This window comes from Bufo gargarizans, chromosome 1 (genome assembly GCF_014858855.1).
Source record: "Bufo gargarizans isolate SCDJY-AF-19 chromosome 1, ASM1485885v1, whole genome shotgun sequence".
NCBI lineage: Eukaryota > Metazoa > Chordata > Amphibia > Anura > Bufonidae > Bufo > Bufo gargarizans.
The window spans coordinates 746753921-746826009 of record NC_058080.1 but is presented as its reverse complement, the minus strand read 5'-3'; the positions used below and the strand labels follow the sequence as shown (position 1 = coordinate 746826009).

The 72089-nt window shown below is 44.4% G+C and overlaps 2 protein-coding genes and 1 long non-coding RNA gene across 4 annotated transcripts in view; 2 read left to right on the top strand and 1 right to left on the bottom strand.

Annotated features, from left to right (window-relative positions):
• LOC122925037 overlaps nucleotides 1-336 on the bottom strand; it is an 11878-nt gene extending 11542 nt beyond the window's left edge. Inside the window, exon 1 of one of the 2 annotated variants that reach the window (XM_044276576.1) lies at nucleotides 174-336. The gene's annotated coding sequence lies outside the window, so the exon portion shown is untranslated. Of the gene's footprint in view, nucleotides 23-173 lie in introns of those variants that run through there. The other variant, XM_044276574.1, reaches the window with a different exon arrangement.
• Nucleotides 337-26566: 26230 nt separating this feature from the next.
• LOC122925045 lies at nucleotides 26567-43144 on the top strand. Its single transcript, XR_006387488.1, has 3 exons — nucleotides 26567-26609; nucleotides 42827-43006; nucleotides 43090-43144. It is a non-coding gene; the product is annotated as an uncharacterized LOC122925045 (long non-coding RNA).
• Nucleotides 43145-43153: 9 nt separating this feature from the next.
• On the top strand, nucleotides 43154-57213 carry LOC122925028 (zinc finger protein OZF-like). Its single transcript, XM_044276564.1, has 2 exons — nucleotides 43154-43213; nucleotides 54781-57213. Exons 1-2 carry the CDS (start codon nucleotides 43180-43182, stop codon nucleotides 56406-56408), a joined length of 1662 nt encoding a protein of 553 aa, XP_044132499.1. The 5' UTR covers nucleotides 43154-43179; the 3' UTR covers nucleotides 56409-57213.
• Nucleotides 57214-72089: the final 14876 nt, after the last annotated feature.

Genomic DNA, 72089 nt, shown 5'->3' with positions numbered 1-72089 from the left:
GGCCTCCTTGTACAGATCCTTGTGTCCTTCTATATACTCCCACTCCTCCATGGAGAAATAGACAGTGACATCCTGACACCTTACAGGAACCTGACAACACAGTGACACCGTCATCACCCAGACCCCTCCAGTGCGGTTACTGGAGAATTTCCAAGCATTCCCAGCAGTGTCACCTCTCCGGTCAGTAGCTCCAACATCTGGTGGGTGAGTTCTACGATCTTCTGCTCATGTATCAGGGGGTGAGGGGGAGGCTCTGTGATGGGGGGAGGGGTCCTGCTCCACCCTCCTGACTCCTGGAGATGGATGATGGGAGTCACACAGTCCCCCAATGTCTTCTTCACTATTGTGTACTCCTGTGGATGGAGAGAGACACTTAAAAAAACAACTGGATGACAGTTACTGGTAATTTTCTTTTCATGAGTCCTCCACGGCAGCTCTACGCTGATGAGACCCTCCTCCAACCAGGCAGGAACAGGAAGAATAGATGTGACCCTCTATGGTTCCTTCCTTGTAGAAGGGTCAGTGATGACTTTTGGAAGTTGATCTTCCAACCCAACTTCTGTAGCGTCTTCAATACAAACTGTAACTTCCCATGAAAGTGCTGTTTGGCATTCTTTAAAATCAATAGGTCATCTAACTATGGGCTTATCATAACAGAACGCAATCAGATCTGACATCACCTTTGTGAAGAGCCTCGGGGAGGATAAAATCCCAAAAGGGCAGGCATGTTAATTGCTAGTGTAGTATCCTTCCCTTGTTTTTCATTGCAAAATCTTTAAATCTTTGAGTGGTCTGGATGAATTGGGATATGACAGTACTCATCCTTCAAATCTAATGTCACCATCATTGCCTCCTCGAGTATCATTGGAATGGCTGATTTTATTGTTTCCATCTTAAATTTTCTGTATCTGATCCCGTTAATTTTTTCTAGATTTATTATTGTCCTGTGACTCCCATTTGGCTTTTTCACCAGAAATAGATTTGAGTAGAATCCCTGCCCCTGTATATAAAATCACTAAAACAGGAGGGTAGCGAGGAAGCATTGAAAAACTATGGAGAAAAATAGAATATATAAAAGACAAAAAAAAGCAGCCAAACTAGAGACAGAGATTCATTGCCAAAGAGAGTAAAACTAACCATAAAATGTGCTTCAATTATATAAATGGTAAAAAGTATAAATCTGAAGGTGTCGGCCCTTTACAGAGTAATGGCGGGGGGGGGGGGGAAGTTGCAGAAAGTGACGAGGAGAAAGCAAACCTATTAAATATTTAAATATTCACTGAAGAAGATAAACTGTCAGATGAAATGCAGAATGTAAAAGTAAATTCCCCATTAAAAGTGCCCTGTCTGACCCAGGAGGAATTACAGCGGTGTCTTAAAAAGATTAAAATAGAGAAATCGCCAGAACCAGATGGCATAGACCCCCGTATCCTAAGAGAATTAAGTAATGTCACAGCCAGACCCTTATCTATATATTTAAAGAAGGAGGTATATGTGTATGTACAGTGCATATAAAAAGTCTAAAATGTCAGGTTTCTGTGCTGTAAAAAAAATAGACAAAGATAAATCATTTCAGAACTTTTTCCACCTTTATTGTGACCTATAAACTGTACCTCTCAATTGAACAATAAACTGAAATCTTTTAGGTGGAGGGATGAAAACAAAGCAAAAAAAAAATTATTATGTGGTAGCATAAGAGTGCACACCCTCCTATAACTGGGGATGTAGCTGTGTTCAGAATTAAGCAATCACATTCAAAATAGGAGTCGGCATACACCGGCCATTATTTAAAGTGCCTCTGGATTAACCCCAAATAAAGTTCAGCTGCTCTAGTTGGTCTTTCCTGAAATTTTCTTAGTCACATCCCACAGCAAAAGCCATGGTCCACAGAGAGCTTCCAAAGCAATCAGAGGGATCTCATTGTTAAAAGGTATCTTTCAGGAGAAGGGTCCAAAAGAATTTCCAAGGCATTAGATATACCATGGAACACAGTGAAGACAGTCATCATCAAGTGGAGAAAATATGGCACAACAGTGACATTACCAAGAACTGGACGTCCCTTCAAAATTGATGAAAAGACGAGAAGAAAACTGGTCTGGGAGGCGACCAAGAGGCCTGCAGAAACATTAAAGGAGCTGCAGGAATATCTGGCAAGTACTGGCTGTGTGGTACATGTGACAACAATCTCCCGTATTCCTCATATGTCTGGGCTATGGGGTAGAGTGGCAAGACGAAAGCCTTTTCTTACGAAGAAAAACATCCAAGCCAGGCTACATTTTGCAAAAGCCCATCTGATGTCTCCCAAAAGCATGTGGGAAAAGGTGGTATGGTCTAATGAAACCAAGGTTGAACTTTTTGGCCATAATTCCTAAAGATATGTTTGGTGCAAAAACAACACTGCACATCACCAGAAGAACACCATCCCCACAGTGAAGCATGGTGGTGGCAGCATCATGAGGCTGTTTTTCTTCAGCTGATACTGGGGCCTTAGTTAAGATAGAGGGAATTATGAACAGTTCCAAATACCAGTCAATATTGGCACAAAACCTTCAGGCTTCTGCTAGAAAGCTTTCAGCATGACAACAACCCAAAGCATACATCCAAATCAACAAAGGAATGGCTTTACCAGAAGAAGATTATAGTTTTGAAATGGCCGAGCCAGAGCCCAGACCTGAATCAGATTGAAAATCTGTGGGGTGATCTGAAGAGGGCCGTGCCCAGGAGATGCCCTCGCAATCTGACAGATTTGGAGTGTTCTTGCAAAGAAGAGTGGGCAAATCTTGCGAAGTCAAAATGTGCCATGCTGATAGACTCATACCCAAAAAAGACTGAGTGCTGTAATAAAATCAAAAGGTGCTTCAACAAAGTATTAGTTTAAGGGTGTGCACACTTATACAACCATATTATTTTATTTTTGTATTTTTTCTTCCCTCTACCTAAAAGATTTCAGTTTGTTTTTCAATTGAGTTCAAAAAAGTTCTGAAATCATTTAATTTTGTGTCTTTTTTTTTACATCACAGAAACCTGACGACATTTTAACAGGGGTGTGTAGACTTTTTATATCCACTGTATGTATGTATGTTCTGCGATCACTCAAACACGCAACCATCGATTTTAATGAAACTTGGTATACACATCCCATGCTACGTGGAAAGAAATCTGGTGGAGGTCACAGCTCTCTAGCATGTTCCATTCCTGAGATATTCCCAAAAAATGCAAATATGGCACATCACATGACCTACATTAGCCAATAGAAGACTGCAGGTCTTTCTCTTAATATCCCAACTACCATACACATGTCCCTTATCAGCCAATAGAAGCTTGCAGGTCATTAGTCTCCACATACACACAGTTGTGCACCAGGTTAACTACCCGGCCATTTTTCTTCACTGCTGCAGGTCAGCTTTAAAAGGGACAAGGCACTGTGGATGACACTGTTAAGGGAGCGGAGTGCTGTGGAGGTGACAGTTCAGGGGGCAGGTAGGGTGGCCATATAGGCCACTCTCAAAAGACAGACTTAAAAATCCCGCCCCCAGGTCCTGCTAAGCCACGCCCCCTCCCACTCATCAACTTCTGTCAGCTGCAGGGGATCGAGGGAGAGTGACTTTCTCCCTGCAGCTCAAGCTTAGACAGCACAGTGCTGCAGTCTGAGAGTGAGCTGTTCAAAAGAACATCCCTGTGTCCGTCCAGGCCCTGGAGTCTGAAAGCTGGACTGTCCGGCCTAAAACCGGACCTCTGGCCACCCTAGGTGCAGGCTGCTGTGGAGGTCACAGTTAAGGGGACGGTCTGCTATGGAGGTCAGTGTTAAGGGGCAGATTGCTGTAGAGGACACTGTTAAGGGGACGGGATGTTGTGGAAATCACTGTTAAGGAGATACTGTGGAGGCGGAATGCTGTGGAGTAGGACTACAGCTATAGAATATTTTTGTAATCAAGTATTCTACCGAATACTCCAACGATAAATCAAGTACTCTAATAAGCAAAAACTAATTAAAAGAACGTTTTTCTTTTATAAAAACTCATACCCCCCTCAGTGGCGTTGCGTGGGGGGACGACGACTTTGCCCCAGGCACAAAATTTTAAGGGGCGCCAGCAGGGCCTCACCGCCAATTAGGCAAAGTGAGGCGATCGCCCCAGGCGGCGCAGCCCTGCTCAAAAGTGGGGGCGGCGGCAGGCAGGGCACAGGGAGATGAGCGCTTCCATTGTGGAAGCGCTCATCTCTATAGTCATCTGTATCGCCGTCCTCAGGACAGTGATACAGATGGAAGCTGCGGGGCAGGGGAGAGGCGTTTCCCTTCCCCGTTCCTCTGATAGGCTGCAGACCTAGTGCCTGCAGCCTATCGGAGGCCAGTGCAGGCGGCGCAATTACGTAATCGTTCCGCCTGAACCGTACAGCGCGGGACACAGGCCGGAAGAGGCCTGCATCACATCGCTGCCATGGAGGTAAGTATAAGTGTTTATTTTTTATATGGTACAATACTAGCTACTCGCACATGACTGGGGGACCATCTATGGGGGGCTCTTCTCACTGGCACATGATTGGAGGGCATCTATGGGGAGACTTATTGGCTCATTGTTGGGGGGCACTGTGGGGGCACTTCTTACTGGCACATTATTGGGGGTACTTTTTACTGGCATATTATTGGGTGGCACTGTGGGGGCACTTCTTACTGGCACATTATTGGGGGCATCTACTGAGACCACAAAGAAGGAGTATTTTATATAGGGACACATTATGGTGGGTACTATGGAGAAGGGGGGAGAGGAGTACTATGGGGTCAACTACGGGGGCACTAAGTGTGGTATTTTATACTTGCAAATTATGGGGGGCATCTACTGGGGCATTTTATACTGGTACATTATGGGGGGCACTAGGAGGAAGGGGGGGAGAGGAGCACTATGGGGGCATTTACTGGGGGCACTATATAGGGGTATTTTATACTGGCACATTATGGGGACATTAGCTCAACTGGGGGCATTAAAAGGGGGTATTTTTTGCACTGTCACATTATAAGGAAAATTATTACTACTGGGGGACATTATGGTGGGCTTTATTACTACTGGGGGTCTAGGGGGAACAGATTACTAGTATGGGCACTATGGGAGCATTATTACTTCTGGGGCACAGTGGGGACATGTTGGGGGCACTGTAGGAGCACTATTACTACCATGTGTGCTCTAGCAGAGAATCATTACTATTGGTGGGACTTTTGGGAGCACTATTACTGTGCGGGCACCTTGGCACAGTATCAGCTTACCACAATTATTTTTGGGGGACGTTATGTTTACACTATTAGTGTCAGGGGCACGATTTGCTGGGAGCAGTTATTGAAGGGCACTATCTGCATGGCACTAGTATTATCAGGGGGTTTATCGGATTCTGTTGTATAATATTGGGGAGCACAGCGGCAGTATTGGGGGTGGTAGGATGATTTGTCCAGAAGATGGGAGGATGATGGAAAAGTAGTAAACTAAGATTTTTTTTTGTCAAACTGCAGAGACGAGAAATGGCTAAAAAATGGTGGACTGGTCTGAAGGTCTGAAAGGAGAAGATGAGGACAGAGAACATCTACATCAAAGGAGATGTCACTGGATGTAAGAGGTATGAGGCGCTGTATTACACTGGATGTAAGAAGTATGAGGCGCTGTATTACCCTGGATGTAAGAGGTATGGGGCGATGTATTACCCTGGATGTAAGAGGTATGGGGCGATGTATTACCCTGGATGTAAGAGGTATGAGGCGCTGTATTACACTGGATGTAAGAGGTATGAGGCGCTGTATTACACTGGATGTAAGAGGTATGGGGCGATGTATTACCCTGGATGTAAGAGGTATGGGGCGATGTATTACCCTGGATGTAAGAGGTATGAGGCGCTGTATTACACTGGATGTAAGAGGTATGGGGCGATGTTATTACCCTGGATGTAAGAGGTATGGGGCGATGTATTACCCTGGATGTAAGAGGTATGAGGCGCTGTATTACACTGGATGTAAGAGGTATGGGGCGATGTATTACCCTGGATGTAAGAGGTATGGGGCGATGTATTACCCTGGATGTAAGAGGTATGAGGCGCTGTATTACACTGGATGTAAGAGGTATGGGGCGATGTATTACCCTGGATGTAAGAGGTATGGGGCGATGTATTACCCTGGATGTAAGAGGTATGGGGCGATGTATTACCCTGGATGTAAGAGGTATGGGGCGATGTATTACCCTGGATGTAAGAGGTATGGGGCGATGTATTACCCTGGATGTAAGAGGTATGGGGCGATGTATTACCCTGGATGGTAAGAGGTATGGGGCGATGGTATTACCCTGGATGTAAGAGGTATGGGGCGATGTATTACCCTGGATGTAAGAGGTATGGGGCGAGTATTACCCTGGATGTAAGAGGTATGAGGCGCTGTTTACCTGGATGTAAGAGGTATGAGGCGCCTGTATTACACTGGATGTAAGAGGTATGAGGCGCTGTATTACCCTGGATGTAAGAGGTATGGGGCGATGTATTACCCTGGATGTAAGAGGTATGGGGCGATGTATTACCCTGGATGTAAGAGGTATGAGGCGCTGTATTACACTGGATGTAAGAGGTATGAGGCGCTGTATTACACTGGATGTAAGAGGTATGGGCGATGTATTACCCTGGATGTAAGAGGTATGGGGCGATGTATTACCCTGGATGTAAGAGTATGAGGCGCTGTATTACACTGGATGTAAGAGGTATGGGGCGACTGTATTACCCTGGATGTAAGAGGTATGGGGCGATGTATTACCCTGGATGTAAGAGGTATGAGGCGCTGTATTACACTGGATGTAAGAGGTATGGGGCGATGTATTACCCTGGATGTAAGAGGTATGGGGCGATGTATTACCCTGGATGTAAGAGGTATGAGGCGCTGTATTACACTGGATGTAAGAGGTATGGGGCGATGTATTACCCTGGATGTAAGAGGTATGGGGCGATGTATTACCCTGGATGTAAGAGGTATGGGGCGATGTATTACCCTGGATGTAAGAGGTATGGGGCGATGTATTACCCTGGATGTAAGAGGTATGGGGTTACCTGGGGGCGATGTATTACCCTGGATGTAAGAGGTATGGGGCGATGTATTACCCTGGATGTAAGAGGTATGGGGCGATGTATTACCCTGGATGTAAGAGGTATGGGGCGATGTATTACCCTGGATGTAAGAGGTATGGGGCGATGTATTACCCTGGATGTAAGAGGTATGGGGCGATGTATTACCCTGGATGTAAGAGGTATGGGGCGATGTATTACCCTGGATGTAAGAGGTATGGGGCGATGTATTACCCTGGATGTAAGAGGTATGGGGCGATGTATTACCCTGGATGTAAGAGGTATGGGGCGATGTATTACCCTGGATGTTCTGTAGTGATGGGAGGGTGGATATAGAATTTGGCTCACACTGTAGCAGCCTGGCCCCAGACTTCAGGTCACACTGTGCGTGTTCTGAATTCTGGGGGCTCACACCCATCTACTACATTATCTGTACACAGAGTTATCACTGTGTTATCTGTGGTGTTAAGTAGGACTGCAGGTGATATCTACTACACTATCTGTAATATGGGGCGTGGCCAAAGGTTGGGGGGGCACAATACTTAGCTTGCCCAGGCATCCCACGCTATGCCATTGCCCCCCCATGCCACCATCAATCCTCAAAGCATCATTAGGCCGCTCCCCTCATGCCATCAGGCTCACCCCCGGTTCCATCAGGTGCCCCCCCCCCCCCCCGGTGCATATAGGCTCACCCCGCCGACACTCTGCAGTTGCATCGTCTTCTTCACGCTCTGCACGTCACACAGCGTCAGGTCATAGTGAGCGCTTACGTGCACTACATCCTGACCATGTGTGTATGTCAGAATACAGTGCGGTACGGTGCTGGCCGGCGGGAGACCACAGAGTGTGAGTAATAGCAAGCGCTTTACTCGTGCTCCATAGTCACATGGCACAAACTAATCCTTGATGCAAAAATTTGCATTGAGGATTTTTTGTCGAGTTACTCGATTTAATCGAGTAATCATTTCAGCCCTACTGTGGAGGTCACTGTTAAAGGGGCGGGCACTGAGGAGGTCTCTGTTAAGGGGACAGGGAACTGTGGAGGTCACAGTTAAGGGGACGGTCCGCGTTAAGGGACGGGGTGCTGTAGAGGTCACTTAGGGGGCGGGGTGCTGTAGAGGTCACATTTTAAGGGAACAGAGCTCTGTAGAGGTCACTGTTAAGGGGGCGAGTTATTGTGGAAATCACTGTTAATGAGACGGGGTACTGTGGAGGTCACTAATAAAGGGGCGGCTGCTGTGGAGGTCACTGTTAAAGGGGAGGGCGCTGTGGATGTTACTGTTAAGGGGGGCAGGTACTGTAAATGTTATAGTGGATATTGTCGATATCTTTTAATGACAGACACAAACATTAAATGAAATAGATGAAATATACCCGAGCGAAGCCGGAACCTTCTGCCAGTTTCTGATATATAAGAGTGTCCCACAGGATTGGCGCATGGCAAATGTGGTGCCAATATTCAAAAAGGGTCCAAAAACAGAGCCTGGAAACTATAGGCCGGTAAGTCTAACATCTGTTGTGGGTAAACTGTTTGAAGGTTTTCTGAGAGATGCTATCTTAGAGCATCTTAACGGAAATAAGCAAATAACGCCATATCAGCATGGCTTCGTGAGGGATCGGTCATGTCAAACTAATGTAATCAGTTTCTATGAGGAGGTAAGTTCTAGACTTGACAGCGGCGAATCAATGGATGTCGTATATCTGGACTTCTCCAAAGCATTTGACACTGTACCACATAAAAGGTTAGTATATAAAATGAGAATGCTCGGACTGGGAGAAAACGTCTGTATGTGGGTAAGTAACTGGCTCAGTGATAGAAAACAGAGGGGGGTTATTAACCCGTTCGCTACCAGTGCCGTACATGCATAAAAATATATGGGGGTCAGAATATGGTGATGTAAAAAATAAAATAAAATTATTATTATATCAAAGTTTACATTTATTTTTACACTATTTAGACATAAAAAACCTATACATATGGCGCATCGTTGTAATCGTACTGACCCAAAGAATGAAGGGCATGGGTCAGTTTTGCTGCAAATGAAACGCCGTGGGAACAAAACCCGTAAAACGGTGGAGGAATTGCAGTTTTTTTCCAATTCCACCCCATTTGGAATTTGTTTACCGCTTCTCACTAAATTTTATGCCATAATTAATGGTGGCATTAGAAAGTACAACTTGTCCCGCAAACAATAAGCCCTCATACAGCTATGTGACCGGAAATATAAAAAAAAAAGTTATGGCTCAAGGAAAATAGGGAAGAAAAATGAAAACGCAAAAACGAAGAAACCTCTGGTATCGTAGGGGTGGGCGATATCGCCTAAAATCTATATTGTGATATAATTTGAAGCATGTGCGATATGCGATATATAGTTTTCTATATTGGGGGAGGGGGGTGTTTAAACTTTTTTTTTTTACTTTTTATTTAATAACTATTGGCCTCCTTAAGGGCTAGAACCCTTGTCATATTCACCCTAATAGAGCTCTATTAGGGTGAATAGGACTTTACACTCTCCCTGCTGCCCTGTGCTCTGTGTATGCAACAGCAGGGAGCTGAGTCCCCTCCCCTAAACAGTGCCATCCACAGATCCCCCCCTCCTCCCCTAAACAGTGCCATCCACAGATCCCCCTCCTCCCCTAAACAGTGCCATCCACAGATCCCCTCCTCCCCTAAACAGTGCCATCCACAGATCCCCCTCCTCCCCTAAACAGTGCCATCCACAGATCCCCCTCCTCCCCTAAACAGTGCCATCCACAGATCCCCCTCCTCCCCTAAACAGTGCCATCCACAGATCCCCCTCCTCCCCTAAACAGTGCCATCCACAGATCCCCCTCCCCTAAACAGTGCCATCCACAGATCCCCCTCCCCTAAACAGTGCCATCCACAGATCCCCCTCCTCCCCTAAACATTAACATCCACAGATCCCCCTCCCCTAAACAGTGCCATCCACAGATCCCCCTCCCCTAAACATTAACATCCACAGATCCCCCTCCCCTAAACAGTGCCATCCACAGATCCCCCTCCCCTAAACAGTGCCATCCACAGATCCCCCTCCCCTAAACAGTGCCATCCACAGATCCCCCTCCCCTAAACAGTGCCATCCACAGATCCCCCTCCCTTAAACATTAACATCCACAGATCCCCCTCCCCTAAACATTAACATCCACTGATCCCCTCCCCTAAACAGAGCCATCCACAGAGCCCCCTCCCCTAAACAGAGCCATCCACAGATCCCCCTCCCTTAAACATTAACATCCACAGATCCCCCTCCCCGACGCTCACAGGAGAACATTTATAAACTAATCAGTAACTTTAACTTTAATCATTGCTGATCTCTTTAGTGCGGGCGGGCGGCCCTCACTCACTGACGTCACGCGCCTGCTCCTCCCACTAGGCGGCGCAGGCGCGTGACGTCAGTGAGTGAGCGCTGCCCGCCCGGCCTGCTGTTACCGGAGCTAAGACAGAGTAAGGTATCCAGTAAAGAGATAAGCAATAATTAAAGTTAAAGTTACTGATTAGTTTATAAATGTTCTCCTGTGAGCGGCGTGGCCTTGTATATTCTAACCCCCAGGCAAGCGTCCCTGTCACCATGGGAACGCCTGGGGGTTAGAATATACCATCGGATTTGAGTTTTCACGATCTCACTGAGATCGTGAAAACTGAATGATTTACTGTCAGTCCCTCCCCTCCTCCTCTGTTCTCATTGGTGGTCAGCAGCAGCCGCGCACAGTGGGGAGGGAGGTAATCCCTCCGTCTCCACTGTGCCGGCTCAGGAGAACATGGTGCGCGCAGAGAGCGCGATCATATCGCGGTCTGGCGATATGCACAAAATCCATATCGTGGCACCCATATCGCCCACCCCTAATGTGTATTGTCTAACAGTAACAGATCTTTTTCCAAACAATGTAAAGATGAAGACTAAGTGTTAGTAAAACGCTAATTTGTTTTGTCATACAGTTTGGGCACTTCAGTTTGGCTAAAGTATGTGCGGCTAGGTACCTCGTAACGTGGATCAAGTGTCTTAATCATGTTCTCTCCACTGTAAGAAACGGCACCATGTCCTTACACAGGTACAGGGTAATGGCATTTGTAATTTCAATCTACCGCCTTTTTTTTTTGTCATACGGAGTGCATTTAGAAAATGCTTTTAAAATATTGGTCTGCTGGTGGGCAGGGGCAGGGCCACCTTTTTTCTTTCCACTTGATTGACTGGCCTTTTGTGGAGGGTGCAGTTTTTGGCTATCTTCGTATTCCAAAACATGCTTCATTTTGAGGTGATAAAACACATTTGTTGTATTCCCGCCATAGTTTGCAGATTATATTTTTCTGCTCAACATCCGACTCCTTAAACCCAAACTAGATCCATATGACTGACGTCGCACCGGTCTGCTTTACGAGCACCTCTTCTTGCGAGTTGCACAGCTTGATGACATCTAGGGCTGCAGGAAACCATTATTTTAGCAATCGTGTATTAATCGAGTACTCTAAGACAAAACCTTCTTATACTATTACTAACTGTAAGGGATCGCTGTACTAGGGGTGGTCATTCTCACAAGAATCATCGTCCACCGCAGCTTTCGGGGCCAAACATTGCATTTATTGGGACATTTTTCATACTCTGAACAGTCCAGTTAATAATCACTGGGTATGATGAGGTTCCCACATACATCAAAACAAAACAAATACCTGCCCGGCTGGGCTTTCACTACACCTGTTAACGTGGCCCTGACTCAGCTACAGGACCCTGTTCACACACGGAACCCATATGCAGCTTTTTCTCAGCCTGTAGTTTCCCAGCCTCTCCGGCTGTAATCAGTCCCGTACCTGTATGGGGAACAGGAGACTCCGGTGGGATTACTACAGAATGTGGAGGACCGGCTTATGGTGGAACAACAAAGGCATCTGGGTCAATTACATCTGAAGCTGCCTCCAGTTTCATGGATTTTACTTTCCCTCGCAGCCCCTGTTTTGATGCATTTATTAGTTGATTTTCATTTCCTGGGTGCCAGAATAGTTTTTAGGGTTTTAACCCTTCTAAATGTCAGGGGTGGTCGGGCCGGTATGGTCTTCAAATGGGGGGTCTTTAGCCAATATATGCCAATACGTTTATAGTATGCTTTTAATGAAATTGTGGTTATTACCATATGTTGCCACAAAATTCATTTTAAAGTTCCTTTCCTTGGCATTTGCTTGACTTCTGTTGGTTTTACTGAGGCACTCATCCTGGGTTAAGCTACTTGCTTTCGTATACGCAGCCTCTACTACCTTTTGGAGAAACCTAGTTCGGATGATTTCACTCTGAGCTACAAAGTCCTCGTCCGAGGTGCAATTACGCCTAATTCTTTTAAACTGGCTGAATGGAATGTTTATCTTTATAATGTGTGCTGGAGTAGTTCAGATAGTTATTGCTGTCTACTGTCTTGAAGAAGGTCCGGGTGGTTATTTCACGGCCCTCTGAACTTAATTCAAGGTCAAAGTATTCTATAGTTTGCGTACTATAAGTGCCGGATAAGTTAATTCCCCCAATAAGTCTTATTTAGGTCTTCAATGAAAGAGATAGTGGTGTCTTTACCCGTCCATATGAATATCAAATCATTGATATACTTTCGATAAAAGATAATGTTTTCTGTCCAGCTTTTGGATCTATAAATGCAATTATCTTCAAAACGCCCCATGAATAGATTAGCCAGACAAATTTCGTCCCCATTGCGGTACCCCTCTTCTGTAAATAGAGTGTGTCCTCAAAAGTAAACACGTTGTGTGTAAGGATGAATCTAATGTTATCAAGTACAAACAACTTTTGTTCCTCTGGTATCTCAGGATCATTATCAATCAATACCTAATTCATGTGAAATGTTGGAGTACAACGCTGTGACATCCAAGGTGTGACATCAATGGAAAGAAAATACGTTTGTGTGCATGAGCCCTTAAGCTGCCTTTTTCTTTTAGGATTTTCCAGATGAGGCTTGTTAAGGGACAGGAAAAACACGGAGGACGGGAAGGAGTTTTACCTTCTCTGGATGTGGTTTCCCGAGCGGAGGAGCGATCTCAGGTGAGCTGCTGAGGAGACGACTGGGAGAAAACAACTACAGTCATGTGAAAAAATTAGGACACCCTTTGAAAGCATGTGGTTTTTTGTAACATTTTTAATAAAAGGTTATTTCATCTCCGTTTCAACAATACAGAGAGATTAAAGTAATCCGACTAAACAAAGAAAACTGAAGAAAAGTCTTTTCAAGATCTTCTGTAAATGTCATTCTACAAAAATGCCTATTCTAACTGAGGAAAAAGATAGGACACCCTTGCCCCTAATAGCGAGTGTTACCTCCTTTGGCTGAAATAACTGCAGTGAGACGGTTCTTGTAGCCATCTACCAGTCTTCGACATCGGTCTGAGGAAATTTTACCCCACTCCTCAATGCAGAACTTTTTCAGCTGTGAGATGTTTGAGGGGTTTCTTGCACGTACAGCCCTTTTCAAGTCACCCCACAGCATCTCAATGGGATTCAAATCTGGACTTTGACTTGGCCATTCCAGGACTCTCCATTTCTTCTTTTTCAGCCAATCTTTGGTTGATTTACTAGTATGTTTTGGGTCATTGTCATGTTGCATGGTCCAGTTCCGCTTCAGCTTTAATTTTCTAACTGATGGTCTCACATGTTCTTCAAGCACCTTCTGATACACAGTAGAATTCATCGTGGATTCTATGATGGTGAGCTGACCAGGTCCTGCTGCAGCAAAGCAGCCCCAAACCATGACACTTCCACCTCCATGCTTCACAGTTGGTATGAGGTTCTTTTCTTGGAATGCTGTGTTTGGTTTACGCCAAACATGTCCTCTGCTGTTGTGTCCAAATAATTCAATTTTGGACTCATCTGTCCAAAGAACATTATTCCAGAAGTCCTGGTCTTTGTCAACTTTATCTCTGGCAAATGTCAGTCTGGCCTCGATGTTTCTCTTGGAAAGCAAAGGTTTCCTCCTTGCACACCTCCCATGCAAGTTAAACTTGTACAGTCTCTTTCTGATTGTAGAGGCATGTACTTCTACATCAACAGTAGCCAGAGCCTGCTGTAGTTCTCGAGATGACACTTTAGGGTTTTTGGAGACCTCTTTTAGCATCTTGCGGTCTGCTCTTGGGGTGAACTTGCTGGGGCGACCAGTCCTGGGCATGTTGGCAGTTGTTTTGAAAGCCCTCCACTTGTAGACTATCTTCCGGACAGTGGAATGGCTGATTTCAAAATCTTTTGAGATCTTTTTAAATCCCTTCCCAGACTCATAGGCTGCTACAATCTTTTTTCTGAAGTCCTCTGACAGCTCTTTTGCTCTCACCATGGTGCTCACTCTCACTTCAACAGTCAGGAGCACACCAAACTAAATGTCTGAGGTTTAAATAGGGCAAGCCTCATTCAACATGCAGAGTAACGATCTACTAATTATGTGCACCTGGTGTGATATACCTGTGTGAGATCTGAGCCAATTTAAGAGGGAATACATGTGAGGGTGTCCTATCTTTTTCCTCAGTTAGAATAGGCATTTTTGTAGAATGACATTTACAGAAGATCTTGAAAAGACTTTTCTTCAGTTTTCTTTGTTTAGTCGGATTACTTTAATCTCTCTGTATTGTTGAAACGGAGATGAAATAACCTTTTATTAAAAATGTTACAAAAAACCACATGCTTTCAAAGGGTGTCCTAATTTTTTCACATGACTGTATTTGGGATGTGTAATGGTAGGCCTTGTATGATATGGGGGGGGAGTACAAAGCCAGAGAGCACATGGTTCTTACCTAAATGTGAGGCATAACTAAGACTGTGTGAAGGAAATCATACCTCCTCCATTTTGCTCCTCTCTCCTCGCAGTGGGCTCTTCCCCTCCTTCTTTCTCATACTCCATTATTCTCATGCTGAAGTTGACATTTTCCCATTATCGTTAGATTAGAATGTTCTAAACCCAAGGCTGAGAATTTTCTCTTCTGTGAGAACTTTTGTAATAATTTCACTCCATTTTGGTCTAAAACCATTATGATATGCTCCTGGTATATAGACACGCATCTAATATATAAAGCTGAGCGTATGTGTGTGTGTATGTCCGCTAAAGGAATCCGCACCATCGCATTCACAATCACCAAATTTGGCACACAGGTACATCAGGTGTCCGGGAAGGTTTTAGAGCAGGTCTCAGCTCTCTAGGACGTACCGTTCCTGAGATATTCCCAAAAAATGCATTAGCCAATAGAAGCTTGGTCACATGACCATTATCAGCCAATAGAAGCTCACAGGTCCTCCAGTCTCCACATACACAGTTTTACTCCAGGTTTCCATAACAACCCAGCCTTTTTTCTTCATCGCCATTGAAGTAAAGCCATGGCCTAATAGCACTTAGTACCTTATTTCCAGATGTGCCTTTGTTCCAGCAATAGATGTTTTTATTCTCTGTAAATCCAGTTTATTTGGTATGCAAATGAGCCAGTAAGGTGCCCAGAGGGGCGTCATCTTGCAGGAATGAGCCCAGACACGCTCCCTGCCACAATGTGTCCACCCTCAAAAGACTTAAAACCTCGCCCCCAGGATAGGCAACCCCCCCTCACACTCCTGAGCCGAAGGGGTTGAAAAAATGAAGGTAAAAATCAACTTCTGTCAGCTTCAGTGGTGAGAGGGAGGGTGACTTTCTCCCTGCAGCTCACGTTCAGACAGTACAGTGCTGCTGTCTTAGAGTGAGCTGTTCAGAAGGACACGCCCCCAATCTGTTTAGGCCATGCCCCTCCCACTCCTCAGTCGACAGACTGAAAAAATGAAGTTAAAAATGAATTTCTAGGTCCCGCTAAGCCACGCCCCAATCTGGTTAGGCCACACCCCCTCACACTCACGAGCCAACGGGGATTGAAAAAAATGAAGGTAAAAATCAACTGGTGGGAGGGAGGGTGACTTTCTCCGTGCAGCTCACGTTCAAACAGTACAGTGCTGCTGTCTTAGACTGAGCTGTTCAAAAGGACACGCCCCAGTAAAGGCCACTGTTAAAGGGCTGGCCCCTGTGGAGGTCACTGTCAAGGGGGTGGTAACCCCCGCCGTCCTGTGAAAGTAACTGTTAAAGGGGAAGGCTGCTGTAAAGGTCAACGTTAAGGGGGCGGGCCCCTGTGGAGGTCACTGTTTTGGGGGCGGGGTGCTGTAGATGTCACTGTTATAGTGGATAGTGTTGATATCTTTTAACGACACACACAAACATGAAATGAAATAGATTAAATATACCCGAGCGAAGCCGGAACCTTCAGCTACTGATGACATAAAACTGAAGGTCATTTTATGGAGCATCCACCTCCCTGTGAGGATTTCTTTCCTGAGCCGCTCGACTTAACCCTTAATTTGGCCTCATCATCACATCGGTAGAGCCGATTATGCTCCCAACTGAGAGGAGCGGTGGAGAGTCTGACTGACTGGGATGTAATACCTAAGAAAGAGATGGCGGAGGCAGGTCATCTAGATGGTACGAAGGACGTCCGACGGGACAGATGTATTAGTGGGGTATTCCCATCACAGACAATGGGGGCATATCGCTAGGACCACCTCGGGGACCTGCACCTACAACGAGAACGGAGCGGGGAGAGCAGGGCTCCAGACTAAAAAAATATATCAAGGAGCCATTGGCTCCTAACCTGAAAAATTTCGGAGTCAAATGATATTTTTAGTCGCCAAATTTTAAATGCATATAATCACCTTGTGAAGTTGCCCATTTGCCTCTCCTTTTGATTAGTTCTTCTAACCCCATTATCTTGAGGCTCACAGTCCTCCATTACACCCCCCACCTACTCTCACCCACATGGCTACTGTAGTCTTCCAAAAAAATGGGTTTCTCCATACTCCATACTTTCATCTTGATGCCGCTGCAGCCAATCACTGACCACAGTGGAGATCTGCTCCCTTGCATCACAAGACCATTTAACATACTGCAAGGGAAGCAGTGATCCGTTATTGGCCATAACGGCGTCAAACAGGAAGTTTTCACGAAGGGACTCAAGACAAGTAACGGGAGCCGGGGAGAAAACGAGACCCCGCACTGGGGATCAGGAAAGTGTGAGTGTATACAAACGCTTTAAGGAGTTTATTTTTTTAAGGGGGTTTCAAACCAATATTCTTCTATATGTGACACAGAATGGGTTAAAATAAACAATCCCCATTGCACTCCGTAAGAGAGGCGCCACTGCGACCAGTGACCACATCAGCAGGCATCACGTGTGGACGGGACCTATTATAAAAATACTTCAGGAGCTATACTCTTTATTCTCAACACCTCTGCCTGCCTGTCAGTGAATGAAAACCTTTGCTTGCTCTCAGAGGGAGGAACAATTGCCCATATTCTACTGCTGCTCACTGTGTAACTGTGGCCGGACATGGACATTCAGTCTGTGAATATGAACCTTGAAGGTTTCCATTCACTACCAGCAAGCAGAGGTGTGGCAAAGGTAGGAGACCCCATCTGGCAGCTGAACTAGCCTGTGCTTAACCCTTTAGTGTCATTATCCCTCTTTTTAACTTCACCACATGTCTTTAGACCAGAAAGGAGCAGCTAACCGTCCGGCCATCACCCCCGTGTCAGTGAGGAGCCGCGCACCGACATCGCCGTCCTGTCCTAGATCCTGCAGGAGCTCCGTCCTGACCTCCCAGCACTGCCGGGGTCGCATAGCATTACACTGATTTATGATGCTTTGTAACCGTCACTGCCTGCCCTGTGAGGGATCTGAGAAGATCGGATAGACTTGCACCACGTGAGTCTATCTGACAGGTCTTTCTGTGTTTCCTTTCTGTTTGTTGTTGTGGGCAGGTTCCCACCTCCCCACAGGTTCTGCTGCTGTTTAAGAGGCTCTATTTAAGTCCACCTCTTACTGCTGACTTTGCGGTTGATATTTGCCTTCTGGAGTTCTAGACTGGTTGTTTGTGGATCCTCTACTTCCCGCTCATCTCAAGTTAAGTCCTCCTGTTCTCTCCTTTGTGCATTTGTTGCTTCTAGGTCTCAGGGAGACGCTGGTCACTTCACGGTGGAAGGTACCGGCTGTCTCATTCCCCGCTCCCTAAGTTACAGTTTGCTTCAGTGTCAGCAGGGCTTAGGTTCCAGCAAATGAGTTTGTTCACCATCAGGACTTGCTCATACTGTCAGCAGTCAGGGAGAGGCTCAGGGGTTGTTAGGAGGTTACCATTCTCTCCTCCCTAGCTTTGGGGCCTTGTCTGTTTGTTTACTTGGTGTTCCTCTTATCCCCACCTGCCGTGACTATAACCCTTACAGTTCTGGAGTGTATTGGATAACACTGACAGCAATATGTCAGTGTTAACCAGTACACTCCAGACCTCTAAGGGTTACATAGCATCATAAATCACTGTAATGCTATGCAACCTGATTAGTGCTACGCAGGCGAGGACGGGGAATCCCACCGACATACTGTGGGGTGAAACTAGCACAGCCGGTGCTTATAGATGTAATAACAGGGTTTACCCATCTCTCCTTGTGACCTCATGGGGCCGAGTCCTAGAAAACACACTAATAAATCTGCGTGTCTCGTGTCATCAGCCGTGGGCTGTGCGGGAGCTCTGTGCGTCGCCAGCTGACATCTCTCCAGCAGCTCACCTCCACCGGCCGCTCACCTCCACCGGCCGCTCACTTCCTCGGGCAGCTCACTTTCGCAGGCAGCTCACTTCCGCCGGCAGCTCACTTTTGCAGGCAGCTCAGCTCCACAGCACAGATTCAGACTTGCCGGACCGCTGGAGACGGGAGCCCACGCCCCCTCCCCCCCCCCTATGCCAGGTAGTGTGAGGGGCAGATCTTCACCCAGCAGATGTCTGCAGCTTGTATGTCTGCTGGATAAAAGCTTTTTTTCTTAACCCTTTCACCCTGAGAGTTTTTTTTGGGGTGTTTTAGTTCTGCCCTCCCTGCCTTCCCAGAGCCATACCTTTTGTATTTGTCTGTTCACATCGATTTCTGCCGGACAGGTTGTACATTCCAACGCCACCATTTAATATTGCATATGATATAGCGGGAAGCGGGAAAAATTCCAAATGGGGTGAAATTGCAAAGGTCAGTACGAATCCGGCGATACCTTATATGTATAGTTTTTCTTGCGTTTTGATAGTGATAAAAAAAAAAATCTGTTTTATATTTTTGTCACCATATTTTGACCCTATAACTTTTTTGTAATTACGTGTACGGAGTATATGGGGCTCACTTTTTGCGGGGCGATCTGAACTTTTCATTGATACCATTCTGAGGTGTCTATGACTTTTTGATCACTTTTTATTTAAAAAATTGTACTAAATGAAGCGACCAAAACGGTGAATCGGCCATTTGGACGCTTTTTTCCGTTTTGCTGTTTGCCATTTGGGGAATATATTTTATACTATGGGCGTTTTCGCACATCACGACACCCATGATGTGTATTTAAAAAATTTTTTTTAGTTCTTTTATTTTTATTTGGGGAAAAAGGGGGTGATTTGAATTTTATTTTATTTTTTTACGCTTTTTATAGATGCCATAGGGCAGGCATGTCCAAACTGCGGCCCTCCAGCTGTTTCAAAACTACAACTCCCAGCATGCCTGGATAGGTTACCGCTATTAGGGCATGCTGGGAGTTGTAGTTTTGCAACAGCTGGAGAGCCGCAGTTTGGACATGCCTGCCATAGGGTAATGTAATCTGTTATCAGGCACTTGCATTGGACTCTACGATGACTTCACTACTTTCCTATGGAGCCTCTTACAGGCAAGGTCTCCTCAGGAAACACTATGCCGCAGCCTCCGGTCAGTCACAGAGACAGGGGCTGCTGCACACAAGCTCCGGCTCCTCCGATCGCCGCACGGGGGAGCCGGAGCACCACCGGAAGCGTGCGCTTTTGGTTTTCAGCGCGCTCAGATGCCGTGGTCAGAATTGACCCCAGCATCTGAGGGGTTAAATGTCCGTGATCAGCATTACTGCCGATTGCAGACATGAGCCGCGGGTGTCTGCTATAAGAAGCAGGCGGCGCCCACAGCGCTCAGGAGCAGGCGCCAACTTCAAAGACCTGGCCAGCGCCGTACTATTAAGGTGCTGGTCGGGAAGAGGTTAAAGTGAGTCTTTCACCTAATCGGAGCGTTTTAGACCGCTCAGACCAGGTTCTAGAACCTGGTCTGTGCGGTCTGAAACGCTCCGATTAGGTGAAAGACTCCCTTTAAAGAGGCAGAGCAGCGGAGGGTCTAGGCGCAAATGGCGACAAGACTACAAAGTCTTGTCGCCATCTTGCAATTCTAAGTCACATTGGCGACCATTTTGCTTACAATCTGGAGCGCTGGAGAACTATGACAGGAGGATCCCGGATTTCCGGGGGTCCGTCCACCACCGAACCCTGCTCCCATGGAAGTGAATGAGAGCGCACACGTGGCTCCTACTCCCAGTCATTTCTATGGGGGCAGATGAAAATACACGAGCCAGCGCTCGGCTATTTTCGGCGGCCCCATAGAAATGAATAGAGATTGGCTGCGCCTGCGCAGTGTGACCTCCGTTCATTTCTCAGCTCTGTTCTCATTGTAGGTGCAGAGGTGGGACCCGCACCTATCAGACAATGGGGCCTATCCTAGCGTTAAGCCCCATTGTCTGTGATGGGAATACCCCTTTAAGGGCCTCGGATTTCTCCTGAAAGCTTCCTCAATTCTTAAAATAAACCCAAAATAATCGGAGGGAAGGAGGCGCAGATCATCAGCAAAAGAGTCTGTCAGCCGGGCCGTTCTCCAGGACCCCGGACTCTTCCTATCACTTCCTATGATGGATTCTCCTTCCCGATGTCTGACTTGTTACAGAATACAATACAGAGGAGAGAAATCTAGAAAAGTTTACCTCTCCGCTCAGCAGGGAGATGATCTCCAGGGTGAGGTCTAATATTCTTCTGCTGATCTCCTTCCTGTCCATCCTTGGTGGTCATTCAGGAGAAGAGGAGAGAACTGGAGGAGCTGGAGGCTTCTAGCAAGTTACTTCTAGGACCTGTGGTGATGTCACTGTCATCTGATCCATTTTGTGGAGCCCCACCCCCACAGTGATCACATGATGGTGATGTCATCACAGGTCCTTCACCTTCTGGTTACTCCACTACTGAGCCCCGCCCCCTACACTGATCACATGATGCTGACATCATCCCAGGTCCTTCTACACCTAATATCCTCTCCACTGCTGAGCCCCGCCCCCTGCACTGATCACATGATGGTGATGTCACCCCAGGTCCTTCAGCTCTGGTAGTGCAGCAGATACTGGGCAGGTCCTGGTCAAATCAAATCAGCTTTATTGGCAGGACTAAATACATTTAAGCATTGCCAAAGCAAGTGGGAAATAATTGGGTAGGGTTGGGGGATGGGGACATATACAGGGTGGGGGTATAGGAGTCCATGGTATATCAGGCTCCTCTCAGTCTATGGCAGGCAGTAATATATTGTGCTGCTGTGGCCGTTGTGTTCTCCTCTTCCCACAGCAGTGTGGAGAGTCTCTCTTTCTCCTCCATGGAGGGGAAGTCTGGGCAGAGATCAGACAGTCTCCTGAAGTCAGTCTCCCTCACTGCTGAGTATTTGGGGCACCGCAGCAGGAAATGAGCCTCATCCTCCACGGCCTCCTGGTGGCACTGCTGGCACAGTCTGCTCTCCCTGGGCATGTACCTCTGTCGGTGACGCCCGGATTCGATGAGCAGGCTGTGGGCGCTCAGTCTGTACCGGCTCAGGATCTGTCGGTCTCTTGGATTGGGGAGTTTCTCCAGATATGGGGCCAGTTTGTACTCCCTCTGCAGGCTCTGGTATACTGTCAGCTTCTGGGATGTTCGTATGTCGTTCCTCCAGACGCTGATATACTCCTCTTTGCCCTTGTGTATCGTCCTCTGGATTTCGCCCTTTGTCAGGCTATATTGGTTGGTGGATTGGGCAGGCTGGGTTTGGGTGACTTGTTGCAGGGTGCTTTGTTTTTCTGGGGCTTCTTGGTGTAGCAAGGCTTTGTGATGGTAGGAGCTGGGACTGCTGCTTAGTAGATGGGCTCTGAATGATAGCGCCCTCTTCTGGACAGCAAAGTAGAGTGGGGAATCTGCCCAGTTCTGCTTGACAGGCGCTGTTTGAGGTGCCCCTGTGGACCTGGAGAAAGTGTTTGCAGAGTTCTAGGTGGCGAATGCAACATCTCCCAAGTGCAACTCTTGGGCCTCTTTCACACGGGCGTCTTATTTTTGGCCCGGATAAGAGGCGGGTGCGTTGCGTTCACAGAAGTTCGGGTTTGGGTTAGGTGTTCTGTAGATTGCATTATTTTCCCTTATAACATGGTTAGAAGGTAAAATAATAGCATTCTGAATACAGAATGCATAGTACAGTAGCGCTGGAGGGGTTAAAACTAAATAAAAAATAATTTAACTCACCTTAGTCCACTTGATCGCGAAGCCGGCATCTCCTTGTGTCTCCTTGTTGAATAGGACCTGTGGTGAGCATTAAGTACAGGTAAAGGACCTTTGATGACGTCACTCTGGACATCACATGGTCTTTTACCATGGTGAATCACCATGGTAAAAGATCATGTGATGTACCATGTGATGACCGGAGTGACGTCATCAAAGGTCCTTTACCTGTATTTAAAGGGCTTCTGTCACTCCACTAAATTTTTTTTGGTCTCCCTACAATCTTTATGCTGCAATTTCTCAATATATATATGGCTATTACACTGTTTGGTTCAGTAGTTCTATCAAAAAACTGACTTTTATATTATGCAAATTACCTCTCTAGCAGCAGGTAGGGCAGCCGCATCCTCCATTCATAATGACTCCCCCTCCTCATGTTGATTGACAGGGCCAGCGGACGCGCTCGTCCTCTGACTGGCCCTGTCTGCGTTTTAAATCTCGCGCCGGTCTTCAATTCAATTCAAAACCTCAATTCCAGGACTAATTGGCCCTGTGATACAAAGTGGGGATTGTATTGGGTTATCAGCCCCAGTTTCATGAAGTAACACAGAAATTGAATTGTTTCCGATTTTTCCGAGTGTATTATATTATTTTTTATAATTTTTTTATATAGCATTTATCTATTTTATATTGTCTGCATTTTTATGAAATCTTAATAATAAATTGCGTCCTATTTACCTCCATATAGAGTGCCCATCCACATATTTTTCCATTAATAAATATATTGAAGAGAGTAGGGCCCAATCCTGATCCCTGAGGTACTCCACTAGTAATGGTAACCCCTCCAGTACTGACACCTGAGGTACCCCACTAGTGATGGTAACCCCTCCCATGCCCATTCTAGTAATCATGTTCCCCAGTAGTAATAATTCTCCTCATAATTTGCGCCCATACAAAAAATACCCCCTCATAATGTGCGCCAGTGCAAAATATACCCCTTTATAATTAATGCCAGTGCAAAAAATGCTTCCTTTTAATGCATGCCGATGCTAAACATACTCTGTCTTAGTGGCCCTATTAGGGTCAATATCCCCATAGTTCCCCCCCCCCATAATGCAGGCCAGTCTAAGAACATGCCCCACCCCTCTTGTGTGTGCCAGCCCCTATTCAGTGCCCCCAGTAGATGCTCTCATAGTGCTCTCCCCACACCTAATGTTACCATAGTACCCCCAGTAGATGCCCCCATAGTGCTATCCCCCCAATGTCCCCATAGTGCCCCCAGTAGATGGACCAGTAGTACTCCCCCCCCCCCCATGTCTCCCATGTTAGATGGCCCCATAGTGCTCCAGTAGATGTCTCCTGTGCCCCTTCCGCAGTTCCTAATTGTACTGCTTTCCTGAGGATGACCTATTCAGCGGTGCAAACCCTGGCTTAGGGGCCAGGTCGCAGTTGCGACAGCTGCGGGCCCCTATAGCCACGCCAGTGATCATCTACTTAGAGAGGTCAGCGCTCGTATGAGGTAATCACAGCAGAGAAGGCATTGCTGGTATCAGCGCTGAGCTGTCTTTAAACCACTGAGGGGCGCCAGGTGTCTGCCCCCCACCGATCTGATATTGATGACCTGTCCAGAGGCAAAAATTGAAGAGCAGCACTCACCGACCTCACCGGACTGCACCAGCCAAACCACAACCGCAGATCCTCAGCAGTCCACAGACCAGCAATCAACAGAAGGTAACAGCAGCATCTCCAGTTCTTTATTAATCGTACTTCAAAGAATGTGTACACAAAAAGCCAGATAGCAACGTTTCGGCTACGTGGCAGCTTGATAAAGGCAATCATGTAGCTGAAACATTGCTATCTGGCTTTTTGTGTACACATTCTTTGAAGTACGATTAATAAAGAACTGGAGATGCTGCCGTTACCTTCTGTTGATTGCTGTCCAGAGGATAGGTCATCAATAGTAAAAATAAAAGCGGACAACCCCTTTAAGCTCCAGATGGGTATTAATGCTTGGATTTTTCTACAGAATTAACGCCTCATCAGGTGTAAGAGATCTACTTAATACTGAATGCAGTTTTTGTTGAGGAATGTGGGGACAGATCCTAAATACATTTCTTGTGTTAATGCGGTGCCCACTTGGCATTGAAGGACAAAATGTGTTGGAAGAAGGCAAGTTTCATTGCCAGATACAGTTGGCTTTTTCAGATTTTAACCCCTTCTACCCGGGCCAGTTTTCACCCTCCTGCCCAGGCCATATTTAGCAAATCTGACATGTGTCCACTTTATGTGGTAATAGCTTTGGAACAATTTTATTTATCCAAGCCATTCTGAGATTAATTTCTCATGATCATGACACATTGTATTTCATGAAATTTAAGTCAATATATTTCACCTTTTATTTATGAAAAAATCCCAAATTCTCATTCTACCAACTGCACAGGGTATATTACATTCTCCAGAAGGAGGACCTCATTCTACCAACTGCACAGGAGATATTATGGACTCCAGAAGGAGAACCTCATTCTACCAACTGCTCAGGGTATATTACCGACTCCAGAAGGAGGACCTAATTCTTACAACTGCACAGGGTATATTACAGACTCCAGAAGGAGGACCTCATTCTTACAACTGCACAGGGTATATTACGGACTCCAGAAGGAGAACCTCATTCTACCAACTGTACAGGGTATATTACGGACCCCAGAAGGAGGACCTCATTCTACCAACTGCACAGGGTATATTACGGACTCCAGAAGGACGACCTCATTCTTACAACTGCACAGGGTATATTACGGACTCCAGAAGGAGGACCTCATTCTACCAACTGCACAGGGTATATTACAGACTCCAGAAGTAGGACCTTATTCTAATAAACTGCACAGGGTATATTACAGACTCCAGAAGGACGACCTCATTCTTACAACTGCACAGCTAGGATGGAGTTATTAGAAGGAGGTCCTCCTCTTGTATAGTCAGTAATATAAGCTGTAGAGATGTTAGAAGGAGGTCCTCCTCCTGTATAGTCAGTAATATGAGCTGTAGAGCTGTTAGAAGGAGGTCCTCCTCCTGGAGTCAGTAATATAAGCTGTAGAGATGTTAGAAGCAGGTCCTCCTCTTGTATAGTCAGTAATATAAGCTGTAGAGATGTTAGAAGGAGGTCCTTCTCTTGTATAGTCAGTAATATAAACTATAGAGCTGATAGAAGGTCCTCCTCTATTATCAGTAATATAAGCTGTAGAGTTGTTAGAAGGAGGTCCTCCTCTATTATCAGTAATATAAGCTGTAGAGATGTTAGAAGGAGGTCCTCCTCTATTATCAGTAATATAAACTATAGAGCTGTTAGAAGGAGGTCCTCCTCTATTATCAGTAATATAAACTATAGAGCTGTTAGAAGGAGGTCCTCCTCTATTATCAGTAATATAAACTATAGAGCTGTTAGAAGGAGGTCCTCCTCTACTATCAGTAATATAAACTATAGAGCTGTTAGAAGGAGGTCCTCCTCTACTATCAGTAATATGCGAAAAAATCTGTGCCAAATATACACCAAAAAGTGGTATATATTTGGTCATAAATGACCCCTTAGTTCTATTTTTATGTACGTGTGAAAACAAGCAGAATGGAATTTTTTCTATTGCATCAATAAAAATACATATGAAGAAATAATGATATAGGAAATTCATAATTCTAGTAAAACAGTTTCCTGAATTAGGAACACAAAGAATTTAATATGTAACATCAAGAACAGAAGGACCTTCTCCTGACAACTCCATTCTGGTCTCAGAGCTGAAGGACCTGGGGTGACATCACCATCATGTGATCAGTGCAGGGGGCGGGACTGAGCAATGAAGAAGATATTTGGTGTAGGACTTGGGAATGATGTCAGCATCATGTGATCAGTGTAGGGGGCGGGGCTCAGTAGAGGAGTGACCAGAAGGTGAAGGACCTATGATGACATCACCATCATATGATCACTGTAGGGGCGGGGCTCAACAAAATGGATCAGATGACAGTGACATCACCACAGGTCCTAGACGTCCTAGAAGCCTCCAGCTCCTCCAGTTCTCTCCTCTTCTCCTGAATGAGCCACCAAGGATGGACAGGAAGGAGATCAGCAGAAGAATATTAGACCTCACCTTGGAGATCATCTCCCTGCTGAGCGGAGAGGTAAACTTTTCTAGATTTCTCTCCTCTTTATTGTATTCTGTAACAAGTCAGACATCGGGGAGGAGAATCCATCATAGGAAGTGATAGGAAGAGTCCAGGGTCCTGGAGAACGGCCCGGCTGACAGACTCTTTTGCTGATGATCTGCGCCTCCTTCTCTCCGATTATTTTGGGTTTATTTTAAGAATTGAGGAAGCTTTCAGGAGAAATCCGAGGCCCTTAAAGGGGTATTCCCATCACAGACAATGGGGCTTATCGCTAGGATAGGCCCCATTGTCCTGAGAGCTGCGGGCGCCGCCTGCTTCTTATAGCAGACACCCACGCTCATGTCCGCAATTGGCAGTAATGCCGATTGCGCACATTTAACCCCTCAGATGTTGTGGTCAATCCTGACCACGGCATCTGAGCGCGCTGAAAACCAAAAGCGCGCGCTTCCGGTGGTGCTCCGGCTCCCCTGTGCGGCGATCGGAGGAGCCGGAGCTTGTGTGCAGTGGCCCCTGTCTCTGTGACTGACCGGAGGCTGCGGCATAGTGTTTCCTATGGAGACCTCGCCTGTAATAGGCTCCATAGGAAAGTAGTGAAATCATCGTAGAGTCCAATGCAAGTGCCTGATAATAACAGATTACATCCCTATTACCCTATGGGATCTATAAGAAGCGTAAAAAAATAAAAAGTTTTAAAAATTTAAAATAAAAATAAAAGAGCTAACATTTTTTTTAAAAATACACATGGGTGTCGCCCATAGTATAAAATATATTCCCCATACGGCAAAACGAAAGAAGGGTCCAAATGGCCGATTCACAGTTTTTGGTCGCTTCATTTTCTACATTTTTTTTTTAATAAAAAAAGATCAAAAAGTCATAGACACCCCAGAATGGTATCAATGAAAAGTTCAGATCGCCCCGCAAAAAGTGAGCCCCATATACTCCGTACACGTAATTACAAAAAAAAGTTGTAGGGGTCAAAATATGGCGACAAAAATTAAAGACAGATTTTTTTTCCCACTTTTTAATTTTTTTATCACTATCAAAACGCAAGAAAAACTATACATATAAGGTATCGCCGGATTCGTACTGACCTGTAGAATAAAAGTAACCAGTCATTTTTATCGTATATTAAACGTCGTAAATAAAAAAAAAAATTAAAACTTTGGTGAAATTGTTTTTTGTTATTTTTTGTTCAATTTTGCCCCATTTGGATTTTTTTTTCCCGCTTCCCACTATATCATATGCAATATTAAATAGTGGCGTTAGAAAGTACAACTTGTCCGGCAGAAATCGAGCCCTCATATGGCTATGTGAACAGACAAATACAAAAGTTATGGCTCTGGGAAGGCAGGGAGGGCAGAACGAAAACACCCCCAAAAAAATCTCCGGATGAAAGGGTTAAGAAAAAAAGTCTTTCATCCAGCAGACACACGCTGAAGATCCGCCCCTCACACTACCCGGAATGGGGGGGGGCTCCGCGCAGCACAACCCACGGCTGATGACACGAGACACGCAGATTTATTAGTGGGTTTTCTAGGACTGGGCCCCATGAGGTCACAAGGAGAGATGGGTAAACCCTGTTAGAACATCTATAAGCACCGGCTGTGCTGGTTTCACACCACAGTATGTCGGTGGGATCCCCCGTCCTCGCCTGCGTAGTACTAATCAGGTCGCATAGCATTATATTGATTTATGATGCTATGTAACCCTTAGAGGTCTGGAGTGTACTGGATAACACTGACATAATGCTGTCAGTGTTATCCAATACATTCCAGGACTGTAAGGGTTATTGTCACGGCAGGTGGGGATAAGAGGAACACCAAGTAAACAAACAGGTAAACAGACTAGGCCCCAAAGATAGGGAGGAGGGAATGGTAACCTCCTAACAACCCCTGAGCCTCTCCCTGACTGCTGACACTATGAGCAAGTCCTGATGGTGAACAAACTCATACGCTGGAACCTAAGCCCTGCTGACGCTGAAGCAAACCCTAACTTAGGGAGCGGGGAATGAGACAGCCGGTACCTTCCACCGTGAAGTGACCAGCGTCTCCCTGAGACCTAGAAGCAACAAATGCACAAAGGAGAGAACAGGAGGACTTAACTTGGGACGAGCGGGAAGTAGAGGATCCACAAACAACCAGTCTAGAACTCCAGAAGGCAAATATCAACCGCAAAGTCAGCAGTAAGAGGTGGACTTAAATAGAGCCTCTTAAACAGCAGCAGAACCTGTGGAGAGGTGGGAACCTGCCCACAACAACAAACAGGAAGGAAACACAGAAAGACCTGTCAGATAGACTCACGTGCTGCAAGTCTATCCGATCTTCTCAGATCCCTCACAGGGCAGGCAGTGACGGTTACAAAGCATCATAAATCACTGTAATGCTATGCGACCCCGGCAGTGCTGGGAGGTCAGGACGGAGCTCCTGCAGGATCTAGAACAGGACGGCGATGTCGGTGCGCGGCTCCTCACTGACACGGGGGTGATGGGCGGACGGTTAGCTGCTCCTTTCTGGTCTAAAGACATATGGTGAAGTTAAAAAGAGGGATAATGACACTAAAGCAGCCTATAAGGGGTTAAGCACAGGCTAGTTCAGCTGCCAGAGGAGGTCTCCTACCTTTGCCACACCTCTGCTTGCTGGTAGTGAATGAAAACCTACAAGGTTGACATTCACAGACTGAATGTCCATGTCCGGCCACAGTTACACAGTGAGCAGCAGTAGAATATGGGCAATTGTTCCTCCCTCTGAGAGCAAACAAAGGTTTTCATTCACTGACAAGCAAGCAGAGGTGTTGAGAATAAAGAGTAAAGCTCCTGAAGTATTATATTTTTATCTGCTGTATTAGATTTTTTCTAAATGTGTCCCCAGAGCACTGTCCTGCTGGCCCCGTCCACACGTGATGCCTGCTGATGTGGTCACTGGTCGCAGTGGCGCCTCTCTTACGGAGTGCAGTGGGGACAGTTTACATTCTGTGTCACATATTGGTTTAAAACCCCCTTTAAAAAAAATATACACCTTAAAGGGTTTGTATACACTCATACTTTCCTGATCCCCAGTGCGGGGTCTCATCTCGTTTGCTCCCCAGGCCCCGTTGTTCGTCTTGAGTCCCTTCATGAAAACTTTCTGTTTGGACCCACTACAGCCAATACCTGACCACTGCTTCCCTTGCATTAAGGTAAATGGTCATGTGATGCAAGGGCAGCAGATCTCCACTGTAGCCAGGAATTGGCTGCAGCGGCATCAAGATAAAAAATTTCATGGAGAAACACCCATTTTTTGGGAAGACTACAGAAGCCAGGTGGGTGAGAGTAGGTGGGGGGTGTAATGAAGGACTGTGAGCCTCAAGATTGATGTGGTCAGAAGAACTAATCAAAAGGAAAGACAAATGGGCAACTAAGACTCGTCTTTTTATTTTTTTATTATACCATAATTATATGCATTTAAAATTTGTCGACTAAAAATATCATTTGGCTCCTAAATTTTTCAGGTTAGGAGCCAATGGCTCCTTGATATTTTTTTTGCCTGGAGCCCTGCTCTCCCCGCTCTGTTCTCATTGTAGGTGCGGGTCCTACCGATTTGCCCCCATTGTCTGTGATGGGAATACCCCATTAATACATCTGTCCCGTCGGACGTCCTTCGTACCATCTAGATGACCTGCCTCCGCCATCTCTTTCTTAGGTATTACATACCAGTCATTCAGACTCTCCACCGCTCCTCTCAGTTGTGAGCATAATCGGCTCTACCGATGTGATGATAAGGCCAAATTAAGGGTTAAGTCGAGCGTCTCAGAAAAGAAATCCTCACAGGGAGGTGGATGCTCCATATAATGACCTTCAGTTTTATTTCATCACTAGCTGAAGGACCCAGCTTCGCTCGGGTATATTTAATCAATTTCATTTAAAGGGGTTCTGCACTTTGTTTAAACTGATGATCTATCCTCTGGATAGATCATCAGCATCTGATCAGCGGGGGTCCGCCACCCGGAAACCCCGCCAATCAGCTGTTTGAGAAGGCAGCAGCGCTTCAACAGCGTCGCGGCCTTCTCACTGTTTACCCCAGGCCCAGTGATGTCACACTAGTATCACTAGCCTGGTCGCAGCTATGCTCCGTTCCCTTGAATGGAGCTTAGCCCCGCCCAGGCCAGTTGATACAAGTCGTGACATCAATTGGGCAGCGGTAAACATTGAGAAGGCCACGGCGCTGCTGGCTGATTTGCATACCAAATAAACTGGATTTTCTGAGGATAAAAACATCTATTGCTGGAACAAAGGCACATCTGGAAAAAAGGTACTAAGTGCAATTAGGCCACGGCTTTACTTCAATAGCGATTATCCTGGTGACAGATTTCCTTTTAAGCTCTCCTACAGCAGTGAAGATAAATGGCTGGGTTGTTATGGAAACCTGGAGTAAAACTGTGTATGTGGTGGCTAACGGCCTGCGAGCTTCTATTGGCTGATAATGGTCATGTGACCAAGCTTCTATTGGCTGATGCGGTACTTCCTAGAGAGCTGAGAACCAGTCTAAATCCCTCCCGGACACCTGATGTACCTGTGTGCCAAATTTCGTGATTGTAAATGCGACGGTGCGGATTCCTTTAGCGGACATACACACACATACGCTCAGCTTTATATATTAGATATGTGTCTATATACCAGGAGCATATCATAATGGCTTTAGACCAAAAAGGAGTGAAATTATTACAAAAGTTCTCACAGAAGTAAAGACAAAATTCTCAGCCTTGGGTTTAGAACATTCTAATCTAACGATAATGGGAAAATGTCAACTTCAGCATGAGAATAATGGAGTATGAGAAAGAAGGAGGGGAAGAGCCCACTGTGAGGAGAGAGGAGCAAAATGGAGGAAGTATGATTTCCTTCACACAGTCTTAGTTATGCCTCACATTTAGGTAAGAACCATGTGCTCTCTGGCTTTGTACTCCCCCAGGTCTTATATCATACAAGGCCTACCATTACACATCCCAAATAGTTCTTTTCTCCCAGTCGACTCCTCAGCAGCTCACCTAAGAGAAAGCCTCAGATAAAAGGGAGGCTTTCTTGAGGGGGAGTCTCGTAAGAAGGATTGACCCAGGCAAAAAAGGTTCATATATCTGAACAACAGGAATAAGAAAGATAAATGGAATCTGGGTCGATGGAGCCATAAAAAAGGGGGCAGAGGGAAGCCATTTCTTGTTAAACCTCCTATTGACAGAACCTCTACTCCAAAACAATGATGCCAGAAGCGTAGGGTGAGACTTTCACACTGCTTGGAAGAATGGAGGAAAATTGCAGCTTCAGAGTTGGTAATAAAGGTATTAGAGGAAGGTTACAGAACTGAATTCCTCGCTTCTCCACCAAGAAAGTTCCTCATCACAAATCCCCCTCTCACCTGCAGAGCAATATGAGGAGCAGAGTAGAAGACTTTAGATGCAGTCTGTCCAGTATTCAAAGAACATAGTTTATAAGGCTGAACAAAGCCCTCTGTCCATCCAGTTCAGCCTGTTATCCTGCAAAATGATCCAGAGGAAGGCAAAAAAAAACTGTGAGGTAGAAGCCAATTTTCCTCACTTTAGGGGGAAAAATTCCTTCCCGACTCCAATCAGACATCAGAATAACTCCCTGGATCAACGACCAATAATAATATAACACTCCAGAAATACATCCAGGCCCCTCCTGAACTCTTTTAGTGAACTCACCATCACCACCTCCTCAGGCAGAGAGCTCCATAGTCTCACTGCTCTTACCGTAAAGAATCCTCTTCTATGTTTGTGTACAAACCTTCTTTCCTCCAGACGCAGAGGATGTTTCCTCGTCACAGTCACAGTCCTGGGGATAAATAGATGATCGGAGAGATCTCTGTATTGACCCCTGATATATTTATCCCTCGGCGCAAGAACGAACCGACCAATGGGGGTTAATAGCAATCTTTAAATCTTTATTGGTTCACAAAGCGTTTCCAGATAACTTCCCCTTCTTCAGGTGAATACAATAGTATTCATGTCAGCAAGTTTCTATACACACACATACAAAAACGCCCCAAACAGAGGTCAGGGGTGGGAGTGGGCGGGGAATGAGAAGGTGACCTCTGAATCTGGGGTGATTGGGTTCTTAAAAACCTTATTTTAATAGTTTTTTTTACCACATAATACACTATGTCTAGAACAGGGCCTAAAATACTTTTTGTCTGTATATTTTTATTTATTGATCTTGAAACTGGCTAAAAATATGGGAGCCATGACACTGATTGTCTAATACCGGCGGGGATCACATGATCGCAAGTGCCGGGAGTCACATGTCACGTTACTGAAAAAACGGACGTCGGACCTGCCTGCGACATGCAAAGTCTCCACACCGCGTATTGGGTTTGGCCTTGGGAAGGGGCGGTGGGAGGGAGAAAGCCTCCTGGAATCTGGACGGAGCGGGGAGCCATGTGACCGCATACAGCTGACCACGTGACAAGCTCCGGGAAGGCTCCGGAGCTGGGGCGTTATAGCTCCCAAGGTGACGTATGTAGAGGGCGGGACCGGTCGTCATGTGGCCGCGGTTGTCGGTCACATGACCCTATCCAAGTGAGTGGAAGCCAGAGGTTGCCTGGGTGATTGGGACGCCAGCCGACCAGAGAGCTACTCAGGGTCATTTAGATTGTGGAATTAGATAACTGCATAAGAAAGAATACTTAAAAAGTAAATAAATTGATAATTAGTTGGTTCCATAAGACAAAAATAATAAATAAAATACAAGTTGGTAGATCGAACATTAATAAACTATTAATATTAATAACAATTCATATAATTTGATAAAACCTGAATAATTTCCCTATTCACACCTAAGCTAAAAACAGAAATTAATTTAATTCTTAAAAACAGATTGATATAAATAATACAGAATACATAAGTGTAGAAGTTGTGCCAATCGGATGTTGTTAAAAACCTTATTTTCTTGGGAGAGCTTTTTGCCGTACAATTGGGACCACGAGGAATCTACTAAGATTGCCCATCAAATAGTTTAAAAGAATTTAAAATAATTAAGGAATAATCGAAAAGATGTTACTGAATTTAATATAGGCGAATCAAAGCACAGGGTGCTGGAATCTTACTTTACCTTATTTCGCATGGGTGGGTATTAAAGAAAAGCCCTATAGTGCCATTTTTTACCTGTCTAATAATTACCTTGAATGTTAACCAAAGGGGGCCCGAGCTTTCCTGGGCTGGTACAGCAAAGAGATAGAGAGCCCTACGGGTGGTACATAATATTGTGAAGGTGTCCCAGCACCACTATGACAGATTACATTTTCACAGGTTCATTTCAAACGCTTCGCTAAGACCACTGGGATTTAGGCAATTTAGCCTAAAAATCCAGAACATTTCATGTCTTTTCAAGGTTTGGCTAATATTCCGACAGTCTTTCCAATCTTTGCAGGTTTTAAAGTAACACCTATTGAAAAGATCCCCTTGTGGCGCTCTGCGGCATGTCGAGAGACACTATGCTGAAGGAATTTCTTCTTTATATAGTATAAATTGGAATTCAGGGCCCTAATAGAATCCGCATCATTCATATTGGACAAAAAAGAAAAATAATAATTTTTAATACCTGATCCAACAATGACCTTATTTTACCATCTGCCTAAGATCCATAAAAATAACCTAAATCCACCAGGCCGACCAATTATTTCTGGTATCTCCTCTCTCACCTGTAATTTATCCCAATATGTGGATGTCCTTTTACAAAAATATTTGGTGACCCTACGCTCATACCTAAGAGACTCTACGTCTCTAATTCAGGCCTTGAAGGAAATAGAGTGGAGAGGCAATGTACCGATGGGCCACCTTGGATGTCACAGCGTTGTACTCCAACATTTCTCATGAATTGGGTATCGATTGTATAAAGTGGTACCTTGATAATGATCCTGAGATACCAGAGGAACAAAAGTTGTTTGTACTTGATAGCATTAGATTCATCCTTACACACAACGTGTTTACTTTTGAGGACACACTCTATTTACAGAAGAGGGGTACCGCAATGGGGACGAAATTTGCGCCAAGTCTGGCTAATCTATTTATGGGGCGTTTTGAAGATAATTGCATTTATGGATCCAAAAGCTGGACAGAAAACATTATTTTTTATCGAAAGTATATCAATGATTTGATATTCATACTGAAGGGTGAAGACACCACTATCACCACCTAAATAAGACCGATTGGGGAATCCACTTATCCGGCACTTATAGTACGCAAACTATAGAATACTTGGACCTTGAATTAAGTTCAAAGGGCTGAGAAATAACCACCTAGACCTTCTTCAAGACAGTAGACAGCAATAGCTACCTGAACTACTCCAGCACACACTATAAAAAATGGAAGATAAACATTTCATTCAGCCAGTTTTAAAAAATTTGGCGTAATTGCACCTCGGACGAGGACTTTGTAGCTCAGAGTGAAATCATCCGAACTAGGTTTCTCCAAAAAGGATACCCTTCGAAGGTAGTAGAGGCTGCGTATACGAAAGCGAGTAGCTTAACCCAGGATGAGTGCCTCAGTAAAACCAACAGAAGTCAAGCAAATGCCAAGGAAAGGAACTTTAAAATGAATTTTGTGGCAACATATGGTAATAACCACAATATCATTAGAGGCATACTATCAAAGTATTGGCATATATTGGCTAAAGACCCCCATTTGAAGAAGACCATACCAGCCCAACCACCCCTGACATTTAGAAGGGCTAAAACCCTAAAAACTATTCTGGCACCCAGGAAATTAAAATCAACTAATAAGTGCATCAAAACAGGGGCTGTGAGGGAAAGTAAAATCTGTGAAACTGGAGGCAGCTTCAGATGTAATTTACCCAGATGCCTTTGTTGTTCCACCATAAGCCGGTCCTCCACATTCTGTAGTAATCCCACCGGAGTCTCCTGCCCGATCAGGGACCATCTTGATTGCGGGTCTCAAAACGTTGTCTATCTATTGGACTGCCCATGTGGGTTGCAGTATGTGGGCCGCACTATACAGACATTGAGACATAGACTTATTAAGCACAGGTCAAATATAAAGAAGAAATTCCTTCAGCATAGTGTCTCTCGACATGACGCAGAACACCATGAGGGGACCTTTTCTATAGGTGTTACTTATTGATTCAAAAGACTGTCGGAATATTAGCCAAATCTTGAAAAGATGTGAAATGTTCTGGATTTTTAAGCTAAATTGCCTAAATCCCAGTGGTCTTAATGAAGCGTTTGAAATGAACCTGTGAAAATTTAATCTGTCATAGTGGTGCTGGGACACCTTCACAATATTATGTACCACCCATAGGGCTCTCTATCTCTTTACTGTTCCAGCCCAGGAAAGCGCGGGATCCCTTTGGTTAGCATCAAAGGCCATTAATTAGACAGGTAAAAAATGGCACTATAGGGCTTTTCTTTAATACCAACTGATGCACAATAAGGTAAAATAAGATTCCAGCACCCTGTGCATCTATTCAATTATTCCTTAATTATTTTAAATTATTTTAAACTATTTGATGGGCAATCTTAGTAGATTCCTCGTGGTCCCAATTGTACGGCAAAAAGCTCTCCCAAGAAAATAAGGTTTTTAGCAACATCCGATTGGCACAACTTCTACACTTATGTATTCTGCATTATTTATATCAATCTGTTTTTATGAATGTATTTATTATATGTTTTTAGCTTAGGTGTGAATAGGGAAATTATTCAGGTTTTATCAAATTATATGAATTGTTATTAATATTAATCGTTTATTAATGTTCGATCTACCAACTTGTATTTTATTTATTATTCTTGTCTTATGGAACCAACCATTATCAATTTATTTACTTTTTAAGTATTCTTTCTTATGCAGTTATCTAATTCCACAATCTAAATGACCCTGAGTAGCTCTCTGGTCGGCTGGCGTCCCAATCACCCAGGCAACCTCTGGCTTCCACTCGCTTGGATAGGGTCATGTAACCGGCACCCGCGGCCACATGACGACCGATCCCGCCCTCTACATGCTTCACCCTGGGAGCCATAATGCCCCAGCTCCGGAGCCTTCCCGTAGCTTGTTACGTGGTCGGCTGTATGCAGTCATGTGGCTCCCCGCTCCGTCCAGATTCCGGGAGGCTTGGTGTGGAGACTTTGCATGGCGCAGGCAGGTCCGACGTCCGTTTCCTCAGTAACATGACACGTGACTCCCGGCACTTGCGATCATGTGACGCCCGATGGTATTAGATAATCAGTGTCACGGCTCCCGTATATAAACTTGCTGACATAAATACTATTGCATTCACCTGAAGAAGGGGAAGCTATCCCCGAAACGCGTTGTGAAACAGTAAAGATTTAAAGATTGCTATTAACCCCCATTGGCCAATTCCTTCTTTGCGCCGAGGGATAATCCTTTTAGCATCCGCATTTTATGGAATGTCCGGCCCATAATAGAACAGTCTGATCCTATTTTTTAGGGGGACAAAGTGACCAAAAAAAATGGCGAATCGCGCAGTTAGAATTTTGTTTTGATTCCGGCGCTCACCGAATTGGACTTTTTTTTAAAATCTTTTAATAGTTTGGACTTTTCAGACTTCCCGATATGTAATATGTTTATTTATTTATTGGTTATATATTTTATATGTAAAATTGGGACAGGGGGTGATTTATTGATTTAATATTTTGATGTTTTTTTTATCTATTTAATAACTATTTTCCCCTTAAGGGGCCAGAACCTGGGATCTTTTAATCCCTTGTCCTATTCACTCTGATATAGCTCTATTAGGGTGAATAGGACTTCACACTCTCCCTGCTGCCCTGGGCTCTGCACACAGCAGCAGGGAGCTGACTATTGCAGCCAGGACTTCACTAGCGTCCTGGCTGCCATGGTAACTGATCGGAGCCCCAGGATAACACTGCTGGGGCTCCGATCGGAACTGCCACTGCCACCAATGAGGAGGAGGGGAGGGGACCCTGTGGCCACTGCCACCAATGATTTTAATACTGGGGGGTTCGGGGGTCGCATTGCGCCACCAATGATTTTAATACTGGGGGGTTGAGGTGAGGGGGCGCCCTGCACCACCAATGATTTTAATACTGGGGAGTAGGGGGAAGGGCGCACTGCGCCACCAATGATAATATAATTAACATTTAATACAGGAGGCGGGTGCGGCACCTGAGGGGTTAACTGCCGCTAATCACAGCTCCCCGCCAGCACCCGCCTCCTGGATTTGTATTAAACATTTACTCTCTCCTCATTGGTGGCAGCAGCAGCAGCGACACAGGGGGGAGGGAGAGACTGCTGCCTTCTCCCCTGTGCTGCTGAGGAGAACACAGAGCGCGCTGGTTTCTGCAGCTTAGTTTGCTGTTCACTAAAATTCCTAAGTTCTTTCCAATGTCAGTGTTACCCAATGTTTTACCATTTACTATGTACGGGTGACTTGCATTATTCCTTCCCATGTGCATAACTTTACATTTGTCAGCGTTAAACCTCATCTGCCACTTCTCTGCCCAAGCCTCCAATCTATCCAGATCCATCTGTAGCAGTATACTGTCCTCTGTAGTATATATACAGTGTACTGTCCTCTGTAGTAGATTTGTATATATACACAGTATACTGTCTTCTGTAGTGTGTGTGTGTGTATATATATATAGTCAGGTCCATAAATATTAGGACATGGACACAATTCAAACATTTTTGGTTCTTTACACCACAATGGATGTGAAATGAAAGGAACAAGATGTGCTTTACCTGCAGACCGTCAGCTTTAATTTAAGGGTATTTCCATCCAAATCAGGTGAACGGTGCAGGAATTACAGCAGTTTGCATATGTGCCTCCCACTTGTTAAGGGACCAAAAGTAATGGGACAGAATAATAATCATAAATCAAACTTTCACTTTTTAATACTTGGTTGCAAATCCTTTACAGTCAATTACAGCCTGAAGTCTGGAACGCATAGACATCACCAGACGCTGGGCTTCATCCCTGGTGATGCTCTGCCAGGCCTCTACTACAACTGTTTTCAGTTCCTGCTTGTTTTCGGGGCATTTTCCCTTCAGTTTTGTTTTCACCAAGTGAAATGCAGCTCAATCGGATTCAGGTCAGGTGATTGACTTGGCCATTGCATAACATTCCACTTCTTTCCCTTAAAAAACTCTTTGGTTGCTTTTGCAGTATGCTTTGGGTCATTGTCCATCTGCACTGTGAAGCGCCGTCCAATGAGTTCTGAAGCATTTGGCTGAATATGAGCAGATAATATTGCCCAAAACACCTCAGAATTCATCCTGCTGCTTTTGTCAGCAGTCACATCATCAATAAATACAAGAGAACCAGTTCCATTGGCAGCCATACATGCCCACACCATGACACTACCACCACCATGCTTCACTGATGAGGTGGCATGCTTAGGACCATGAGCAGTTCCTTTCCTTCTTCATACTCTTCTCTTCCCATCACTCTGGTACAAGTTGATCTTGGTCTCATCTGTCCATAGGATGTTGTTCCAGAACTGTGAAGGCTTTTTTAGATGTCGTTTGGCAAACTCTAATCTGGCCTTCCTGTTTTTGAGGCTCACCAATGGTTTACATCTTGTGGTGAACCATCTGTATTCACTCTGGTGAAGTCTTCTCTTGATTGTTGACTTTGACACACATACACCTACCTCCCGGAGAGTGTTCCTGATCTGGCCAACTGTTGTGAAGGGTGTTTTCTTCACCAGGGAAATAATTCTTCGGTCATTCACCACAGTAGTTTTCTGTGGTCTTCCGGATCTTTTGGTGTTGCTGAGCTCCCCGGTGCGTTCCTTCTTTTTAAGAATGTTCCAAACAGTTGTTTTGGCCGCGCCTAATGTTTTTGCTATCTCTCTGATGGGTTTGTTTTGTTTTTTCAGCCTAATGATGGCTTGCTTCACTGATAGTGACAGCTCTTTGGATCTCATCTTGAGAGTTGACGGCAACAGATTCCAAATGCAAATAGGACACTTGAAATGAATTCTGGACCTTTTATCTGCTCATTGTAATTGGGATAATGAGGGAATAACACACACCTGGCCATGGTACAGCTGAGAAGCAAATTGTCCCATTACGTTTGGTCCCTTAACAAGTGGGAGGTACATATGCAAACTGTTGTAATTCCTGCACCGTTCACCTGATTTGGATGTAAATACCCTCAAATTAAAGTCTGCAGTTAAAGCACATCTTGTTCGTTTCATTTCAAATCCATTGTGGTGGTGTGTAGAGCCAAAGATGTTAGAATTGTGTTGATGTCCTAATATTTATGGACCTGACTGTATATCGGGGTGGATTTGATTTAAATCAAACTGAATTAAATCACAATTTAAATCATAGTTTTCTACATAAAGACTAATTCTTGCTGGTATAACTTATAATATGCAAGTAGATGAAGATTTTTAGAATAACAATTTTTCATATTAGTTTGATTAGGTTGATTCTGTATTCATAGGTTTGTAGAAGTTAGGATTAAAGGGGTTCTGCACTTTGTTTTAAGTAACTGATGATCTATCCTCTGGATAGATCATCAGCTTCTGATCGGCAGGGGTCCATTCCCTTAACTCTGACCTCCACAGCAGCCTGCCTCTAGATTGGCCAGAGGTCCGGTTTTAGGCCGGACAGTCCGGCTTTTTAGACTCCAGGTCCTGGACGGACACAGGGATGTTCTTTTGAACAGCTCACTCTCAGACAGCAGCACTGTGCTGTCTGAGCATAAACTGCAGGGAGAAAGTCGCCCTCCCTCGATCCCCTGCAGCTGACAGAAGTAGATTTTTACCTTTATTTTTCAATCCCCGTCAGCTGCGAAGTGGGTGGGGGCGTGGCTTAGTGGGACCTGAGGGCAGGTTTTAAGTCTGTCTTTTGAGGGTAGTCTGTTTGGCCACCTTACCTGACCTCTGAACTCTCACCTCCACAGCACTCCGCTCCCTTAACAGTGTCATCCACAGTGCCCTGCCCCTTTTAAAGCTGACCTGCAGCAGTGAAGAAAAATGGCCGGGTTGTTATGGAAACCTGGTGTAAAAGTGTGCATATGTGGAGACTAAGGACCTCCAAGCTTGTATTGGCTGATAAGGGACATGTGTATGGCAGTTGGGATATGAAGAGAAAGACCTGCAGTCTTCTATTGGCTAATGTAGGTCATGTGATGTGCCATATTTGCATTTTTGGGGAATATCTCAGGAATGGTACATGCTAGAGAGCTGTGACCTCCACAAGATTTCTTTCCAGGTAGCAAGGGATGTGTATACCAAGTTTTGTTGAAATCGATGGTTGCGTTTTTGAGTGATAGCGGAACATACATTCATACATACTGTAAGGGATCGTCTCTTTTCAGGGTGTCACACTCACAGATATCTCACCAGACAACGGATTTTCATGTCCAAACTGTGCATTTATTTTGACAGTCTTATAAAGTATAGTCCAGTTATACATCACTGGGTGGGGTGAGGTTCCCGCACCGCCAACACTTAAAACACAAATAAACTCCTGCCTGTCTAGGACGCTACCTAAACACAATACGTCCCTATCTCACTCATAGAGCTCAGTTCACACATGGACAACATATGCTGCTTTCCTCAGCCAACATCAATACTGGCAATAGGCTTTGGCAACTCCAGTACCTTTTGAGGGAGTGTGGCCCAGTAGTCCTCCAGACGCTAGGCGTGCAACCCTCGTTCTCCAGGTGTCGCTAGGTCCTCCAAACCTCAGGCTATTCAAAGCCTTGTGGTCCTCCTGACTGAGACCACACACAGAGCCTCTGCTTCACAAAACAGTCTCGCTCTCCCTCCTCAGACTGACCTACTCTGAGGCGCTTTATGCAAGCCTGATTGCAGCAGGCCTCACCTGCGATCACCTCAGGTAGAAAGGAAAACCCATACTGGAAGCGTGTGGACTGGGAACTCCCTTTACCAAGCCTAGCCGCCAGTCCAAGTAAAATCCAGCCCAGAAAATGTATACAAAAATGTCTCAGCAAACTATGCTTTGCTGAGACTACTGCCACTCTCTGGATTTTATCTGTCTCACATATCTGAGATACCTGAAGTGGGACAACACACCTCCCAGCACTGTTCACATTACCACAATACATACACATAAACATCCTTCTTTGTATATATGGATAAGGGTCTGGCTATGACATTACTTAATTCTCTTAAGATACGGGGGTGTATGCCATCTGGTTCCGGCGATTTGTCTCATTTAATATTTTTTAAGACGCCGCTGTATTTCTTCCTGGGTCAGACAGGGCAATTTTAATGGGGAATTTACTGTTACATTCTGCATTTCATCTGACATTTATCTTCTTCAGTGAATACAGTGGAGAGAAAAATATTTAATAGCTTACTAATATTTAATACCTCATTGCTTTCTGCCCCTCCCCCCTCCTTCCCTCTTTACTCTGCAAAGGGCCGACACCTTTAGATTTTTTTACTTTTTACCATTTATATAATTGAAGAACATTTTATGGTTAGTTTTACTCTCTTTGGCAATGACTCTCTCTGTCTCTAGTTTGGCTGCTTTTATTTGTCTTTTATATATTCTATTTTTCTTTATAGTTTTTCAATGCTTCCTCGCTACCCTCCTGTTTTAGTGATTTTAAATGCAGGGGCAGGGATTCTAATCAAATCTATTTCTGGTGAAAAAGCCAAATGGGAGTCACAGGACAATAATATAAATCTAAAAAAATTTAATGGGATCAGATACAGAAAATTCAAGATGGAAACAATAAGATCAGCCATTCCAATGATATTCGAGGAGGCAATGATGGTGACATTAGATTTGAAGTATGAGTACTGTCATATCCCAATTCATCCAGACCACTCAAAGATTTCAAGATTTTGCAATGAAAAACAAGGGAAGGATACTACACTAGCAATTCACATGCCTGCCCTTTTGGGATTTCATTCTCCCCGAGGCTCTTCACAAAGGTGATGTCAGATCTGATTGCGTTCTGTTATGATAAGTCCATAGTTAGATGACCTATTGATTTTAGAGAATGCCAAACAGGACTTTCATAGGCAGTTACCATTTGTATTGAAGAACCTACAGAAGTTGGGTTGGATGATCAACTTCCAAAAGTCATCACTGACCCTTTTACAAGGAAGGAACCATAGAGGGTCACATCTATTCTTCCTGTTCCTGCCTGGTTGGAGGAGGGTCTCATCAGCGTAGAGCTGCCGTGGAGGACTCATGAAAAGAAAATTACCAGTAACAGTAACTGTCATCCAGTTGTTTATTTAAGTGTCTCTCTCCATCCACAGGAGTACACAATAGTGAAGAAGACATTGGGGGACTGTGTGACTCCCATCATCCATCTCCAGGAGTCAGGAGGGTGGAGCAGGACCCCTCACCTCATCACAGAGCCTCCTCCTCACCCCCTTATACATGAGCAGAAGATCCTAGAACTCACCCACCAGATATTGGAGCTGCTGACTGGAGAGGTGACACTGCTGGGAATGCTGGGAAATTCTCCAGTAACAGCACTGGAGGGCTCTGGGTGATGACGGTGTCATTGTGTTGTCAGGTTCCTATAAGGTGTCAGGGCGTCACTGTCTATTTCTCCATGGATGAGTGGGAGTATATAGAAGGACACAAGGACCTGTACAAGGAGGCCATGATGGAGGAGCACCAGCCTCTTATATCACAAGGTAAGAGCCGTCATGTGCAGTGTGTACACATGTGTGCAGTGACATGTAATGGAGGAGCACCAGCCTCTTATATCACAAGGGTAAGACCCGTCATGTGCAGTGTATACACGTGTGTTCAGTGGCATGTAATAGAGGAGCACCAGCCTCTTATATCGCAAGGTAAGACCCGTCATGTGCAGTGTATACACGTGTGTGCAGTGACATGTAATGGAGGACCAGTTACTAGAGAAGGGGGATAGGAGGATCCATTGTCTGTCTCTTCCAAAGGTGTCTTTACTGTAATGTGCTAGGGATTCCACAACTGGCCTTCTAGGTCTTCCACCCTGGAGCTGTGGACTTCATCTTCCTGCAGTGGGTCAGAATCTAAGGTAGTTGTCACATGCTCACCTGTCCGTGCTCCAGCAGTGAGCCTGGCCTCTCTGTTATGATGCAGCCGGAGTTGTTTAGTTCCTTTAGCAGGGATGCAGAGCCAATCAGGCTCGGTGCCGGTGCCACATGCTTCCTGAGGTGGGCCATTTTCACAGTCGGTTGCTGGCAACAGGTGCCTGTGATTGGTCTTCTAAGCCTCACTGGCGGGTGTTGTACTACTGTCTAGATCCCTGGCATTCTGATTTTTAGATTGTCCCTGACCTTGCTTCTGATTGCTGAATATTTCCTCTGAGGTTATCTGCTGGCTCTGACCACATCTGGTATTTGACTCTGTGTTTGTTTCTTGTTTCTGCTGTGATGTATCTCTCCGGTTTGGACTGATTTTAACTTACTTTTGATTTCTGATCCAGTCTGGTTTTGACCTCTTTTGACTGTCTGGTTTTGACCTCTTTCTGTCTGACTACTCTTTTACCCCACTAGGTTTAGGCTCCTGCAGTTAGTTAAGTTAGGGACCGTTGCTGAGTTGTGGGCTGCTAGTTAGGGTAGATCATGCAAGTGGGTAGGTAGGGACAGGGCCGGTGCAAAGATTTTTGACAATGCAAGCAAAGCTACATTTTGGCGCCCCCCTTCCTCCCCTCAGCTCACCTGGCCCTGGTCCCGTCTGCATCAGCTGGCTTCTCCTCTGTGTGGTCCTGGTATCTTCGCTCTGCTTCAGATAATCGCTGGTTTGAGAACCGTATTTTTCACCCTATAAGAGGCACTGGCCCATAAGACGCACCTAGGTTTTAGAGGAGGATAATAAGAAAAAAATATTTTCCATTACACCTCAGGTCAGACCAGCAATCAGACCCCCAATGTTAATCCGGCCTCAGATCAGACCCCCATTGCCTTTGATTAGCCTCCCATGTCAGCCATCAGCCCTCCCATGTCACATTTCTCCCCCTTAAGGACTCCATGTCACATTTCTCCCCTTCCATGTCACATTTCTCCCCTTCCATGTCACATTTCTCCCCCTCCATGTCACATTTCACCCCCTCAATGTCGCATTTCTCCCCCTCCATGTCAAATCACCTATGTCACATCAGCCCTCACATTTCTCCCCCCTCCATCGATGTTGTCACTTTTCTCCCCCCTTCATCCATGTTGTCACATTTATCCCCCTCCATCCATGTTGTCACTTTTCTCCCCCCTCCATCCATGTTGTCACATTTATCCCCCTCCATCCATGTTGTCACATTTATCCCCCCTCCATCCATGTTGTCACATTTCTGCCCTCTCCATCCATGTTGTCACATTTCTGCCCTCTCCATCCATGTTGTCACATTTCTGCCCTCTCCATCCATGTTGTCACATTTCTCCCCTCTCCATCCATGTTGTCACATTTCTCCCCCCTCCATCCATGTTGTCACATTTCTCCCCCTCCATCCATGTTGCCACATTTCTCCCCCCCGGGAGGCGGGCGGTGCGGCAGGCGGGATCGCGATCCCCCGCCCACCTCCCATTGCGTAATCGTTGGCGTCTAGTGGGTATACCAGGGTGCCAGCACATTGCTGGCACCCTGGTATAAACGGCTGACATCGGTGATGCGATGTCAGCCGTTTAACCCTTTCCATACAGCGGTCCGTACGGACCGCTGTATGGAAAAGGTTAACAGCGCAGGGAGCTCCCTCCCTCTCCCATCGGGGGGCTGCTGTGCCTTTGCAGCCCCTCCGAATGGAGAGGGAGAGAGCCTCCAGGCAGCCCCCCAAGCCCCGTCCTTACCCTTCACCCTCTGCGCAGTTCTGACCATAACTGAGCAGACGGGGAAGGTTCCCATGGCAACAGGACGCCTTCTCAGGCGTCCTGCTGTCCATGGTGCTGAACAGATCTGTGCTGAAAGGCATAGATCTGTTCAGACAAAGTGTAAAATACAGTACAGTACTATATATTGTACTGTACTGTATTATACAGACATCAGACCCACTGGATCTTCAAGAACCAAGTGGGTCTGGGTCAAAAGAAAGTGAAAAAAAGTGAAAATAAAGTAAAAATCAAAAAACACATTTATCACTGATTAAAAATAAAAAAAATGAAATTCCCTACACATGTTTGGTATCGTCGCGTCCGTAACGACCTGATCTATAAAACGGTCATGTTACTTTACCGAAACGGTGAACGACATAAAAATAAAAAATTAAAAACTATGATGAAATAGAAATTTTGCCCACCTTACTTCCCCAAAAAGTTAATAAAAGTGATCAAAAAAGTTGTATGTACTCCAAAATTGTAACAATCAAACCGTCATCTCATCCCGCAAAAATCATACCCTACCCAAGATAATCGCCCCAAAACTGAAAAAACTATGGCTCTTAGACTATGGAAACACTAAAACATGATTTTTTTTGTTTCAAAAATGAAATCATTGTGTAAAACTTACATAAATAAAAAAAAGTATACATATTGGGTATCACCGCGTCCGTATCGACCGGCTCTATAAAAATATCACATGACCTAACCCCTCAGGTGACCACCGTAAAAAAAAAAAAAAAAAGAAACGGTGTAAAAAAAGCAATTTTTTGTCATCTTACTTCACAAAAAGTGTAACAGCAAGCGATCAAAAAGTCATATTCACCCCAAAATAGTGCCAATAAAACCGTAATCTCATCCCGCAAAAAATGAGACCCTACTTGAGATAATCGCCCAAAAACAAAAAAAAACTATGGCTCTTAGACTATGGAGACACTAAAACTTTTTTTTGTTTTAAAAATGAATTCATTGTGTAAAACTTACATAAATAAAAAAAATTGTATACATATTAGGTATCGCCGCGTCTGTGACAACCTGCTCTATAAAATTACCACATGATCTAACCTGTCAGATGAATGTTGTAAATAACAAAAAAAAAATGGTGCCAAAAAAGCTATTTCTTGTTACCTTGCCGCACAAAAAGTGTAATATAGAGCAACCAAAAATCATATGTACCCTAAACTAGTACCAACAAAACTGCCACCCTATCCCGTAGTTTCTAAAATGGGGTCACTTTTTTGGAGTTTCTACTCTAGGGGTGCATCAGGGGGGCTTCAAATGGGACATGGTGTAAAACAAAAAACCAGTCCAGCAAAATCTGCCTTCCAAAAACCGTATGGCATTCCTTTCCTTCTGCGCCCTGTCGTCTGCCCGTACAGCAGTTTACGACCACATATGGGGTGTTTCTGTAAACGACAGAATCAGGGCCATAAATAATGAGTTTTGTTTGGCTGTTAACCCTTTTGAAATTGTATCTCTATTTTCCATTAATTTCTTGTGCAACACCTAAAGGGTTAACAAACTTTGTAAAATCAGTTTCGAATACCTTGAAGGGTGTAGTTTCTTAGATGGGGTCACTTTTATGGAGTTTCTACTCTAGGGGTGCATCAGGGGGGCTTCAAATGGGACATGGTGTCAATAAAACCAGTCCATCAAAATCTGGCTTCCAAAAACCGTATGGCATTCCTTTCCTTCTGCGCCCTGTCGTGTGCCCGTACAGCAGTTTACGACCACATATGGGGTGTTTCTGTAAACTACAGAATCAGGGCCATAAATAATGAGTTTTGTTTGGCTGTTAACCCTTGCTTTGTAACTGGAAAAAAAATATTAAAATGGAAAATCTGCCAAAAAAGTGAAATTTTGAAATTGTATCTCTATTTTCCATTAAATCTTGTGCAACACCTAAAGGGTTAACAAACTTTGTAAAATCAGTTTTGAATACCTTGAGGGGTGTAGTTTCTTAGATGGGGTCACTTTTTTGGAGTTTCTACTCTAGGGTGCATCAGGGGGGCTTCAAATGGGACATGGTGTCAAAAAAACTGTCCAGCAAAACCTGCCTTCCAAAAACCATACGGCGCACCTTTCACTCTACGCCCCGCTGTGTGGCCGTACAGTAGTTTACGGCCACATATAGGGTGTTTCTGTAAATGGCAGAGTCAGGGCAATAAATATACAGTCTTGTTTGGCTGTTAACCCTTGCTTTGTTAGTGGAAAAAATGGGTTAAAATGGAAAATTAGGCAAAAAAATGAAATTCTCAAATTTCATCCCCATTTGCCAATAACTCTTGTGCAACACCTAAAGGGTTAGGCTGGGTTCACACCTGAGCGTTTCTCAAACGCGCGTTTTACGCACGTTTTTGTCGCGCGTTTTTATGCGCGTTTTTTGTAATAGTAAACGCGCGTTTGACGCGCGTTTGTGTGATTGATTGCAGTGTCCTATGGCCACAAACGCGCGTCAAAACGCCCCAAAGAAGCTCAAGTACTTGATTATGCGTCGGGCATTTTACAGCGCGATCGTACGCGCTGTAAAACGCCCAGGTGAGAACCATTCCCATCGGGAAGCATTGGTTTTCATGTGTTGAGCGTTTTACAGCGCGTTTGAACGCGCTGTAAAACGCTCAGGTGTGAACCCAGCCTTAATGAAGTTAGTAAAATCAGTTTTGAATACCTTGAGGGGTGTAGTTTCTTAGATGGGGTCACTTTTATGAAGTTTCTACTCTAGGGGTGCATCAGGGGGGCTTCAAATGGGACATGGTGTCAAAAAAACAGTCCAGCAAAACCTGCCTTCCAAAAACCATCCGGCGCACCTTTCACTCTACGCCCCGCTGTGTGGCCGTACAGTAGTTTATGGCCACATATGGGGTGTTTCTGTAAACGGCAGAGTCAGGGCAATAAAGATACAGTCTTGTTTGGCTGTTAACCCTTGCTTTGTTAGTGGAAAAAATGGGTTAAAATGGAAAATTAGCCAAAAAAATGAAATTCTCAAATTTCATCCCCATTTGCCAATAACTCTTGTGCAACACCTAAAGGGTTAACGAAGTTTGTAAAATCAGTTTTGAATACCTTGAGGGGTGTAGTTTATAGAATGGGGTCATTTTTGGGTGGTTTCTATTATGTAAGCCTCGCAAAGTGACTTCAGAGCTGTAGTGGTCCCTAAAAATTGGGTTTTTGTAAATTTCTGAAAAATTTCAAGATTTGCTTCTAAACTTCTAAGCCTTGTAACATCCCCAAAAAATAAAATATCATTCCCAAAATAATTCAAACATGAAGTAGACATATGGGGAATGTAAAGGCATCACAATTTTTAGGGGTATTACTATGTATTACAGAAGTAGAGAAACTGAAACTTTGAAATTTGCTAATTTTTCCAAATTTTTGTTAAATTAGGTATTTTTTGGTGCAAAAAAAATATTTTTTTTAACTTCATTTTACCAGTGTCATGAAGTACAATATGTGACGAAAAAACAATCTCAGAACGGCCTGGATAAGTCAAAGCGTTTTAAAGTTATCAGCACTTATAGTGACACTGGTTAGATTTGCAAAAAATGGCCTGGTCCTAAGGTGTAAAAAGGCTGTGTCCTTAAGGGGTTAAAAAATATATAATTTCCGCACTGGCGCCGCTTCCCCCTTCTCTGCGCCCTCAAGCAGCCGCTTGGTCTGCCTTATTATAGAGCCGGCCCTGGGTAGGGATAGCGGTGCGGGTGGCGTACAGAGCTGAACTGTGTGTTGCTATTTAGCCACAGTTTTGTAATGCCCTTATGGTCCTTACTGTCCATCCTGTCTCAAACCTGCAGTTACTCAGTGGCGCCGCCTATGTTCCTACTGCACCAACATCTCTGCGGCCTGACTCATTTAACAGCATGTGTACAGTAGACCAGAAATCCTCTCCAGCTCCCGAGCAGCTGTAGATTTTCTGCCAGACAGAACCTCAGAAGATGCTCCAGACTTATTACCTCTTAATAATTCGGGCGCATTGTACACCAGCGGGGTTCACTATTTAGACTGGTATAAGAAGCGTCAATCTTAATACACCCCCCCCCCACACTCTGTCTATGACATTCCACACCCAATAGAGCTAAAACAGACCCTTTTATAAACTCCTCCCAGGAATAGTGTAGGTCCGTTATGTGCTGTCACGTTCCAAATGTTGTGACTCCTTCCCCTGCACAACCGCCATCAGTGCCCCTCACAGTGAAGAAACATTATGGCATCAGGGATCTCATGGAAGTAAGATGTTGATCGCATTTGCATGATTGAAGCGATAAGATGTGATTAAGCTACCTCAGGAAAGCTAACAGAGACATCGGCAGAGTGGTGTCTCATTAGAGAGGGAGACAGGCTTCCTTGTCAGACAAATGGGTGGCAGGCATCTCCTTACCAAAATCTGAGTCAAGGTGGGTAGAAAGCGTAACCTGGTAATACAATGATTTTGCCTTTCATTTTTCTGAGAGTATACAGGTCGGATGTTGTTTTTTTTATTTCTTAAAAATAATGGCAGCTTTGCATCCTCCATCAAAAAATAATTTGCCTGAAGGCAGTGAAGTCCACTAAGTGGTGTGGCAACGGCTGCACCACCAGCAGCTTGGCCAGGTGAATGTTCAGTTTGCACACAAGCGGATCACTGGGGACATACGGTTGTTACCTGCTCACACTTTCTGTTATGGATGACTGACGATGAAGCAGCGAACAGGAAGGAGCAGTAGTTTGAGCAGGAAAAGCAATAGTCGATGTTTTTGATGATGACAACAACACCGTACTGCTTGTAGATGTGGCTTGGCTACTAGAATGATGATTGGGAGAAGGAGGACTGTCTTGCTCACATTGGTGGCCAGTGTTCTGGCCACATCTTATTTGTGGCCTGCTGAGCTTGCTCACTGCAATGGTTTTGGTAGCTGGCACCAATGTTTCGAAAAATTCCCACACGGGAGATGGCCATGCAGAGTCACCACCATCCAAGCTTGACCTAGGTCTGACAGCTGTTAAGACTGCACCAACAACTGCAGGTACATCGCCTTCTTCCGCCATATTTTATACAAACCGGATTCCAAAAAAGTTGGGACACTAAACAAATTGTGAATAAAAACTGAATGCAATGATGTGGAGATGGCAAATGTCAATATTTTATTTGTAATAGAACGTAGATGACAGATCAAACGTTTAATCCGAGTAAATGTATCATTTTACAGGAAAAATTTCAAATTTTCACGGTGTCAACAAATCCCCAAAAAGTTGGGACAAGTAGCAATAAGAGGCTGGAAAAAGTAAATTTGAGCATATCGAAGAGCTGGAAGACCAATTAACACTAATTAGGTCAATTGGCAACATGATTGGGTATAAAAAGAGCTTCTCAGAGTGGCAGTATCTCTCAGAAGCCAAGATAGGTAGAGGATCACCAATTCTCACAATCTTGCGCAGAAAGATAGTGGAGCAATATCAGAAAGGTGTTACCCAGCGAAAAATTGCAAAGACTTTGCATCTATCATCATCAACTGTGCATAACATCATCCGAAGATTCAGAGAATCTGGAACAATCTCTGTGCGTAAGGGTCAAGGCCGTAAAACCATACTGGATGCCCGTGATCTCCGGGCCCTTAAACGACACTGCACCACAAACAGGAATGCTACTGTAAAGGAAATCACAGAATGGGCTCAGGAATACTTCCAGAAACCATTGTCAGTGAACACAATCCACCGTGCCATCCGCCGTTGCCAGCTGAAACTCTACAGTGCAAAGAAGAAGCCATTTCTAAGCAAGATCCACAAGCTCAGGCGTTTTCACTGGGCCAGGGATCATTTAAAATGGAGTGTGGCAAAATGGAAGACTGTTCTGTGGTCAGAAGAGTCACGATTCGAAGTTCTTTTTGGAAATCTGGGACGCCATGTCATCCGGACCAAAGAGGACAAGGACAACCCAAGTTGTTATCAACGCTCAGTTCAGAAGCCTGCATCTCTGATGGTATGGGGTTGCATGAGTGCATGTGGCATGGGCAGCTTGCATGTCTGGAAAGGCACCATCAATGCAAAAAATATATTCAGGTTCTAGAACAACATATGCTCCCATCCAGACGTCATCTCTTTCAGGGAAGACCCTGCATTTTTCAACAAGATAATGCCAGACCACATTCTGCATCAATCACAACATCATGGCTGCGTAGGAGAAGGATCCGGGTACTGAAATGGCCAGTCTGCAGTCCAGATCTTTCACCTATAGAGAACATTTGGCACATCATAAATAGGAAGGTGCAACAAAGACGATTGAACAGTTAGAGGCCTGTATTAGACAAGAATGGGAGAGCATTCCTATTTCTAAACTTGAGAAACTGGTCTCCTCGGTCCCCAGACGTCTGTTGAGTGTTGTAAGAAGAAGGGGAGATGCCACACAGCGGTGAAAATGGCCTTGTCCCAACTTTTTTGGGATTTGTTGACACCATGAAATTCTGATTCAACATATTTTTCCCTTAAAATGGTACATTTTCTCAGTTTAAACTTTTTTTCCGTGATTTATGTTCTATTCTGAATAAAATATTAGAAGTTGGCACCTCCACATCATTGCATTCAGTTTTTATTCACGATTTGTATAGTGTCCCAACTTTTTTGGAATCCGGTTTGTAGAATCAAATGGTCATTTGGACAGTCTACTACAACAGATGGTAATTGTGACGGAGGAATATGTCAGGTGGTACATTAGTCTGTGCTAAATGGAATTTTTGTAATAAATTCCGTTTTTTAGAAAAAAAAATTGTGCAATTAGGAAGAGACTGCAGTATAACTGTGAAACAGAAAAACATGTCATGTACACTAGGCTGACCGAGGAATGGAATCTTTGTGAATCAATTTTGTAATTTTTTTTAAGAAAAACGACAATATCTGCCATCACTGTGCAGAAACATTCCCACAAAGCAGTTACCCAGACAGAGCCACCACCAGCAACACTAGCATTTCTGCCACCAGCTTGCCCTACTTCTGACAGCTTTTGAACCTGTACCCACAGCAGCGGCATCGCCTTCTCCCGAGCAGCAGTTTTGTAGTAAAAAGTTTGTGATTGGACTTAGTAAACTACAATATAACAGTGAGTGACACAGAATGTAATTTCCGGTACACTAGTCTGTGATGAATGGAATTTTTGTGATAACATTTTGAAAAACTTTAAGCCAAACACAGCTTGTCCATTTTCAACAATTTCTTTTAAAAAAATGCCAAGTTGGAGACAGTCTGCAAAAATAAATGCTGAAACTTGAAGAATCTGTGCAACAGCTTTCTGGAAAAAATGTGTAGTTGGACAATGTCCAGTGCAATGATGTTGACCAAAAAATCAGCAGCCAGTACATGGCTCCTGCACACCAGAAAAAAAAGGCATACTACAACAAAGCAAGCACAGGATTGCCCATGGCTGGCGGCAGCAAAGCAACACACAGAACCCTATATGACCCTTTTACTGTCACCAGCTAAAACCTCTCTATATAAATGAATGAAATCAATCCATCTAAGTAAATATCTAAATGATTTCCCATCAGACCCTGGACTCGCTGATAACTTTCTTTTTTCAAGTTGCTGAGAGGTCCTGCCTCATCCATGTCCAAGCTCAGAATAGTTTCCTTGTTTGTGATCATAGTACCTATGGGAGAGCCCCCCAGGGCAGGGACTCTCCCAGGGTCTTGTGATCCTCTCTATTAATCACCCCTGCTCTGCTGTGCTCACTACTGTACTGTGAAATGTAAAATGTTGGATGCCATTTTGAGCAATTTTATGAATCAAATTTGTAGAAGATAAATTTGTAGATTACCAAATTCATTCACGAAGTCTCACACTAACGGGTGTTGCCCGCCCGAGAGCATATCACTCCCTCTCTTAATGCCTTGCACTGGCTCCCCGTCCAACAACAGGTGATGTTCAAGATTGGATGCTTCATGCATAGGGTATTCCATGATGTGGGGCCCTTGTACCTGCAACGTAAATTTGCTAGGAAATTGGTCTCTGGAATAGGTGCCTTATCCTCTAGGCCTTTGCGGCCCATGGTAAAGTGTCATGCCTTCTTCTTTTTCCTGCCTTGTTGAATTAGCCAGCTAAGCGCATCGAGGCCCTAAGAGTAAGACTGCGTGTACACAAGACTATACATCATCATCATCATGAATTTTGCCTATATGGAGGCAATACATTTTAATGCATTAAAGAGACAGCATTAAAACTGAAGTGTTCCAACGAATCGACTTTAGATCTCTGATCCAAAGCTTGATTCACTCAACTCTAATTATCAGGAAACTCTTATGTCATATGTGATTATTGTACAGACACAGACGTCTCAGTGATGGCCACCTGCACTCACAGGACACTTCATTATGATGACCTCATTATGTCTATTCCACTGCATCCTACAGCTGTCTATAAACCTGAGGTCTGGTGACTGTGCAGCCCCTAGGTCATACAGACCGCATTGTCATGTCCGTGAATTCAGCCTGAGACGTGCGCTTTACAGAACGTCATGACATATCATCTTGTTAAATATAGACTGTGGCCATGATTAAATTGTTGATAACAATGTTAAAGAGGATCTCACTAGACTTAATAATACAAACTGCTTGTAGTATTAAACAGATCTCTTAGACCTGATGAGGCCGGTGTACTTGTTTTGAAATTTCATGTCAGATTGCTAATATTCAAGTGAGAAAGTAAGATCGCTCATGAGTCCTATATTCACAAGCTGTACTCAGTCTCTTCCCACTGTTGCTCCTGATATCTCACACTTGCGCAGTATAGGCTGCAGTCCCCATAGCTGTGTAGTAAAGAAAAGCAGCAGATGCAATTAGAAGCTGTAATTTTACATTGAATCTCCTGCTGGAAGACGGGCACATTCTCACTAAAGAGCGAGGGAGTCTGAAGCCTGTTCTGAGCATTGTGAGATTTCAGCAGCAGCAGACGAGGAGGTACACTTAAAAGAGCTTGTGAATTAAGTTTTAGGTGGGTATTATGACATGGATTCTTCTAGTGAGGACATCAGTATCATGAGGTCTAAGATCTATTTATAATCATTACAGTTTGTGTTGAGGAATGTGGTGATGGATGCTTGTCTGTCATATATGTGTTGACAAAGTGCGAGGCTGGTGTCCAGACATGGGCTGTTCAAATTTCAAGTTTTATCAAATCTTGACTTACTATATATAATAAAAGTTGTGATCAGGTGTAAACCAAAATCTTTGACTCTATCAGGACATCAGAAAATGTTATAGAAAGCTTTATAAGATAGAATAACAAATGCAGTTTTGGGGGCATTTTTTTTCCCACAATGAGTGAAATGAATGGATTTTTCCGCTCCTTCCTGCTGGATCCACTTCCAGCCTAACAGGAACTTTATACGTTTTTCTGCTTAACAGTTTGGTAAAATATAAAACCGCAAATTTCTATTTTTATATTAACAGAAATTCCCAGTAAGCGTTCTGAGGAAAACTTCATGTTGTTACGAAATTATAAAGTAGAAGATGAAGATATAATGCAGCGCTCTTCAGGAGAAAACCTTAATGTTCATCCAGGACTTCACAGTACAGAATTATCATATAATAGGGAACCTTTTACTGAACAATCGCACGTTGTTATCACAGGTACAGCTCAAAAAGGTGGTAAAAGTGGTAAACAGTTCACAAAAAGCTTGGACCTTTCTAAACAAAAAAGAACTCACACAGGAGAGAAGCCATATTCATGTTCAGAATGTGGAAAATGTTTTACACAAAAATCAGATCTTGTTAATCATCATAGATTTCACACAGGAGACAAACCATATTCATGTTCAGAATGTGGGAAATGTTTTACACAGAAATCACATCTTATTACACATGAGAGAAGTCACACAGGAGACAAACCATATTCATGTTCAGAATGTGGGAAATGTTTTGCACAAAAATCAGCCCTTGTTAAACATCATAGATTTCACACACGAGACAAACCATATTCATGTTCAGAATGTGAGAAATGTTTTACACAGAAATCTCATCTGATTACACATGAGAGAAGTCACACAGGAGAGAAGCCATTTTCATGTTCAGAATGTGGAAAATGTTTTACACAGAAATCTCATCTGATTACACATGAGAGAATTCACACGGGAGAGAAGCCATATTCATGTTCAGAATGTGGAAAATGTTTTACACAAAAATCAGATCTTGTTAAACATGAGACCAGTCACACAGGAGAGAAGCCATATTTATGTTCAGAATGTGGGAAATGTTTTATACAAAAATCAGTCCTTGTTAATCATCAGAGATTTCACACAGGAGAGAAGCCATATTCATGTTCAGAATGTGGGAAATGTTTTACACACAAATCGGATCTTGTTAAACATCAGAGAAGTCACACAGGAGAGAAGCCATATTCATGTTCAGAATGTGGGAAATGTTTTACGCAGAAATCTCATCTTATTACACATAAGAGAAGTCACACAGGAGAAAAGTCATATTCATGTTTAGAATGTGGAAAATGTTTTACACAAAAATCTGATCTTGTTAAACATCAGAGAGTTCAAACAGGAGAGAAGCCATTTTCATGTTCAGAATGTGGGAACTGTTTTACACACAAATCAGATCTTGTTAAACATCAGACCAGTCATACAGTAGAGAAGCCATATTTATGTTCAGAATGTGGGAAATGTTTTAAACATAAATCAAATCTTATTACACATGAGAGAAGCCACACAGGAGAGAAGCCATATTCATGTACAGAATGTGAAAAATGTTTTACACAGAAAGTACATCTTATTACACATCAGAGAAGCCACACAGGAGAGAAGCCATATTCATGTTCAGAATGTGGAAAATGTTTTGCACGCAAATCAGTCCTTGTTAAACATCATAGATTTCACACAGGAGACAAACCATATTCATGTTCAGAATGTGGGAAATGTTTTACACAGAAATCACATCTTGTTACACATCAGAGATTTCACACAGGAGAGACACCATATTCGTGTTCAGAATGTGGGAAATGTTTTAAAAATAAATCACATCTTGTTACACATGAGAGAAGTCACACAGGAGAGAAGCCGTATTTATGTTGAGAATGTGGGGAATTTTTTAGAAGTAAACCACATCTTGTTATTCATGAGAAAATTCACACAAGAGGTACACTATATTGATGTTCAGAATGTGGGAAATGTTTTACAAAAAAATCAGGTCTTGTTAACCATGAGAAAAGTCACAAAGGAGAGAAACCATTTTCACATATTTTAACATATCATCAATTTATTGATGGACCTTAAACAGCCAATAAAATATTTTTTATTTTTGGTTACAATTATTCTGGATCTCCCAGATGACCAAATTAATATTTCTCTGATGTAAACTGTGACTGAGATCCACAAAGGAAAAGTGTTGTGGATATAAGGAAGAGAAGAAGAGCTTTGTTTACTTCCAGAGCAGTGAAGATTAATTGTCCCCATGAACCTTGCTTCTTATCACTGTATTCACACCTCCCTCCACCCACACTGCGGGAGAGTCCAGAGTGACATGGGGAGAAGTAACAACGCTCCATGGAATTGTTTTAAAAGTAATGGACTCTCCAGGCTTTTGGGGAGATCAATCCTTTCTTCTGTCCTGTGGAAGAAAGATGTTTTAGTTAGCACTTGTCCACTAATATGCTGCAGTCTCTGCTTAGCTCACACAGGCTGCGGGCTCTTCCCTCTATGTCCTGACCACATTATATTAACCAAATAATATTAAATGCTAATGAACAGAAAAGGAACATATCCAGTCAAGATCCTCAACCTGTGGGTTTGCAGCAGAGTCTGCTTTTCAATGAGCAGGTACGCACTAAACTGTCTTCCATGGCACAGAAGAAAAGATGGGTTTTCTAAAAACAAAACAGGAGAACCCTTATAAAGATAAAAGAAAATCTTATATTTGTGCCAGGAAATGTTGATGAATTATTGGTATTTTGTATGTCTCAGATAAGTACTGGCCGGTAGGTCGCCCGCTCATTTATGCTCTGCTTGTTGAAAAACTAATGCATGTAATACAATTTCTTCTTTTTAACAACATATTGTATTAGATTTTTCTTCTTTTTAACAACATATTTTATTAGATTTTCTCAATACAATTCCGACCCCGGGTGTGAGATGTAATAAGAGTATAAGAAAAGTATGTAAAATATACAACTGCACAAGAGCAACATCGTTATACAGCTATATGGTCACAATATAATCAAACTATTTATCTCTGGGGGATTCACAGTTTTCATTTCAGGTTGTATATGTCACGTAGTGATGTTGGAGGGAACACCACACCGACCACAGGATGGAAGGGAAAAGCAACTAGGCCTCAGAGCTAGGGAAAGGAAAACAGACACCACCTATGGAAACCCTAAGACCCTGGAGCAGGCGTGTGACGTAGTGAGTTACGCTGATGCCCGCCCAGCTTCCTGCCTGCTACAGAAGATTGTAGTAAGTACTACAGGCTGGATTGCACATGATTTCTATAGTTTAACATTGCCTACAGGTTAGATATGATTACTACAGAGAGCCGGGCCCGGTGTAATAGAATACAGTGACTGCATCGGGCCCCGCTGCCATTACAAAACCAGATGCCGTCCCCCAGCCTCTTCTCCCTCCCTGCTGATACACCCGCTGGCTGCGCTCTGCAGCATCATGGCGGAGGTGTATCAGTTTATATTGCAGGATTCGCCCCATAAGACGCACTGACATTTTGCCCCCACTTTTGGGGGGGTGGAGTGCGTCTTATAGGACGAAAAATACGGTAAATGGACGAGCAGGAACTCAAAAGAGGACAACACACCAGCACTTCCAAAACCAAACTGAAGTTATCAACTGCATAGCATGATGGGTTAAGCCACTCTAAATAGAGGAGTTGTAATGACCACTAAGCTACAGCTGAGACAAGGGTTGTGGTTATTACCAGCAACAACACTGAAAACAAGTAAACCAAAGAGGTTGTCAGATAACATCACGTGCAGCCAATCTCTTAGCTCTGACACCTGTCACGTTAGAGACCGCAACATTTAGATTCAAAATTGATGCTGGCGGCTTCCAGAAAACATCTGATAAATCCTGAATAGGAAGATGTATAGTTTCTTGACCAAACGCTGGTGCTGGGCTTTAATCTGGAGCACTGTGCATGTACACTGCAGGATTAAAGTATCTGCTTCTACAATTTAGCCAGGAGTCACTGACAGCCGAAGACCAGGAGGAGTAGACAGAATTGATTTATTACCGTTTCCGCCGTCTCCTTTCCTTACTACATAGCGTTTAATGAGTGCAGTTTCACATCTACTGCAGCAATTCCGGCAGGCTCTTCCTGCATAGAAGAGCCTGCTGGAGTTCTCTGAATCCGGCACTGTCCAATGCAATCATAATGTCCGCTGGCCCCATTAACTATAGTGGGGTCCGGCAGATATGCAGAGAATTGGTTGGACATAAACCGCTGCACACTGCGGTATTTGTCCGGCCGATTCCTGGCATTCTCAGCGAGAACTGGCAGCCATGTCACCCTGTAACAGATGTGAAAGTAGCCTAAGCGACTCCAGCTCAACTTTTGCAATATAATAGGCTGAACTGGGGAAATAAAGTTAGAACTGTTAAACCATCACATCCGCACTAAATCACAAAAAGAAAATGTCCAGTCACGAAGACCTTTTTAGGCCTGGTCATTAAAGGGTTGCTAAGTTTTTTATATTTTACATTTTACAATTAAAGAGTTATTCTCATCTCAGACATTTATGAGGCTGCGAGAAGAGGTCTGGTTTATGGAAACAATAGGACAGTAATCTCGGTTTATTGGTAATCAAGCCTCCACTGAAACTTGGATACACTGGGCTGGGTGAGGGGTTCCCAGTTCTACAGATACCTGCAGGTCCCAAGGACGCAGCATATGCCATACATTTCTGAGATTGCTGTTTTAATGATATTGAAGATAATGTCATGTAGTATTGCCCTGAAGTGAAATCCTGTGTGACTATTTCTCAGACTTGCTCCATGTTCTCCCACCTGAAGCCGTGTTCAAGGAAGCCTGTAGATTAAGGACACTCCGAGTTCCCCGAAGTTCTCTGTAACAACCATTGACTGTATTGGTGGATTGTCATAGACTGGACTATTTTTGTTCTCGACCTGTGTTTAACAATAAAAGGGTTTCCTTTTGTCAAATAAGTTTTACTGTTTCGGTCTGTTGTTCCACGTATGCCATATCTAGACACAACCATTTCTATAGCTGTAATACTAGTTTTCTTCAAATTTGTTGTCAATGGTGGACAGTGCTCATTGATGAAGAACACCACCCTGATAAAAGGGATGAGTCCTCAAGATAAATCAGTGGTTTGAAGGCAACATTACATAGTAAGGGTGACAGGGAGCAATCCCGAGTCATCCCCTTGGTTAATTTAAATGATTCAGAAAGAAGCCTTGAGTATAAATTTAAACTGGGTTTTTTATATAGGTCCGAGATGAAGACTCTGAAATTACCCCAAACGCTCGTCTTGTCTTGTACCTTCCCCAGCCAGCTCAACCTAACAGTATTAAAGGCTTTTTGTGTGCAGTGCTAGCAATGTGATATACTCACCCATCTAAGGATGGTTCCAGACAGGGGCGGATTGGCCATAGACCCTACAGGCAAATTTCCCGGTGGGCCGATGCCTAGGAGGGCCACCCAAGCCCTCCTAATGATCTGATTCTCTCCTACACAACTGTTCAGCAGCCACAGGTGCCCTCCTGAGTTCAACTGAATCGATGTCCTCAGGACAGTGATACCGTTCAATTCAGTGGTGCAGGATGCAGTATTTTGTGCTGCACTGTGGTATTTGGATCAGCTGGGGCGGTGTATTGCTCTGCACTATGGTATTGCTGGTGCTGCCTAGTTATTTTGTCCCTGCCTACATATGTTATCCCTGACTAATTATGTTGCTCTGCCTTCTGTCAATTTGGACCCTCCTGCAATATGGGGCCATTTTTCCTTTTTTTTCCAGGGCCACTTTTAGTTTCCAGTCCGCCCCTGGTTCCAGACCTTGTCTAGAACTTTCAGGGCCTTGCAGGGTTTCATAACAGCCACTCTTCTGCCAACAAACATATTGGCATTTTTGACTATAGCTTCAAGTCAGTTTATATCAAGCAAATAAGCTGATATGAACGTGAGATCATTAGGAAGTTTCTTGCCTTTTTGTAGCAATTTTATATAAGCCACCTTTAGGAATCCGGCATCAAAACCTGTGCGTAAAATATTGTAATAGCTCAACAGAGGAGGAGTAATCGGTTCTGACAGCATTTTATAAATTCCCACTGTGTAGCCACCAGGGACAGGAGATTTGTTATTGTGTGTTATTTATGGTCCAGCATTTCTTAATTTTGCAATAAATGCTTCAGGAGGAGCCCAACAAAATATGGAGAGTTCTTGATGAAAGATAAAAGTTAAAAGGATTTTAAGGGCTTCTGTCACCCCACTAAACCGTTTTTTTTTTGTTTACTTATAATCCCTATACTGCGATTTATGCCTAAATAATCTAATTAATCATTTTGGTCCACTAGAATTTGTTTAAAACGTGCTTTTAAAATATGCAAATTACCTTGCTACCAGCAAGTAGGGTGGCTACTTGCTGGTAGCAGCCGCATCCTCCGATCCTAAAGATGCCCCCTCTGCATGTTGATTGACAGGGCCAGGGAACGGGATCGTCCTCTGCTGGCCCTGTCTGCTATCAAGATCTCGCGCCTGCGCCGTAGCGGTATTCAGTCGGCGCAGGCGCACTGAGAGGCGGATGCTCGCTCGGCCGCTCCATCCTCAATGCGCCTGCACTGATGACGTCACATCTACACCCGGCGCAGGCGCATTGAGGATGGAGCGGCCGCCTCTCAGTGCGCCTGCGCCGATTGAAGACAGGTACGGCGCAGGCGCAAGATTTTGAATGCAAACAGGGCCAGCAGAGAACGATCCCGTTCCCTGGCCCTGTCAATCAACATGCGGAGGGGGCGTCTTTAGGATCGGAGGATGCGGCTGCTACCAGCAAGTAGCCGCCCTACTTGCTGGTAGCAAGGTCATTTGCATATTTTAAAAGCACGTTTTAAACAAAATCTACTGAACCGAAATGATTAATTAGATTATGTAGGCATAAATCGCAGTATAGGGATTATAAGTAAACAAAAAAAAACAAAAAACGGTTTAGTGGGGTGACAGAAGCCCTTTAATTCGCATAAAAAGAAAAGGTTACAAAGTTTAGGAGGAGAAAAATAAAGCACAGCAAATGAATCTCAAAAAGTAACCAGCAAGCAATTAAACAATTTAAATTAGTGAAGAAGTAATTCCCCTGAAGTAACGTATATGTGTGAATCTGTGTGTAGAGAGCAACAGATGTCTATCAAAGAATGTTCTCCCATTGTCATGAGACAAAGCCGTTTTATAGTCTGTCTCTCCATAGAGTTACATTGTATCCTAAATGTAACATTCTAACAAACATACATGGTTAACCAGTAAGACCCCTTACATCATGGTTTTCTAAGCAATCCTTATTTGTTGAGGGCACTTTCACACTTGAGGCAGAGTGATCCGGAAAGCAGTTCCTTCGCCGGAGTGATCCGGCAATCTGCATGCAAACGGACAGCATTTGTAGATGGATCCGGATGCGTCTCACAAATGCATTGCAAGAACGGATCCGTCTGTCCATTTGTCATATGGACAAACGGATCCGTTTTGATTTTTTTCACATTTCCTTTAAAATATTATCTCCCTGATTAATTTATTTCTTATTACTATATGTTTTCCTAATCCTATACATAATAAAAATTTGGAAGATAACACACAAAAATATAATAATAATAGGATGGGGCAACGTATTCCCAACTGCTGTTTGTGCAGAAGATCTTGTCCACATATTTACAGATTTCTTCAATTTTCCCCACCAAGATGTTCCAGATATGTTATTCCATTCATGTTCTATTTTTGATCATCCCACGGAAATGTGTCAGTTTGAGTGAGATTGAATTGCATTGGAAGGGTTTTCAATTGATTTGTATTTATGGAAGAAATATTAAGTCTTCCTAAATTCATAGAAATAGCTCTCAAATCTCTTTCCAAACAATATAGACCTCTTGTCAAATTCTCGTAATGTACACAAGAAGAAAAGAACGCTACGACCTTTTCTTTCTCAGACATCACTTGTACACAAATTTTGTTTGGACCAGCTTGAGTTACCAAATCATGAATTGTGTACACATTCTCAATCCGTGCATGGCAAGAAGTTTGATTATGGAAACAAGAATGAGAAATCGTCTTATCTTGCTCCGGTAAACAGATTATTTTATAAACAAAGTGTAGACATGAAGAAAGATCCAATTGTACTATATGAGAACCATCATATGCAAATTAAATATATTGTAATTGATAATAAATCAACTGTGTTTCACTCACGGGAACTCCTAAAACAGTTACTGGAACAACCATTTGTTCTCTTCCAGCTACTGGAATCAATGAGGTCGCTGTACATGTGTTCTCATTACATCCTAACCACTTATTTACCCACAAATCTATATGTCTCATACTATAATTATATTCCATAGGTAAATTTTCCAGTATACCAAGTGGAGTAATTCCACTATGTAAACATAGAAACATAGAATGTGTCGGCAGATAAGAACCATTTGGCCCATCTAGTCTGCCCAATATACTGAATACTATGGATAGCCCCTGGCCCTATCTTATATGAAGGATGGCCTTATGCCTATCTCATGCATGCTTAAACTCCTCCACTGTATTTGCAGCTACCACTTCTGCAGGAAGGCTATTCCATGCATCCACTACCCTCTCAGTAAAGTAATACTTCCTGATATTACTTTTAAACCTTTGCCCCTCTAATTTAAAATTATGTCCTCTTGTAGCAGTTTTTCTTCTTTTAAATATTCTCTCCTCTTTTACCTTGTTGATTCCCTTTATGTATTTAGCAGTTTCTCTCATCTCCCCTCTGTCTCGTCTTTCTTCCAAGCTATACATGTTAAGGTCCTTTAATCTTTCCTGGTAAGTTTTATCCTGCAATCCATGTACCAGTTTAGTAGCTCTTCTCTGAACTCTCTCCAAAGTATCAATATCCTTCTGGAGATATGGCCTCCAGTACTGCGCACAATACTCCAAAGGAGGTCTCACTAGTGCTCTGTAGAGCGGCATGAGCACCTCCCTCTGTCTACTGGTAATGCCTCTCCCTATACACCCCAGCATTCTGCTAGCATTTCCTGCTGCTCTGTGACATTGTCTGCCTACCTTTAAGTCTTCTGAAATAATGACCCCTAAATCCCTTTCCTCAGATACTGAGGTTAGGACTGTATCACTGATTTTATATTCTGCTCTTGGGTTTTTACGCCCCAGGTGCATTATCTTGCACTTATCAACATAAAATTTTAGTTCCCAGATTTTTGACCATTCCTCTAGTTTTCCTAAGTCCTTTTCCATTTGGTGTATTCCTCCAGGAACATCAACCCTGTAACAAATCTTTGTGTCATCAGCAAAAAGACACACCTTACCATCGAGGCCTTCTGCAATTTCGCTGATAAAGATTTTAAACAATATGGGTCCCAGAACAGATCTTTGAGGTACCCCACTGGTAACAAGACCATGGTCTGAATATACTCCATTGACTACAACCCTCTGTTGTCTGTCCCTCAGCCACTGCCTAATCCATTCAACAATATGGGAGTCCAAGCCCAAAGACTGCAATTTATTGATAAGCCTTCTATGTGGGACAGTATCAAAAGCCTTACTGAAGTCTACATAAGCGATGTCTACTGCACCTCCGCCATCTATTGTTTTAGTCACCCAATCAAAAAAATCAATAAGATTAGTTTGACATGATCTCCCTGAAGTAAACCCATGCTGTTTTTCATCTTTCAATCCATGCGATTTTAGATGTTCCACAATCCTCTCCTTAAGTATGGTTTCCATGAATTTCCCCACTATTGATGTCAGGCTTACTGGCCTATAGTTGCCCAATTCCTCCCTACTACCTTTCTTGTGAATGGGCACAACATTTGCAAATTTCCAATCTTCTGGGACGACTCCTGTTGCCAGTGATTGGTTAAATGAATCTGTTAATGGTTTTGCTAGTTCACCGCTAAGCTCTTTTAATAGCTTTGGGTGTATCCCATCAGGCCCCTGTGACTTATTTGTATTAATTTTAGACAGCTGACTTAGAACCTCTTCCTTTGTAAAGGCACATGCATCAAAAGATTAATTAGTCTTCTTTCCTAACTCAGGTCCTTCTCCTTCATTCTCCTTTGTAAAGACTGAACAGAAGTATTCATTGAGGCAGTCAGCTAGTTCTTTATCTTCTTCCATATACCTTCCTTCTTTTGTTTTTAATTTGGTAATTCCTTGTTTTAGTTTCCTTTTTTTCATTTATGTATCTGAAGAATGTCTTACTGCCTGACTGAGCTAATTTCTCTTCTGCCTGTACTTTAGAAGCTCTTATAACTTGTTTGGCCTCTCTCTCCCTAATCTTATAAATTTGCCTGTCATCCTCGTTTTAGTTTTTTTTTATAATTACTAAATGCTATTTTTTTTTTTTACTTTATGTTTATTAAACATTTTTCATTTTCCAAGTATCAAAATATGAAGCAAAATCTTCCACAGACAACATGACTATGGTAATGTGTGACATTGTATGTTTAAATGGTGATTTATGTCCTGTTGTCCCCACATGTGTATTGGCGATTTCCCTTTGCCCTGAGAGATAATTGAATTGCTCCTCGGGTGTCTCCAGGGCAGAGAGGAGGAAACCATGATGCATTGTGGGGATGTATTGTGTCTGTGTATCCAGAATTGCTGCATATCTGTCCTGTGTCACAGTCTTCCTTCTGGTCCCCTAGGGGCGTGTCCACCAGATGGGGACCTGCATAAATACGGGCGAGTAACCCTCAATAAAGAGTTGCTGTTTTTACATTCAACATAGAGCCTCGTCTCATGTGTGTGGGGATTGCTATACGTGTATACTCCCCTGGCTATTACTCCTAGCTCTTGTAAGAGCTGTTCCTGTTCCTGGTTCCTGTGGTGGTATCGGTGTCGAGCGGAGTGCTTGGAGTCCCCGGGAGGCACAGGGAGCATCCATTAACGGAGGTACCCGGTCGGGGTGATAGGAGATCCGTTACATAATGTAGCCAAAATATAAGAATTTACAAGATCCTCAAAAAAGATCTAGGAAGGGGACAATTAATAGTTTGGCGAAGGTATATAGACGACTGCCTCCTCATCTGGCAGGGTGAGAGGGAGGGTCTAGAAACCTTTATAGCGGACATCAATCTAAACCATTTTAATCTTAAATTCACTAGTTATATTAGTGCCACCTCTGTAGATTTTCTTGATTTGGTTATTTTTGTAGAAGATGGTAGACTTAAAACTAAGACCTTTTTCAAGACCGTAGATGTGAACACTTATATCGAACTAAGTAGTTGCCACCATCCATCTTGGCTTAAAAATATACCTAAAAGCCAGTTCCAGCGCATTTCTAAAAATTGTACTAAAATAGAGGACTATAGAGAACAAGGTCAGATGGTCAAAAATAGATTTCTGGAAAAAGGATATGAAGAAAAATATCTAGACCATTGTAAAGATGAAATAGAACAAAAACGTACTGATGACAAGTCATCAACAAAGAAAAAGAATGAACAGCAAAGGAAAGATTTCAGATGTTTCTGATTTCATGTTTCTGACCCAGTATAATAATAAAGTAGGTCATATTAAGAACATGATCAATAAAAATTGGCATATACTTCAGAACGATCCTGTTCTCAGTAAGGATCTGCCGGATAAACCCCCTGTAGTCTTCAAGAAAGCCAGCAATCTTACTAATAGATTGGTTCGCAGTGCTAGTCTTGCAACCAATAAAAAGCGCATGATTACACAAAAGGGCAAGTTCACATGGTGCGGTTTTTGCATACCATGCAAAAACCGCATTCTAAAAGATCGAGAAAGGTCTGTTGATAGTGTATCATCTATAAAAAGAAAAGATGTAACCCTCAAAATTAGAGGTGATTTTTCCTGTAACAATGTTGGTGTCATCTATCTTTTGGAGTGCCCGTGTGGTCTCCAGTATGTTGGAAGAACCACACGGAGCCTCAAGACTCAAGTTCAGGAACACATTCGTAATATCAAAAAAGGGCTGGAGACGCATAGTGTGTTGTTACATTTTAAGATCCATCACGAAAAAAACCTGAGGGGTTTGCGTTTTACTGGCATAGAAATGGTACATACCCCTGTACGAGGAGGCGACTTAATTGCCTTATTGAATAAAAAGGAGGTAGAGTTGATGTTTCTTTTAGGCACCATTCAGCCACAAGGGTTAAACATCGAATGTGATGTTAATGCCTGCATAGTTTAAATACTGTTTTTGGTGCCTGTTATAAGTCGGTTATGTCCTTTAACTTGTCACTATTGATTTTTACCACCTTTGTGTTCATTTTTAATCTGTTGTATGTGTTTGTTTTCTGCCTTGTAATTTCCTCAAAGAATCTGGATGTGATCATGACTAGAGTTGAGCGAACACCTGGATGTTCGGGTTCGAGAAGTTCGGCCGAACATCCCGGAAATGTTCGGGTTCGGGATCCGAACCCGATCCGAACTTCGTCCCGAACCCGAACCCCATTGAAGTCAATGGGGACCCGAACTTTTAGGCACTAAAAAGGCTGTAAAACAGCCCAGGAAAGAGCTAGAGGGCTGCAAAAGGCAGCAACATGTAGGTAAATCCCCTGCAAACAAATGTGGATAGGGAAATGAATTAAAATAAAAATTAAATAAATAAAAATTAACCAAAATCAATTGGAGAGAGGTCCCATAGCAGAGAATCTGGCTTCACGTCACCCACCACTGTAAGAGTCCATTTTCATAAATTTAGGCCCAGCACCCAGGCAGAGGAGACAGGTCCCGTAACAGAGAATCTGGCTTCATGTCAGCAGAGAATTAGTCTGCATGTCATAGCAGAGAATGAGGCTTCACGTCAGCCACCACTGCAACAGTCCATTGGCATATATTTAGGCCCAGCACCCAGGCAGAGGAGGGAGGTCCCGTAACAGAGAATCTGTCTTCATGTCAGCAGAGAATCAGTCTGCATGTCATAGCAGAGAATGAGGCTTCACGTCAGCCACCACTGCAACAGTCCATTGGCATATATTTAGGCCCAGCACCCAGGCAGAGGAGGGAGGTCCCGTAACAGAGAATCTGGCTTCATGTCAGCAGAGAATCAGTCTGCATGTCATAGCAGAGAATGAGGCTTCACGTCAGCCACCACTGCAACAGTCCATTGGCATATATTTAGGCCCAGCACCCAGGCAGAGGAGAGAGGTCCCGTAACAGAGAATCTGTCTTCATGTCAGCAGAGAATCAGTCTGCATGTCATAGCAGAGAATGAGGCTTCACGTCAGCCACCACTGCAACAGTCCATTGGCATATATTTAGGCCCAGCACACACACAGGCAGAGGAGAGAGGTCCCGTAACAGAGAATCTGTCTTCATGTCAGCAGAGAATTAGTCTGCATGTCATAGCAGAGAATGAGGCTTCACGTCAGCCACCACTGCAACAGTCCATTGGCATATATTTAGGCCCAGCACCCAGGCAGAGGAGGGAGGTCCCGTAACAGAGAATCTGGCTTCATGTCAGCAGAGAATCAGTCTGCATGTCATAGCAGAGAATGAGGCTTCACGTCACCCACCACTGCAACAGTCCATTGTCATATATTTAGGCCCAGCACACAGGCAGAGGAGAGAGGTCCCGTAACAGACAATCTGGCTTCATGTCAGCAGAGAATTAGTCTGCATGTCATAGCAGAGAATGAGGCTTCACGTCAGCCACCACTGCAACAGTCCATTGGCATATATTTAGGCCCAGCACCCAGGCAGAGGAGAGAGGTCCCGTAACAGACAATCTGGCTTCATGTCAGCAGAGAATCATTCTGCATGTCATAGCAGAGAATCAGGCTTCACGTCACCCAACATTGGAACAGTCCATTGGCATATATTTAGGCCCCGGCACCCAGACACAGGAGAGGTTCATTCAACTTTGGGTAGCCTCGCAATATAATGGTAAAATGAAAATAAAAATAGGATTGAATGAGGAAGTGCCCTGGAGTCCAATAATATATGGTTAAGGGGAGGTAGTTAATGTCTAATCTGGACAAGGGACGGACAGATCCTGTGGGATCCATGCCTGGTTCATTTTTATGAACGTCAGCTTGTCCACATTGGCTGTAGACAGGCGGCTGCGTTTGTCTGTAATGACGCCCCCTGCCGTGCTGAATACACGTTCAGACAAAACGCTGGCCGCCGGGCAGGCCAGCACCTCCAAGGCATAAAAGGCTAGCTCTGGCCACGTGGACAATTTAGAGACCCAGAAGTTGAATGGGGCCGAACCATCAGTCAGTACGTGGAGGGGTGTGCACACGTACTGTTCCACCATGTTAGTGAAATGTTGCCTCCTGCTAACACGTTGCGTATCAGGTGGTGGTGCAGTTAGCTGTGGCGTGTTGACAAAAGTTTTCCACATCTCTGCCATGCTAACCCTGCCCTCAAAGGAGCTGGCATTGACACAGCTGCCTTGGCGACCTCTTGCTCCTCCTCTGCCTTGGCCTTGGGCTTCCACTTGTTCCCCTGTGACATTTGGGAATGCTCTCAGTAGCGCGTCTATCAACGTGCGCTTGTACTCGCGCATCTTCCTATCACGCTCCAGTGCAGGAAGTAAGGTGGGCACATTGTCTTTGTAGCGTGGATCCAGCAGGGTGGCAACCCAGTAGTCCGCACAGGTTAAAATGTGGGCAACTCTGCTGTCGTTGCGCAGGCACTGCAGCATGTAGTCGCTCATGTGTGCCAGGCTGCCCAGGGGTAAGGACAAGCTGTCCTCTGTGGGAGGCGTATCGTCATCGTCCTGCCTTTCCCCCCAGCCACGCACCAGTGATGGACCCGAGCTGCGTTGGGTGCCACCCCGCTGTGACCATGCTTCATCCTCATCCTCCTCCACCTCCTCCTCATCCTCGTCCTCCTCGTCCTCCAGTAGTGGGCCCTGTCTGGCCACATTTGTACCTGGCCTCTGCTGTTGCCAAAAACCTCCCTCTGAGTCACTTCGAAGAGACTGGCCTGAAAGTGCTAAAAATGACCCCTCTTCCTCCTCCTCCTCCTCCTGGGCCACCTCCTCTTGCATCATCGCCCTAAGTGTTTTCTCAAGGAGACATAGAAGTGGTATTGTAACGCTGATAACGGCGTCATCGCCACTGGCCATGTTGGTGGAGTACTCGAAACAGCGCAACAGGGCACACAGGTCTCGCATGGAGGCCCAGTCATTGGTGGTGAAGTGGTGCTGTTCTGTAGTGCGACTGACCCGTGCGTGCTGCAGCTGAAACTCCACTATGGCCTGCTGCTGCTCGCACAGTCTGTCCAGCATGTGCAAGGTGGAGTTCCACCTGGTGGGCACGCCGCATATGAGGCGGTGAGCGGGAAGGCCGAAGTTACGCTGTAGCGCAGACAGGCGAGCAGCGGCAGGATGTGAACGCCGGAAGCGCGAACAGACGGCCCGCACTTTATGCAGCAGCTCTGACATGTCGGGGTAGTTGTGAATGAACTTCTGCACCACCAAATTCAGCACATGCGCCAAGCAAGGGATGTGCGTCAAATTGGCTAGTCCCAGAGCTGCAACGAGATTTCGCCCATTATCACACACCACCAGGCCGGGCTTGAGGCTCACCGGCAGCAACCACTCGTCGGTCTGTTGTTCTATACCCCGCCACAACTCCTGTGCGGTGTGGGGCCTGTCCCCCAAACATATGAGTTTCAGAATGGCCTGCTGACGTTTACCCCGGGCTGTGCTGAAGTTGGTGGTGAAGGTGTGTGGCTGACTGGATGAGCAGGTGGAAGAAGAGGAGGAGGAAGCCGAGAAGGAGGAGGTGGCAACAGGAGGCAAAGAATGTTGCCCTGCGATCCTTGGCGGCGGAAGGACGTGCGCCAAACAGCTCTCCGCCTGGGGCCCAGCTGCCACTACATTTACCCAGTGTGCAGTTAGGGAGATATAGCGTCCCTGGCCGTGCTTACTGGTCCACGTATCTGTGGTTAGGTGGACCTTGCCACAGATGGCGTTGCGCAGTGCACACTTGATTTTATCGGATACTTGGTTGTGCAGGGAAGGCACGGCTCTCTTGGAGAAGTAGTGGCGGCTGGGAACAACATACTGTGGGACAGCAAGCGACATGAGCTGTTTGAAGCTGTCTGTGTCCACCAGCCTAAATGACAGCATTTCATAGGCCAGTAGTTTAGAAATGCTGGCATTCAGGGCCAGGGATCGAGGGTGGCTAGGTGGGAATTTACGCTTTCTCTCAAATGTTTGTGAGATGGAGAGCTGAACGCTGCCGTGTGACATGGTTGAGACGCTTGGTGACGGAGGTGGTGGTGGTGGTGTTGGTGGTACATCCCCTGTTTGCTGGGCGGCAGGTGCCAACGTTCCTCCAGAGGCGGAGGAAGAGGCCGAGGCGGCAGCAGCAGAAGAGGCCGAGGCGGCAGCAGCAGAAGAGGTAGCAGGGGGAGCCTGAGTGACTTCCTTGGTTTTAAGGTGTTTACTCCACTGCAGTTCATGCTTTGCATGCAGGTGCCTGGTCATGCAGGTTGTGCTCAGGTTCAGAACGTTAATGCCTCGCTTAAGGCTCTGATGGCACAGCGTGCAAACCACTCGGGTCTTGTCGTCAGCACATTGTTTGAAGAAGTGCCATGCCAGGGAACTCCTTGAAGCTGCCTTTGGGGTGCTCGGTCCCAGATGGCGGCGGGCAGTAGCAGGCGGAGTCTCTTGGCGGCGGGTGTTCTGCTTTTGCCCACTGCTCCCTCTTTTGCTACGCTGTTGGCTCGGTCTCACCACTGCCTCTTCCTCCGAACTGTGAAAGTCAGTGGCACGACCTTCATTCCATGTGGGGTCTAGGACCTCATCATCCCCTGCATCGTCTTCCACCCAGTCTTGATCCCTGACCTCCTGTTCAGTCTGCACACTGCAGAAAGACGCAGCAGTTGGCACCTGTGTTTCGTCATCATCAGAGACATGCTGAGGTGGTATTCCCATGTCCTCATCATCAGGAAACATAAGTGGTTGTGCGTCAGTGCATTCTATATCTTTCACCGCTGGGGAAGGGCTAGGTGGATGCCCTTGGGAAACCCTGCCAGCGGAGTCTTCAAACAGCATAAGAGACTGCTGCATAACTTGAGGCTGAGACAGTTTCCCTGGTATGCATGGGGGTGATGTGACAGACTGATGAGGTTGGTTTTCAGGCGCCATCTGTGCGCTTTCTGCAGAAGACTGGGTGGGAGATAATGTGAACGTGCTGGATCCACTGTCGGCCACCCAATTGACTAATGCCTGTACCTGCTCAGGCCTTACCATCCTTAGAACGGCATTGGGCCCCACCATATATCGCTGTAAATTCTGGCGGCTACTGGGACCTGAGGTAGTTGGTACACTAGGACGTGTGGATGTGGCAGAACGGCCACGTCCTCTCCCAGCACCAGAGGGTCCACTAACACCACCACGACCATGTCCACGTCCGCGTCCCTTACTAGATGTTTTTCTCATTGTTATGGTTCACCACAACAACAAAAATATTATTTGGCCCAATGTATTGTATTCAAATTCAGCGGGATATAAATTTGAGGCCTAGTATTTAGGCGCTGGGTGACCGGTATGGATTTACTAACAGAATTAGACTTGGAAATGCACAGTAGCGGGTGTGTGTGAAGTTATTCTGAATGAC

What these genes read in the sequence shown, in the direction of transcription:
- LOC122925028 (XM_044276564.1), top strand. Translation starts at nt 43,180, where the DNA reads ATGATGGAGGAGCACCAGCCTCTTATATCACAAG. An exon ending in CCAGCCTCTTATATCACAAG is followed by an intron (nt 43,214 to 54,780) that starts GTAAGAGCCGTC and finishes TTATATTAACAG; the next exon opens with AAATTCCCAGTAAGCGTTCT.